The sequence below is a fragment of the Glycine soja genome, chromosome 20 (assembly GCF_004193775.1).
Source record: "Glycine soja cultivar W05 chromosome 20, ASM419377v2, whole genome shotgun sequence".
NCBI lineage: Eukaryota > Viridiplantae > Streptophyta > Magnoliopsida > Fabales > Fabaceae > Glycine > Glycine soja.
In genome coordinates, this window is record NC_041021.1 from 21,456,415 (window position 1) to 21,528,503 (window position 72,089).

At 37.6% G+C, this 72,089-nt stretch overlaps 1 protein-coding gene across 2 annotated transcripts; it reads right to left on the reverse strand.

Annotated features, from left to right (window-relative positions):
* Window positions 1–19,539: 19,539 nt before the first annotated feature.
* Window positions 19,540–47,592, reverse strand: LOC114401216 (transcriptional adapter ADA2-like). 2 transcript variants are annotated; one of them, XM_028363680.1, is made up of 13 exons: window positions 47,459–47,592; window positions 43,858–43,913; window positions 43,603–43,781; window positions 43,064–43,129; window positions 42,811–42,936; window positions 42,647–42,719; window positions 42,224–42,284; window positions 42,088–42,146; window positions 41,919–41,996; window positions 25,109–25,331; window positions 21,190–21,400; window positions 20,062–20,367; window positions 19,540–19,862 (listed from the first exon to the last, which is right to left on the reverse strand). In XM_028363680.1, the coding sequence occupies exons 1-13, from the start codon at window positions 47,509–47,511 to the stop codon at window positions 19,671–19,673; spliced, it is 1,683 nt and encodes a 560-aa protein (XP_028219481.1). In that variant the 5' UTR covers window positions 47,512–47,592; the 3' UTR covers window positions 19,540–19,670. The 2 variants fall into 2 exon arrangements, with proteins under 2 accessions (XP_028219481.1, XP_028219480.1); XM_028363679.1 differs by having other exon boundaries at window positions 25,109–25,334.
* Between the last annotated feature and the right edge of the window lie 24,497 nt (window positions 47,593–72,089).

Below are 72,089 nucleotides of genomic sequence, written 5' to 3' on the forward strand. Positions count from 1 at the left end.
AAATGTTTTAATTCAAATTTTTAAAACCTGTAATCGATTACATAAGTCTTGTAATTGATTACCAGAGGGGATTTTCAGAAAATAATTTCCAAGAGACATATCTATTCAAATGTTTTATGAACGGCCATTCAAATGTTTTAAAGAGAGTTTTCATTGCCCAAACAGTTTTATCCTCTCGAAAGATCGAGAGTTTTTTCTGAACTGAAATGTCTTATCCTCTCAAAAAGATTCCTTGGTCAACCACTTGCATATTCAATAAGGAATTTTTGATTGATCTTCATTTTACAATCTATCCCTTTTAAGAGAGACCTCTTCTTCTCTTCTTCTTATTTCTGAAAAGGGATTAAGAGACCGTGGGTCTCTTGTTGTAGAGGATTCCTGAACACAAGGGAAGGGTTATCCCTGTGTGCATTGTTAATCCGAAAAGAGAGATTGATAGTTCAATTGGGGAATAGTCTTTGCATCTTAATTCAACCCCCATTTTTCTTAAGGTAACTGAGGCCATTTGTCCAACATCCTATTCTTGATAACTCACTTCTCTCTAAAAAGACAAAATGAGGTCACATGAACGTCTATATTTTTACTTGAAAACACAGTCAATCAAATGCCTTTTTATTTTTTATTTTGAAACTTATTTGTTTTGAACTTTGTCGTTGTTTTACGGCACCCCACCAACGTGCAAGATGAGTAATCTCTGATTGAACGGTCTTGGAAGTCAACACTCAGGATCGCAGGTTGCTTGAGCAAACAGACCAATGGCTTACACCCACATTCCGGTGAAAGTTGAAAATCCTGGTGAGTCATTAGAGACATCTAACAACAGCTTTCAAAATTGCCCCATGTGTGGCATCTCTTGTCAATGTCAGGCTTTACACACGATTCTCCTCAAATTTCAGCCAGCATCAATTAGACCTCGCACCCTACACTTCAGAGCCCTACAATGCTCAATGGAACGCCCCGGGGCTTCTCCGTGACAAGCACACATTGCGTTCGAGTCGTATTCTCGGAGAAATGGAGGTTGATGAACCTTGGCTAGGGTTATGGCTACCATTGAATTATCAAGTAGATATGGGATCAAGTTTAGCATATGACAACGGAATTTGGGGTGAACCCTACAAGCTTTTTGCTGCAAAATTCCTTTTTGTTGGTGTTTTTTTTGGTTTGTGCTAAAGGTGGTCTTCGTCATTGGAAGTGCGGTAGACAGGCTTTGTGGTTGATTTAGGGATGGCCTTTGTGGATAATTGGGTGGTGGGGTAAGGAGGAGGTTTGTTATTGGCTGAGTAATGACATTGTTGGGTTGGTGGGAAACTTGGCCGTATAGGAATGATAGTCACAGCATGGGTTTCTCCCTCTTTCTCACCCTCTTCATTTGCCCCAGTTTTCTCAGTCGTCCTAGTAGGATGATCAAATTTGCCTCTTTCCGGATCCACTTCGATCTTTTTGCTGGCGAAGACCAAATCTGTAAAACTTGAAGGTGTGTAACCCACCATTTTTTCATAGTAGAACACCGGTCACGTGTCTACTATCATTGTGATAATCTCTTTCTCTGTTTTTGGGGGTGCTACTTGAGTTGCCAAGTCTCTCCATCTTTGGGCGTATTCTTTGAAAGATTCGTGCCCCCTTTTTGCACACTTTTTGTAGTTGCATCCTATCCGGAGCCATATCAGAATTGTACTGACACTGCTTAATGAAGGCAACCATTAGGTCCTTCCAAGAATGGACTCAAGAAGGTTCCTAAGTTAGTATACCAGGCGACAGTTGTCCTAGTAAGACTTTCTCAGGAAAAATGTATCAGCAGTTTCTCATCTTTTGCGTATGCCCCCATCTTCCGACAGTACATCTTTAGACGGTTCTTGGAGCAAGTAGTCCCCTTGTACTTGCCAAAGTCCGGCACCTTGAACTTGGGAATGACCATGTTTGGGTATTAGGAACAACTCTTCTAGGTTAGCAAAGGCATAATCTTCACCTCCTTCAATGGCCCTGAGCCTTTCCTCTAGATGATCCAACTTTCCCATTCCTGCCATAGTCATGAGGGTTTTTAACCGCTGTGGAATGCAAGAGGTGCAGTTATGGGTGATACTGAGGGCCCTCCAAAGGGTTTTGTAGGGGTATACCACCAAATGCTTGCCCTTCAGTGGTATATCCGAGCCAAGGCTCGAAGTCGGCTAGATTGTGATGGGGAATTTCATGGGTCTCTTCCACGGTTTAAGAGACATGTGCATGATCAGTTTGGGGTTGCTGGCTTTCAATGGGTATAGGAGTGGAGTTATTGACATTCTTATTGGGAGTGTACGCCCCATTGGGTGGCGTATAGTTGAGAGGCAAGCCATATGACGGGAAGGCGTGCTCGTTTTGAATTTGCACATCATGGGGGCCGCCCGTACTTCCTAAATCTTTGCCTACCATATTTGAGGTTGGATGATTCATTTGCTTGAGGCCGGATGGGGACGTCGGGTTCACCTTAGCAACAACGCTGGTAGCGGCAATTGCAACCGCATTGGCTTCCATTATCTTCTTCACGCTCATCATGGCCTCCATCATTGTGGCCATTTTCTCTTTAATGGCCTCCATGTCGGCCTTCATCTTCTCTTGTATCTCCTCTACTTCACCCATTACTCTAGCTCTAGCACGAGTTCGGTAAGGGCGTCGTAAAGCGTGTCCCTTTCTTTTTTATAACAATGATTAAGTTCATTTTATTTTATTTTTCAAGGAAAGAATGCAACGAGCAATGCAACCAATGAAAAGCATGGATGCATGCGAATGATGTACAATTGAAGTATTGCGAATTTTTACGCAAGATATGGGGTTGAATCAATTTAGATTTTCAACATGGTCCATGACATCTTTGTCAAGGTGAAACTGGAAGTAACAAGGACATCAATAATCCTAAATATGTTTGGCAGTAGGTGAAGCAGTGATGTGACTCGATTCATCTTTTGCCCCAATTTTGCAAGACGGTTACTTCCATATTTCAACTTGACTTGATGAACCTTTTTGTAAAAGCATGAGCTTGGTTCAACCCTATAATCCAAGGAATGGCAATTCTGATCGCCAATACTTCAACAACATCTCATAGGGATGAATGACTCGGGCATACTTTAAGCTTATGCACGGAAAATGTAATTATGAAATTGAGATGCCCGAAGAAACACCATTTCCTAGTTAACCATGCATTAGGTACCATGTTCAATTATTTTGTTTTTAAGTGAAACGGGTTTATGATCCCAACATGGTTGGCTCGTGGTGCCTAACACATGAAACTAAGAATGTAGTATGAAGTTTCACGCTTCCCCCTTTTTTGTTTTTGTTTTGTAGAGGAAAACGCAAGGATGAGCAAACATGAAAACAAATGGTATGCAATTTTGCAGATCAAAAAGTTTGTTGAACGCATATGCATGATGATGCCATGACTCATGCAAAATGTGAGGCTGGAATATGATAACGGACAAATGCAGGATATGTCCATTATGATGTTATGAAGAGATGCTTATGCGATGCATGATATGAATGCATTTTACGGACACGAGAGCCCGGAAAATTATCTCTTCTTACTTGTGCATTTGGGGGTGCAGTGCCCCATGTGCACAATTAAGAAGGTGATATGGACCTTCCGGCTTCCCGTGACAAAGGACGAGACCAACATACAATGCATGCTAGAGATAAAATGCGGGAGTGACTTGATTCGCACTGATTTTTGGAGTAAAAACGTGGGATAAACTCATTTTATTCAAAAAGTTATAACTAGTCAAGATCTGAGCGACAATACAAACTTCCTAGCGGTTTCTAATCATATGGTCCATTAAGTCTATCATATGTTGACAATAGCTGAGAAGTCCGTGGATCTTCTTGGGGGCGGAGTAGGTGTCCGCCATTGCTTTGGCCTTGGCTAGCAATCGGGGAAGTTCTTGACTCCTGTTCAAAGTAAGAGCAAATCGGTCCGTCCACATTGTTGCCTCTTGGTGCCATGAATCAATTACCCTCTCCCTTGCTTCGCTTTCTGCTGATATCTTGGCGTACTCATCCTCTAGCCTTTGCTCGTGAGTCGCCGCTAGATTTAGCTTCTCTTTGCACTCATCGATGAAGGCCCACATATTCCCTTCAGTCTCGCTTAACTGTTGGGACAAATTTCTTTTCGACCTAAGGTAAGCCTTTAGCTCGTCCTTCAAGATCATGCCTTTGACCCGTGATGATTCCTTTCACCTCTTCGGAGCTTGAGCTTACTATTGCTGCCCTATAAAGCCCCTCAAAACTTTGCTGGCACGTGTTCTTCCTTTTGGGCCTTCTTGGTTTCTCGTTCCAAGGCATCAGCGGTGGCCATATTGACGTCCCTTAGTTCATCATACTCTTTTCAGACTTTGATGGCTATGGACTTGAACTTCTCTTCGACTACTCGGGCTCTTTCAAGCTCTGCCTTTAGGGCTTGTACCTCATCACTTTCTTCCGAAGCTTTAACCTCATCGTCCCTCACAGTCTTTAGATTTGGGAGCCAATCCAATCCTTGTGTTCGGACTCTCAGCCACTTATGATAGCCGCCGATGATCCCATTACTGCTTCCCCTAAGCTCTCTGTCCTTTCTTCACGCCGCATCCCATGCCTTGCGAACTCCTTGGAGTACCCCGCGTTGTGGTCACTAAAACCCCGTGCGATGAAAGGCGTGATGCTTTCGTCTAATGGCGCTCCTCTCATGGGGTAGCCAAGCTGTCTTATGGCGAGAACGGGATTATAATTAATACAACCCCTTGTTCCCACCAAGGGAACATTTGGACATCCTTCGCATGAAGATAGAATCTTGATTCTTCCTTCCTTCTAGCGAGGGAACCAATTAACAGACGCCCTCCCATGCTAGCCAAGAGTTGGGCCCAATTCGCCTTTCCTTTTTCGACGCATGAGCGGTAACCTTGTAACGGATAGACGGGCCTACCTTCTTGGAGAAAAAGGTGTGAAACCAGCCCCACATAGAGAGCTGGAGTACAGCAAACAATCCTTGCATTGCTTTCTTCACATCTTCGGTCGAAGGTGTCATATAGGTCGGCTAGCATAACGACAACCGAACTTTCCTTGTGGTTATGATAGGCGAGAAAAACGTCGATCGCTGCCAGGTCCACCAACCCATCCACATTTGGAAAGAGGACTCCCTCGAAAATCAACAGTGTGAGAATATCTATGAATGGGGTCCACTCGCCTTTATCTGCCAAGATTCTTGCTTTTACCTCCAAATATTTTCTCGGTATTCCGACCACCCCATTTTCGACTTGCCTTTGGCGGTCTAATTCCTGCGCCGAGATTTGGACCTTTTTTAGAAATCCTGGCCAATGAGGGGTAGAACCCTGAGAAGAGGTATGGTTTCCTTCCCCCTAGAGGACATCCTAGGATTTCTTCGAATTCTTCCACCATGGGTGATAGTTGGAAGTCCCCAAAAGTGAAGCACCTCAACGGATGATCATAATACTGGGCAAGGGAGGCAATGGACTCTGTGGAGACTTCTACCCTAGCTAGGTCCCAAATCTTACCATAGGCTTTGCAGAAGGCTTGCCGTTGAAGTTGACCCATTAATTGCCCCAACTTTCGTAAACTGGTGACCTCTAAGCTCTTGATTTTGACTTGATAAAACCTCTTTTTAAGCGAAGGCTTTTGACTTGATCCCATGTTTTACTAAAGTGAAATAAAATCTAGTGCGAATCAAAACTCCGACATCTATCATGGGTGGAATGGATGAATGCATGAAGGAATGCATATGACACGGATGCAATTTATGAATACGGGAGCTCGGGAAATTGTCTCCTTCTTAGATACAACGTCTTGGGGTAGCAAAGTGCCCAACGTATGTATTTAAGAAGGTGACACGGACCCTCCGTTGGTTTGCCCAAGAGAGGGGATTAAGACGGAAGCCACACATGATGCACATGCGAAAGGTACAATACGGGGATGTACATAGTATGACAATATTTACCGAACATAAGAAAAAGGGTATATGATACTCATGCATGGCAGTGTGAAAAATGGCACACAGCGTGTTTGCTTCGTGCCCCTATTTAAGGGACCTATAAGGGAGAGAACTAACTAGGCTTTTAGCAATAATCCCCAAGGTAGTTATATCTCTCTTGATGGTTTCTAGAGGTATCATCCCCTTTGAAGAACATATTGTAGCAGTAGGGACTACTAGCAACAATAGGTTTTCAAAGAGAAAAGCTCTAGATGAGGGTTCACTGTAATCAAGCAAGTCGGAGACCTAGCATGATCACAGATTCACCTCCACTCCTTATGCTCCCATGAACCCGGGTATAGGGCCCTTTTTCACTCACAGTGTGTGCAAATAGTGTTGGTGTTTGTGTGCATCAAATGAATAAATATTTACTTCATGCATACATTTAAAACACACTAAAAGCAACAAAGAGTTTATATACACAAGAACATAATGAAAGGAAACCAACAAAGGGGTAAGTCACGGTAAAACATTGCACAAAATTAAATGGCCTAACTCTCTAAAAACAGTCCCCAGTGGAGTCGCCAACTGTCGCAACCTACCCTTCGGCGGGAGGGCGACGCGAGACTCGCGGGATGCGTGTTCCACGAAAGGAATACGCGCGGAGTCGCCACCAACGTTTATTTGAGGAAAACGTCGGAAAAACCGGAAAAGACGAGATCTACGAACTTTTTAGTGAAAGGTTCGGGAGTTGTATTTACGCACGGGGAAGGTATTAGCACCCCACACGTCCGCCCCAAGGGACGGCAGCCTTTAATCGAATGTGCAAACATGACTTTGATTTTTTATGTTCCCTTTTTATGTCCTTATATCCTTTATACCCTTTTTATATTTTTTTCTTTTTCGTGGTCGACAAGGGTGTTTCCCTTTGCTCCTACGTATTCCTCAATTTGTGATGAGGAAATCAGACCTACGTAGTTCTTTCTTTATCAAGTGATTCTTTTTTACTTAAGTGGTGATCATTTTAAGGCGTTGGACCTTAAAAATGATCCATTTTACTTAGTGAGGAATTGAAATGACGAACTTTCGAAAGCCTATTTTTGTGGACGAGCTTGACTAGGCGAATTGATTTTAGCCTTAGTTTCACTTTAGTTATTAATCAATTCGGTTAAGAATGAGAAATCCCAAAGAGAAAACGTCCGATTGATTTTCCGCTTTATTTTACTAAAAGATGTTTTTTGATTATTTATATTATTTTTTTACCTCTTTTTGATTTCCAACGTGGTTACGGCACGACCGAACGGTCGGAATTTATTTTAACCGAAGTTAATGGATAATACAATTCAAACGTTCGGTGGAAATTTATTTTATTTTTAAGTTAAGCGAGAAATGACTTAAGTAAAATGGCTTAAGCACGTCAACAGGGGGTATAAAAAGTAAACAAAATGAGAATAAAAATGCACGAAACACAATGTGGACCACTACGGGTGCATAGAATGAATCGAAAAGCTTGGTTCGAGGTACTTACCCGTTGAAGATCGAAGAACGATGAAGAACGAATGAAGAACGTCGAAGAACGGTTGAAACCTTTGCGAGATTCCTCACGGAAAACGTTACGGAAACGTTTTGGAAGCGCCTCGGCTTAGATTTTCTTCACGGAAACAATTTTTCCAAGCACATTCGAAAGAGAGAGAAGTGCCTAAGGGGCTGGACCCCTTTCTTCTTCCTTTCCTCCCCTATTTATAGCAAAATAGGGGAGGTGGTTGCCGCCCAGCTCGCCCAGGCGAGCAGGGTTGCTTCCTCCAGAAGCAACCGCCTTCTGGAGGAATCTTCTGGAGGGCCCAAGTGGGCCTGGGTGCTATTTGCACCCCCATTTTTACTAAGTACACCCCCCTCTGCTGTTTTTTGGTGATTCTTTTTTCGTAAAGTTACGGAAACTTACGAATTTCGTAACGATACTTGTTTTCTTTCCGTAATGTTACGGAACCTTGCGGATTACATAATCATCCCCTTTTTGACTTACGGAATGTTACGGAACCTCACTTAATTATGCAACGATGCTTCCATTTGATTTCCGGTGTGTCACGGAAACTTACGGATTGTGCATCAATATTTTTTTGGTTTTTCGGCATGTCCTGGAATTTCACAAATTGCCTAATGATGGGTGCCAAGCACCTCACGAGGACCAAAGAATGGTCGCACGTCATCGAGCAAAGGTCCCCGGACGAAATTAGGGTATGACAGTTTATATTTCTGTTTCAGTTTTGAATTTCAGTTTTTAGTTGTTAACTTAATTTGCATGTTTTAAAGCTTGTCGAGCAGTTTACATTTTCATATTTATGCAGTGGTTGTTTGATTCAAAAATTCCATGTTTGTTGAATGGTTTGAAATGATCGATTGCATGAATTGAGTGAAGTGTAATGCATAGATCATATGCTTTGAATAAGCATGCAGTGATTAGAAGAGAAAGAACATGGATTAGGATCATGACTGAAAATTTTAGTTAGTTTGACAGATTGATTGTGAAGGTAATCATTAGCCACAACCCTGTGAGCGTGTGATCTTTAAATGTGAGAGAACGACTATTGAGTAATGATTTTTGCATGAATCTCTGATTATGGAATGAATGCATGAGTTTGAAGATGATGAAGGCCATGATTGATTGAAACAACCACTTAGCCAAAAAGCATACCTTGTGAATGAATGATATATCCCTTGCACCCATGCTGAGCTGAAAATTTAATTGCTTGACTTGAACCTTGAGCTTGTGAAATTATATCTCCATCTACCTTGTCTTAGGTTGTAGGAGAGCATTGTGGTTCAAAGCAAATTTGTCCCAAATTTGGGGGAGTTTATTGGGTGACAACAATTGTGGTAAGAAGATGATAGCACACACAATAAAATTAATAAGCAACAAGTAAAAAGCTGCTAAATTAAAAAAAAAAAAAGAGGAAATCTCAAAAATAAAAGTTGAGTGTGCGATGTTATCTAAGAAAAGTGAAGCTTAGTGCTAAAAGGCAAGTAATTGAAGCTAGAAATAAAAAGGAAAAGAGTTGATCTAAGGATGAATGCTCTCCTAGAACTTAAGCTTTTGCATCCTAGAAAAACCATGATTTGCTTGCAGTCCGGTCTCAATACAAGCCTAGAAAAGTCCTTTGGATTCAATTTGTGTTTATGACTGTATGGCATGTGATGAATTGCAAAGATTGAGATTGGTGTTGGTTGTTGGTTGAGAAATAGCCTTAAACACTTGTGCTTGAGTGAAACAGTGACTGTGAGGCATTGGTTGATGACCCTTCCTTGATATCTATCTTGCTTACTAGCTTATTTCAATTGTGTTGTTTAATAATCATGTTCATATCTTTGAAGAACTGCATGTCATGTGAAAAGTTGTTGATTGAAACATTGTATGCCACTCATGTCATGTGAATGAATTCTTTGGAACAAACACCTTTGTGAATAACCACTATGATTTTATCACTTGAGGACAAGTGAATTGTTCTTTCTTTGCTTGAGGACAAGCAAAGCTATAAATTTGGGGGAGTTTGTTAGTCGTCATCTACGACTAACTTTTGTATAGAAAAGTTTTATAAAAATGTATATATTTTCCCCAAATTATGGTTCTTTTGTAGGATCGTAAATATTTTCTTGTTTAGTTTAAATTGTGCTCAGTAGATACTCTCCACATGGAATTAATGCAAATTTCACTTCAATTTCAGGTGCAGCAGCTGGTGTCTCACTAAGCCTGGCCCATGCGCTTAGCGAGTATCATCCGCTAAGCAATGCATCAGCCCGCTTAGCAAGTAAGAGGAACCTTGAAGGGAATCTACCACGCAAGCATGCGCTCAGCGCGTTATCAGCTCACCCAGTGAGTCATTTGTCTCTTCTGGCGCTTAGCGCGCCCGGCTCGCTAAGCCAAAGTTCACTTACTCGCGCTAAGCGTGAAAATGGCGCTAAGCGCGCCTTCGAGGACAAAAAACCCTTTTTAAAGCTTGAAGTGGAAAATCAAAGGGAGAGGAGTGTAGAGCGTAGAGAGTGCGAAGAACAGAGAACAGAGGTGCAAAACAAAGCAAGGAAGCAACAACCTTAGCTTTTAAGAGGATCTTTGGTTTAGGAGTAATTTCTAGGTTTCTAGAGGTGGAGGAGACATCCCCACCACTGTGTAATCTGTTATTTTCTCTAATAACCCACTTCTCGCTTGTGAAAGGTGTTGCCTTGTGATGGAAGGCTAAACCCCTTTGTTGGGGAATTCTGTTGAGAACTTGATGTAAATTCTTATCCTATCTATTTAAAGTTGTTTTGTGTGTTCAATGTTTCTATCTGTGCTTAATTTCTGCATGCTTGTGGTTTGATCACCCATTTGTATGTAAAGTTATGAGCTTTAGCATTGGAAAATGTATTGCATCCTTAGAACTAGATAGAACGGGCTAGGTTATCGTATGTCTAGACACGGAGTGCGGTAATTTAGTTTTATTATGTTGTAATCGTAATGCAATCCGTTTAGGCTAAGTTCGACGAGACATCCGAGAGCGAGGTTTAAATAGGATTAGTCCATTCATGGTTTGGAGTTTTTTCCCTCAGCATAGAACACATGAACATCTTTGAATAGAGAAAAACCCTTAATTGCATCAAGTACCTCTGTAGGAGGACCCAACACTTTTAATTATCTGTTTTAACACCCACTTGCTCATATTTTCTGTAATTAGCAATTAGAATAGAAAACACCAGGATTTATTCATGATTATTGTTTCTTTATAGAAATTCCTGCTTATTGAATGACACTTCACTAAATAAAACAAGTTTCCTGAGTTCGATACTCGGTTTCTTACCGTTTATTATTACTTGCACAACTTGGTACACTTGCCGATAAGAATTCGCATTCACAGTAACAAGTGGAGTCGTCGGAACATTATCCCTAGTGGAGGAAATAGAGTGGTTAAAGAGTTTTAAGCATCTCTGAAGGGGGATGGCTTAGAATCTTTAATTATCCACTGTCAGTACATTGATGGTGCCCATGTTTCATACTTCATATGAGATGGAAATCGTATAAACTTTGTCAGTAAGTACTTGTAGTTACTCATGAGGAGGAATACTTGTACTTGGGGGTATGTCACTCGGTTTGGAACTCCCTTGAGACTCTGGCTGATCACCATGGGGGGGGGAGTTGCCTGTGCACGATAGGGTGACCTCGACACTTACTGCCTAGTTTTCCTAAGTGAGAGTGTCGTGTGAACAAGCTTAGGCTATTTCCTTGGGGATGGTACCACATTGCATTTGAGAGTTGAGGTCAAGTGCATGCATCATATTGAGCATGATTGATTGGAACTATGGACTAATAATGACTATTTGTTGAGTGTGTGTTGGACTAGCGAATGTTTGTGTAAGCTTATTATATTTGTTAATGTTTTCTTACTAATTGTAGTTATTTGATTTTTGTATTAATCTCTTTTATAATAAACTCACCCCTCGCAATTTTTGTACTGTGTGGTTGGTACCTGTGATGATCATGAATCTTTGTTCATGGGAGCAGCGTGACAACAGTAGAGTACAAGAAGTGAGATTCTTTTGTGGAGACGCTGAACCGACGTGATGACGTTGGGATTATTTTGGGAGAGTTGTGTTTTGTTAATCAACTTCTCCATAGCTGGTTCCATAATTCTTTTTGTTGAATTGAAGATGTAAATTACAAATTTAATTATATGTATGAACAAATTTACTTTCCATTATGTGAATGATGTACACTGAGTTACTATTCCTATATATATATATGTGTGTGTGTGTGTGTGTGTGTGTGTGTGTGTATGTATGTATGTATATATGTATTCACTTAAGTAATGGCACATTGTTTGGTGAATGTATATCGAGAAAAAAATTACTTTCATTTTTCATAAGCAAATTAATGGAGTTTTCATTTAAAAATTGAAATTTCTCGCGGTTTAGAGTAATGATATAGTAACGACGAGGCGGGTCGTTACGTTGGGAGCCGCCTAAACATCCACCCATGATGCATGATGATACATATATTATAGCAGATCCACCTATGTTGCTCGTTCACACAACAGCTATGCCACAACCACCTACACCTACAACTGTTGATTCAAACATGCCTCGACATGCAATGGTAGAATAAATTTACAATTCAACAAATATAATTTTTTTCTTACATTCTTCTAATATTTATTATTGACGTTGTTGTCAATGTCGTAGGCCGCTTGCCAAAAGATAGCAAAAAGCTTGGAACATATGATCAATATGAGGATGGTCACTGTTGGAACTGATGCATACACTCTGACTAAGCATTGTTTAAGATTAGCCAGGGGTGTCACCGAGCAAGGAAATGTTTATGTTTGCTTAAGACGAAGGAGGGATACACAGGACAGAGATGGTGGTGGACAGCGATGATGATAGTTAAGATTGACTGAGTACTGTAGGATATTTATATACAATATGATTGAACACTGTTTAATACTTTAATTATTTGATTGACTATGTATTTGACTGTGGTTAACATTTGCGTTTATTTTGTATTTGACTATTATGTTCGATCGAAAACATTGTGTTCATTATACAAATATGATTAGAAAGTGTTACATGCATTATCCATGTTGTCATAACTATGTAAGTTATTCAAACAATAACAAAATGTTCAATCTTCTCTTAAATCAACATGTTGTGTGGTCAACCTCATGTAATTAGTATACTGGTACATTCAACTAATATAAGGAGTAGGCCACTGTTTTGCTTGATAATCACAATGTGTTGACCATAACAAAGTTGTTGACAGCATGAGACAACCATTGCTTAGAAATACCTATTACAAAGACAAATACACATTCAAATGTTCATAACACGTTATAAAAAAAATTAACAAACAGGATGGTCATTGCTATACCTGAACAAAATGATTGTCATGCACATGACCAATACATATAATTCAATGAACATAACTATCTCTCAGTGGTTGACTTCTAAGAGAGAAAAGTATCATGCTTTGTTGGAGAGAAAGAGAAACAAGGATGACGTTATACCTTGATGCAATCACATAACCCATATCAATAATATTCATCCACTTATCCGTGGTTACCTGCACGTAACAATTTTAATCAGTATTATTAAAAAAAACTATATTATCCATGAATACGTAACAAAAAAACTTATATACCATGGATAATCCATCAACAAATAGTGACCACTTTAACTCCTCATATTTTTCTATGCCACCACGTGTTGGATCAAGTGGCCTCGGAATAATTAAGAAAGGGGGATTGAATTAATTATTAATCAACCTTTACTTATTAAAAATCTACCCTTTTTAGGCTTTTACTAAAATGTTAAGAAAGTAAAGAACAGAAATAGAAACTTAACCAAAAGTAAAAGCGATAATTAAAGTGCACAACGGAAATTAAAGAGTGTAGGTAAGAAGAAGACAAACACAAGAATTTTATACTGGTTCGGCAACAACCCGGCCTACATTCAGTCCCCAAGTGACCTGCGGTCCTTGAGATTTCTTTTCAACCTTGTAAAATCCTTTACAAGCAAAGATCCACAAGGGATGTACCATCCCTTGTTCTCTTTGAACAACCAAGTGGATGTACCCTCCACTTGAACTGATCCACAAGAGATGTACCCTCTCTTGTTCTCAGTCACAACAACCCAAGTAGATGTACCCTCTACTTGTACCACAAAGGATGTACCCTCCAATGTGTTAAGACAAAGTTCTCAGGCGGTTAGTCCTTCGAAACTTTGTGAAGGGGATACAAAAGATATCTCAAGCGGTTAGTCCTTTGAAATCTTTTGTATAAGGGAAAGGGAATAATCAAAAGAATTCTCAGACTGTGTCGTTTTGAATTCTTTGACAAGGGAGAAGGGAGACACAAAAGAATTCAGGCGGTTAGTCCTTTGTTCTTTTGGAAAAGGGAGAAGAGAGACACAAAAAGAATTTAGGCGGTTAGTCCTTGACGAATTCTTTTTGGCAAAGGGAGAAGAGAATAAAAGATATAGCACACTTCTATTTTCAAGGTTTGGAAAACCAAAAAACTTTAGAAAGCTTTTGCAAAGGAAGAAGAAGAAGAAGAAGTTCAAAGAGATTCAAAGGTTGTAAAAGAATATGTGGAAAAGTTGTTTGTAAAGTTTGTAAGTGTTCAAATGCAAATCAAGGTCTTGCTTTTATAGACTCTTCAAGTCTGGTCAAGAAAACCATTGGAAGAGTTATAACCTTTAGAAAAACCTGAAAACCATTGGAAGAGTTACATCTTTTGATTTTTGTTCAAAACTTGTCACTGGTAATCGATTACCAAATCCTTGTAATCGATTACATAAAGCTTTTTATGAAAGGATGTGACTCTTCACAATTGAATTTGAATTCCAACATTCAGAGGCACTGGTAATCGATTACCAATATCTTGTAATCGATTACACCATTTTGAAATCAATTGGAACGTTGCAAATTCAGTTGAAAACTTTTGAAATCAAACTTTGCCACTAGTAATCGATTACAGGAAACTGGTAATCGATTACCAAAGAGTAAAAACTTTGGTAACTTAGAAAATTTTGAGAAAAACTCTTTTGAAAAAAGAAATTGTGCTATGTTGTTTTTTGAAAAATCTTTTCAATACTTCCCTTGTGAAGTCTTCTTGATTTCTTCTCTTGAATCTTGAATTCATCTTCTCTTGATTCTTGAATCTTCTTGATTTCTTCTCATGAAACTTGAAATTAAACTTGATCTTGAACTTGTTGACTCCATCTTGAAATCATTCTTTGGGCTTTTTGTCATCATCTTTGTCATTATCAAAACTACTTGAATCAACTTGATTCATCATCATCAAGCTTGCTTCTACACCACGCAGGTCTATATACTCATCAGACCATTCTCCAAGTTCTTTCAGCAAATGATTATGAACCAAAGACCATGAATCTTCACTTATACCTAATAAGGCAGCAATTACACGATACCCACAATTGCCATCAACTTTGACATCGACAATGCTTTCAATGAAATCCTGAATGCATGGATGAAATTGATCCAAAATTGGCATCTTCCTCTTCGGTTTTGTTTGTTTAGATAATGATGCAAAATGTTTTAGTTTGGATGAGCTATCTTGCACCAAATGTAATGCATCCACATACTCCAATAAGACAGATCACGCTTCGTTGATCTTTCTTGTTTGGTCATTTGTTTCTTCTGAGCACCTTTTGTTTTTACCTTTTTAGGAGGATCACACATCAAATTTAGATCAATGTAGGCAATTTCCCAAAGTTTACTCTTCAGAGTCACTTTGTCACATCCATTAAGCTCTTCAAACTGCTTGGATATGGCTTCCATCTCTTCAGTTCTGCAGACTTCAGGCTCAGATAAACCTTGGTCTAAAAAACTTAGCCTTTGGCAAAACATATGGACTGTGTCAAGTGGTATGCTACCAACAACATATCTAGCTAGATCATATGCACATGAAAGACCATGACTAGTTCTCATAATACATCCACAATGAGAACTCTCAATGCCAACATAATTCACTTGCTCAAATTCAGCAGCAATCTGGTTTAACGCATACCTTGATACCATGCCAATTAGTCTCTTGTATAAGGTAACTTTAAAAACGTGTCCAGCCACATGTGTTCTTGTCTCAAAAAGATGCCTTAATTTGAGTGTGTTGCAAAGTGATCATGTTGTTCATGGCTTCCCAAATACTATATAGCTCTCCAAGGCTATTATGCAATAGTCTCTTTAAGGCCCAATGTGCAGACTCAACCCTGCATTAGAAAAACACAAACAATTATTTTTATCCATTAATGTGTTCTTATTAAAACCAATATACATTTACAATTTTCATACCTATTAGTTGTTATGTTTCCTAGATGCAACATCTTATTTGTCCATGCTTTAACAAATCTGTCTGTGGGGAATCAACCATGTTTGTTTCACATAGTAAACAAACATTGGTCATGGTGAGCAAGCAATTTCAAACTCCATATGGCAATCATCGTACTCTATCTCAGTAGGACAATTCACTAGACTCTCTCATGCTTCCATCACATAATCCCATGCAATTTTTTGACCCACAAGGGTTTTACATTTTGCCTTCACATTCTTATCAATGTGAAATCGACACAACAAGTTCGTTGCCTCAGGGAACACAGTTTTCACTGCATTTGTATCAGTTTGTTTTGTATGTACTATTTATGAGAAGTACCAAATTATAGGCATTGCTTAATTTCATTGCATCTAGATGTGTCCAAAATATATCACGTACAACATCTTCATCTTGCCAATGAATATACTAATCGTGTTCAAGTAGGCTCATCAGTTGTTGCATTTCACCATTACTGCCTCTTATAGAATGGTATGCATATCTTGCATTGTATACTTGCTTCGTTGTTGTACAATTATTGGCATTATGCTCCTTCAAAGTGAGAAGAATATTATTTGGTTTGACCATTGACTTTGTCATATCACCAATAATAATCTTTTCATTATGAGTTAGTCGACCAACATACGGATGTCCAGTGAATGACTTAGTCAATGCATGATTATGAGTCTCACATATTAAGTTCATCATTCACCCTTCACCTCCCAAAATTGGTTTTGCTCACAGCTTAAAGGGACACCCACATTTTCTAGTGTCAGTCACCGTTCATACTAAATTTTTCTTGTATGCTCTATATTTTTCACTCCTCTCACAACCAATTAAAATAAATGAGGTTCTTCCTCTCTTTCCAGTTGATGTGTTTGACCTCATTATCACAGACACAAAACCAATACCACACACACAACAGTATGAGCCCGTTGCAATATATCCTCACAGGTAGCAAACACCTAGAAAAGAGATAATACATGTTTAGTCTTCCAGGAACATTCATTTACTTACTTTAACAAAATACAAAATCATATCAATACCTGAAAAGTATTGAAGACATCAGAACAATCGATATTATATTTTCAAACACGCTAAGTTCCTCTCCATTATCTTCATTCATATTAATTTCTTCAAAAATTATACTTTCACATATGCACTAATCTTCATCCATCTTAATAAAGCTTTTAAAAAAAATCAATGACAAACTAACAAAAACTAATCAAATTTCATACGTATAGTCTATACAGATTAACATATAATAATTCATACCTCTATATAATATAATAATAATTTATATCTTAATAAAATATATGAATTGTTATCACTTTTAATTAATTCTAATTATTTATAAATAAATATATTTATTTTAAAAAACTTCAATGTTGAAATTTATTTTAAAATCTTCTACACTAGACAAAAACAAAAACATTTATGTAGATATATCAATAAATATATTTTTTAACTTATACTATGACACAGTTTTATTATTTTTTTTACTACATATACTAATATATTACATTGAAATTGATAAGCATATATATAATAATTTATATCTAAATTTTCATATTTTATACACTTGAATAAATTATTTAATGTAATAATATTTATACAAATATACTAAATATATAACTAAATTTATAAAAAATACATTAAAAATATTTTTAAATTTTTTTTAACTTATACTGATTGACAATCCATATAATTTATACGGATTGACAATCCGTATGAACCACACGAATTGAAATCTGTAACACTCACCACGATGACAATCTCGAACTCAATGAGAACTCTGAACGAACCACTGCGAGAATGTACCGCAACGAAACCAACCACAACACGGAAGGAGGAGCTCGGCTAACAAAAAAATACAAGTGAATGGTATAAGAAGAAAAAAAAGAAGTAACGAACAAGTAAAAAAGGATAAAATTAGAATTTTTTAAAATATATTACGTGTAGAAGAAATGAGAATGGTGCCGAAAGAATATCCCTTTGTTATATGTCCACAATACCCATTAAATCAGAAACATATCAATGAATAGCATCTTTGTGCGATGATGGTTTGGTGGGTCCACAACAGACTCGCCAGCGACGAGCTTAAAAGGGTAGAGCTACATGTTTGAGGTTCAGGTGTAAGGTCACTGGTTTTAGGTTCAAGTGGAAAAGGAGAAAAAAAACTATTGTTAAGGATAAAATTGTAATTTAACCGGTTAACAAAATTGGTCCACACTAGACTACATTTAACTGGTCCACCTTAGACACCACCTAACGTTTGTTATCTCCTTAATGTTGTGTGAATGAATATTTTCTCAATGTTTTCTGTCTGGAGTCTACAGATTCTGACATGTATAGGAAATTTTTGCATCTATTCCATTGTTATTAAGATGAGTATTCAAGTCATAATGACGTATGAAATTCACAAAAGGGCTAGAGTTAGAATTGATAAACTCCCTGTGCTACTAACTGGTGGGATCCATTCCAATGTTTAACTCTAAATTTCCAACATTTTAGTTGCTTTTATTAAGATAAGTATTTAGCTTTAATTTATTTTTTTAATCATTTTTTACATTTAACTAGTTAGTATGGCGGTCTATCTTTTGTAGGGCACATAACAGGACAAATGAAACCGCAACGAAAATACAAGTGTACCGCAACGAAACCAACCACAACACGGAAGGAGGAGCTCGGCTAACAAAAAAATACAAGTGAATGGTATAAGAAGAAAAGAAAGAAGTAACGAAACCAACCACAACACGGAAGGAGGAGCTCGGCTAACAAAAAATACAAGTGAATGGTATAAGAAGAAAAGAAAGAAGTAACGAACAAGTAAAAAAGGATAAAATTAGAATTTTTTAAAATATATTATGTGTAGAAGAAATGAGAACAAGTAAAAAAGGACAAATGTACCGCAACGAAACCAACCACAACACGGAAGGAGGAGCTCGGCTAACAAAAAAATACAAGTGAATAGTATAAGAAGAAAAGAAAGAAGTAACGAACAAGTAAAAAAGGATAAAATTAGAATTTTTTAAAATATATTACGTGTAGAAGAAATGAGAATGGTGCCGAAAGAATATCCCTTTGTTATATGTCCACAATACCCATTAAATCAGAAACATATCAATGAATAGCATCTTTGTGCGATGATGGTTTGGTGGGTCCACAACAGACTCGCCAGCGACGAGCTTAAAAGGGTAGAGCTACATGTTTGAGGTTCAGGTGTAAGGTCACTGGTTTTAGGTTCAAGTGGAAAAGGAGAAAAAAAAACTATTGTTAAGGATAAAATTGTAATTTAACCGGTTAACGAAATTGGTCCACACTAGACTACATTTAACTGGTCCACCTTAGACACCACCTAATGTTTGTTATCTCCTTAATGTTGTGTGAATGAATATTTTCTCAATGTTTTCTGTCTGGAGTCTACAGATTCTGACATGTATAGAAAATTTTTGCATCTATTCCATTGCTATTAAGATGAGTATTCAAGTCATAATGACGTATGAAATTCACAGAAAGGACTAGAGTTAGAATTGATAAACTCCCTGTGCTACTAACTGGTGGGATCCATTCCAATGTTTAACTCTAAATTTCCAACATTTTAGTTGCTTATATTAAGATAAGTATTTAGCTTTAATTTATTTTTTTAATCATTTTTTACATTTAACTAGTTAGTATGGCGGTCTATCTTTTGTAGGGCACATAACAGGACAAATGATTACTAACGAACAAATGATTCAAGATTGGATGTGCTATCTACAGACAAAATAGACACAACTCAACTCACTTTATTTTTCCGCACATTGCATGGGTCCTTATCTAGTTATTTCTTAATGGGAAAAAGGAGAGACGAAGAAAAATGTACAAAAATGGCCTTGTAATCATTACATAGCATTTCATTATGTCTGCGCAACTCCTTTTTTCACAAGCATATCGTAGACTCTATCAACCTTGCTTGGCTCTACCTTAAACAGTGCATGTGCATCAGATTTCTTGGTCACACTGCCCTTTGAAAACTCTAATGACACGGTCTGCAGCATGTTGAGATAGTGTGAGGGTAGTATTCTGATCTCATTACAAAGCTTTTTCTCCTGCAAGTTAATCATTTTCAAAGAACCAATTAGATAGAAGTTAGAACACCATTTTAGGGTCTAGGAAGGGACTGATGTACATAGCCATATCTTCCAAATTTTTTTAAAAATAAATAAAAAGTCAATGAAAGCTGAAAGAAAGAGAAAAGCAACTTAAAAAGAAAAATGGAGTGCTATTATTAAACGAGAGAAATCTCACAGATTCAGATAGTAATTCAGCCCCTGCAAATCCACTAATATCCAACTCTTCTAGCGACCTTGTGATGGCTTGTATGGAAGTAGGCGAATCCTTGGCACCAGCAAATAAAGCTGTAATCCCCTTTTGAAGTCCCTGTGGGCTACTATCAACTTCTCCTTTGAGATAATTTGGCCTCAGTAATGTCTTGGCACTTGTTCCAATCTGACCGCTTTCTTTACAAGCACTTGGTTCAGCTTCCTTTGTCATCTTTTGTTCCATAAATCGATAAGCATCAGCAGCAGTTACACAACCAGCAATTCGAGCTCCCTACAAGAAATTTCAAATGGAAATGGCATTGGTGGAACACTTTAAGTGGTCAACAGATGTGGAGAAAATTAGTATAACTTGATCAAGGCTAAAAATTAAGAAACCTCTCCCACAATGGTGTGCAGAAAACCTCCCATTCTTTTGAACTCCACCAACACAGCTCCATAAATTAACGTATCTCATTGTCTATACAACTCTCATGTAATTATGATCAATCAGTAATAAGAAATATAGTTTTCTTCTCTTAAAATTACATGGTATCAGAGTCTATCATAGATATGTTACTCGGTCACCCATATTTGTTGACGCTCCAGTCTCGAGTGTGAGGTGGTGTTATTGAGCCACCTGCATTTGTTCACACTTCAGATGACTAGTCTTAGGCATGAAGGGGTGTGTTGAGATCCAAGATTGACTAGAGATATGATAAATGTAGTCTTTACAAAACTTGGGCAGTCTTCACATTACAAGTTAATTTTTTCAATTTTCTGTGGTTGAGTTAGATCATAAGCCCAAATTCTAAGACAATCCATTGTTAGAAAATTTCCACAATTTTATTAATTTATTTGCACATTTTCAGTTCTTTTTTATTGAAGAATAAATTTCCAATCTCATCATTTTGAACTTAAGGTAGTATGACTGGAATTAACATATGAGGGGAAAAACTACAGAATAAAGTAAAAGGATATTTATGCATATTACTTGGTTTTATTGAAATTCATTTTAGGAGTATACCACTACCCTTTATAATCTTATAGAAAATAACTACAATATCTTTACATAAAGCATGTTGACATCATTGGAGTGTGTAGAAGAATGTAATACCTGTAAATCTTGTATTCTTTTGACAAGCCTGTGTTCTTCAATAATATTTTTTAGCAAATCTTGATGCTCTTCTTTTGAGTGAAACCGCATGAAGACCTTGTAATTCTGACATATTTGAAGCTCTTCAGGCAAGAGAGATTTCTCAAAAGTATGAGGATAAAGTAAATCTCTTTCAAGTATAAAATTCTTTCTGCACTTCCGTTCATCTAACCTGCCAGAAGTTTCATATACTTATGTAAGGGTGTTCAGAAAAACCAGTTTAATTAAGCCAAACCAATAACCAATCTAAACCATTTAAAAAAAAAAGTCAAATTATTAAAACTGGTTTTTGAATCCCAATTGTTTCATTTTTCAAACTATCTTTTAGTGGACTGCTCCATTTAAAAGGTTTGGATGAAGAAAAAACTGATTCTGAGCTAGAGACTGTTCCATGCCTAGCCAAGAACTTGGCAGTGCCACCATCAATGTTGCCTCAGTACCCTCCTTCCACCACCATCAAGACACATGTTTCCACTTTCACACCCCAAACCTCCAAATCTATAAATAACTCCAGAACAAGTGTCTGTGCTAATAATTCATGCAATGTTGCATTGGAGCTGCTGTTAGAAGAGCATGAATTGGGACATGAGGAGAAGAACATGGGTGGGTTGTGGAAGAGAAACTTGTGGTATATGTGGAAATTGAACAACTTGAAGGATGCAAAAAAAGAAGAAAAAAATTAGACGAAGAAAGAATTTTTTATTTATTGTTGTTATTATTTTTTGTGGTTTGGTGTGTGGACAGATTGAGGGTGAGCCCTAGCATAGAGGTAAATTTTCACCTTGGTGACCGGTTGGTCATGTGTTCGAATCCTGAAACATCATCTTCGCATGAGCAAGGGTAAGACTGCGCACAATGACTTTCCCCATATGGTCATACCTTTGGATAGTAAGGAACCTTCTAGCACTGGGATACGTTAGTGGTTTTTTTTTGGGGGTATGTGGACGGATTTTGTTTTCAAATGTGGCATGATTTTGGCATTCTGCAATTTAAAAGTTGTGCAAGTGCAGTTAAGGGAGAAGACAAACTTTCTTTTTGGTTAACATGACAGCCTTAATTTTAAACCATGTAAAATAGCATCAAATTATAAAGCCATATTTGGGTAAGAGGAGGAGAAATTTTACAAAACAACTTTTTTAGAAAGTAGACATGTTACTCTGTACACAAGACAGGAAAACATGGCGATCTTGTATTAAAATGTGAAACTTGTAATTATTCATTTGTGTTGCAGTCAAATTTTAGTTACTATGTTAATTTTTAACATAGTAAACCAGTTTTCTTTTTTATAATGACTTTAAAACCAGCTTTGGATTTAAAACAGCTTAAAGTTTAAAAACTGGTGCAAAACCAGTTTTCAAATAAAGATTTCAAAACCACTTCAAAACTGGTTTTGGAACCTAACTGCTTTAAAATCCAAGCCAGTTTTTAAACCAGTTAATAACTGATTCACCAAAAATAAGCAGTTCTGTAATATTAAAATGTGGTTTGGTTTTTTAAAATTGGGTTTTGTTTGGTTTTGTTTTGGATTTTCATAAAATTCAAACTATGCACACCCGCATTTTTAAGGATAAGAGGTTTTTTTTATACAAATAAGACATGCTACAGCAAAATATATGTCAACATGGTTGGATGGGGAGGGAATGGCCTCTCCTGTCCATCTGGCAGTATTTCCAAAATCCTGTGTAGCATATCTTCTGGCATATATTTGGATTTCAATGTATTATTCATTTTCCTCCATGTCTGATACATAGAACTGGGACTAAATATGAGGGGGAAATTCCATTTTCAACCCCAAAAGCCAACAGAACTCCACACAGTTTCACTTTACCATTGAAAGTTATAATTCTAATATCTGTAAGAATAAAATTTAAAATTGAAGCAGACAAAAACAAAATGTCTCCTCTCCAATGCTATAATAATATACACATGCCAAGAGCAACCACACTAAAAATCTCATGATTCATTTAGTTATGAATCTGCAAATAAAAACAGGGAAAACATGAAAGATAGAAAGACAAAGGAAAGATCTATATTGATGGGTGAATACAAGTCAGAAAAAGGGGAGAAATCTTGATTGGGTTAGACTTAAATTTAGAGAATAAGAGATACTCTCTCCGGTCATTTATATAAGAAACAAATGACTTCATTCCTTTGGTCCTAACCTAAATACTCACTTTAAGATGTATTAATTGCTAATTCTCTTTTATACCCTTTAATTTATTGTGCAATCTACTAATGAGAAGCCCACTCATTCTCCATGTAAGTGGATGCATTAGTTAGCCTGTTAATTCATTGGTGGGAAAAAGATGATCCCTTGAATTACCTGTAGTGTCATTAAATATTACCACTACTTTCTATGGGTATTTCTGGAATAAAATTTAAATTTATGATATTAATTAAAATTTAGTAACTTACCAACTTTTATTGGCCTTGATGAATTAGTTATTTATTTCTTATATAAAAGACCAAAGGGAGTAAAAGATTTAGAGAAGACTCGGAATCTGCTTGAGTGGGTAGCAGGAAAGGATTCAACAAGGACTGGTATCTGCTACACGTAAAAACTGGAGAATAGATAGCAAACATCTTCACAAAGGCACTTCATGGGACTAAGATCCAGTGCCCTAACAAGTAAGACATGATTCATGTGTGTGATCCAGCTTGACGTGGTGTCTTGAGAATCAATGTAAGTGGAGGGTAAAGTCCTTTGAACCATATAGTACTACCACTAGCCAAACTCACAGAATATAAATACAGAGATCACTCAAGCAGGGTACAGTTTCCCTTACAACTGGGCCACCGCTCTGTTTTCTTAGGATAGCATCTCTGAATGCCAAGCCCTTCTACCATTGTATTTAAGCTAAAGCCCTGTCCTTTCAACCTCTCTAACTATTTGTCCAAACTGTTGATACTGATACTCAATTGTAACTAACTGTCTATATTTACAAATTAACAAATCAAAATTGGTTTACCGTATGTTTGGATGGAGAAATTTAATAGGACAATTCAATTTTTTAAAGGATTTTAATTACTTTTCAATTAAATAAGATGTTTGGATAAAAATTTGAAAAGAAATTGAAATTTGAGTATTTTGATAAGGGATTTTAGTTTGAAGGAATTTAAATTGAAGCATTTGAAATTCTCAGAATTTTAAATTCTTTAGAATTTTAAATTTCCTCATCCAAACACACTTTTAATGTTTTCAGTGGTGTAAGAATTGGTATAACTACATCCCTCCTCTCTCTCTCTTGATCTATATATATTTCTAGCATTTATTAATTCCCAAAGAAGTTACATTTTTATATTTTGCTTGATTTTATTCCAAATTCCCATTATGAGCAGGTATGTGTTTTTTCCATGGTATGAAAATGAAAATTGCCGTGTGACCAACCATTTATTTCCACTTCTTTCTACAAAATTATCTCCCATTATTCAAACTTTGAAAATAATTCCCAAAAATAACCAAACATGCTTTTTAATTTACCAAGGAATAGCATTCCTAGTCAGAGTGTTTTTGGGAATGTAATTACTTAGGTTTTAATCATATACCTCAAAACAACCACCTAAATAAGAAATAGATAAAATAAAAACCAACGAGGATGCAATATTCAACTCATAATCAGGTAATCTTGAGGTAAAGATAAACTATTTTGGATGCTTAATCTTAAAATTACATAAGTGGAATAATTTAATGATCTTTTTTATAAACAAAGAATTTATTATGATAGAAGAGAAAAGTACAATCTATGACTAATTCAATAATTACAGAGAATTGACAACTATAATTTCTTCCAAGAGCATTTCTAAATAGTTAATTTGGTTTTCTTTTATACGGAAGAGTGAGAAGCTTTCTTTCTTCAACAAAAATATACGGTACACATACCTTTTTGAGTAGATATGGAGCACGTGCAGTTTCATTGCATATTCAGCTTTAGTATCAGTGTCCTTAAATTCCATATCAGCCAACACTTGTTCTGCATCATTGTCATATTCAACATCAAATTCTTCTCGCTTAAAACTGTATCCACTCAAATCTGTCATAGAAGGCCTATCTTCGCCTGATAATTTAGGTTTCTTCTCTCCAATGCTCCAATCTGCTCGAGACTCTACTAAACAAAATGCAACTTTCAACATGTTAATACATTGAACTTATATTCTTCAATTTCCCATCTGAGTAAGCAGATATAACACAAACTATTTCTTTGAAACTATGAAACATTTAAATATCGTATGACTTGAGCACCTGAATTATGCATGTAAAGATGTACGTGGGTTACTGTTAGCTGGCTCCATATTAAAAAGGCCATGTCAGAAAGCATAAGGGTGAGTAGATTCAGACCCTATTTGGTTAATATAATACCTGCCTCAAATTGTTAATAGAGTAATGTCGCCAATTACTGATATATGTTGGAATAACCACATGCATTTCATGTGTCACACATGGACTAGTTCCTACTATACTAGCCATGTAAATTGAATTATTCAATGTGGGTGTATCAGAATTAGAGAACTGAGTGAACAGAGAGAATAAGAGAAAACATTGAGAACAGAAAAGGGAAAAACTGATATTATTGATTCTGAAAAAGTTAGTTTTAATGCAGTTACAAAGGAGGTATTTATAAACCTCTAGACCTTGAAGCTAATCACAAACTAACTAACAACTAACTCAGAATTCTGTTAAACTAACAACTAACTAACAGAATTCTGTTAATGAAAGAAAAGTAGTTAGCTTATACTAACTGCCCTAACTGTCCTGCAATAACTGTTTGTAACCGTTATTTTTATACATTCATTCTAATACCCCTGCAAACTCAAGGAGAAGGTTTTTCTAAGTTGAAGGATCAGAGTAAAAAGCTTTTCTCTCATTTCTTGAATTCAAAATGGTACATATATATAGAGTACAAAAGAGAGAGAGAGAGAGGAGAGAGGCTATGACAGTGACAATGCACTGTTGCCTTCTGAAAAAGGCTACCAACTAAGTTACCAAACATGGCTAAACTACAAGGATATTCAACACTCCCCCTCAAGCTGGAGCATATAAATCATATGCACCAAGCTTGGTACATATAGTCTGAATTTTGGATCCTCTTAAGGACTTAGTCAAAATATCCGTTGGCTGATCATTAGAACCAATGAACTCAGTGACAATCTTCTTGGACAGAAGCTTCTCTCGAATGAAATGACAATCAATCTCTATATGCTTGGTCCTCTCATGGAAGACTGGGTTTGAGGCAATATGAAGAGCAGCCTGATTATCACAATACAACTTCATTTGCAACTCTTCATAAAACCTCAATTCTTGAAGAAATTGTTTGATCCACATGAGCTCACATGTAACCATAGCTATAGATCGATACTCAGCTTCTGCACTGGACCGAGCGACAACAGTTTGTTTCTTGCTTTTCCAAGAGATTAGATTTCCTCCAATGAAGACACAATAACCTGATGTAGATCTCCTATCCATGGGACATCCAGCCCAATCAGCATCACAATATCCTGATAGTTGCGTACTACCCTTGTCTTCATACAACAACCCTTGTCCAGGAGCTTTCTTAACATACCTCAGAATACGCATGACAGCATTCCAATGGTCCAAATGAGGATTCTGCATAAATTGGCTAACCACTCCCACAGCAAAGGAGATATCAGGTCTAGTGATGGTAAGGTAAATGAGTTTTCCCACAAGCCTCCTATATCTCTCGGGGTCAGGATAAGCTTCACTTTGATCTGCCATGAGCTTCAGATTTCAACAGGTCTTCTTCTAAAATATCAAGAGCATACCTCCTCTGAGAAATCACAATACCATCTCCTGATTGAGCCACTTCAATACCAAGGAAATACTTCAAAGATCCCAGATCTTTGGTCTGGAAATGACTGAATAAGTGCTCTTTCAGCTGGACAATCTTAGTAGTATCATTCTCTGTAATCACTATATCATCAACATAGACCATTAGATAGACACATTTTCCAGGAGATATATGATAGTAAAATACAGAGTGATCAGCTTCACTTCGTTTTAGTCCAAACATTTGAACAACATGACTAAATTTACCAAACCATGCTCGAGGAGATTGTTTCAACCCATAAAGAGATCGACGAAGCTTACACACAAGGTCATACTCTCCCTGAGCAACAAACCCAGGTGGTTGCTCCATATAAATATCCTCCTCAAGATCACCGTGGAGGAAGGCATTCTTAATATTAAGCTGAGGAAGGGGCCAGTGACGGATGGCCGCCATAGCAAGAAACAAACGAACGGTGGTGAGCTTGGCTACAGGAGAGAAAGTATCACAGTAATCAATGCCATATACCTGTGTGTAGCCCTTAGCTACCAAGCGAGCCTTAAGCCGATCAACCTTACCATTGGGTCCAACTTTAACAGTGTAGACCCATCTGCAACCCACGGTCATCTTACCAGGAGGGAGAGGAACGAGCTCCCAAGTACCATTATTTTCAAGAGCCTGCATTTCATCAACCATAGCTTGTCTCCAGCCAGGATGATCAAGTGTCTCACGAACAGTGGAAGGAACAGTAAGGGAAGACAAGGAGAAAATAAAAGAACTATATGAAGGAGACAAACGGTGATAACTTAAGAAATTATAAATACGATGAGGATTACGAGTAGAGCGAGTACCTTTCCTGATGGCAATGGGTCAATGTGAGTCAGAATGAGAAGGAGAAGTGAAAGACGAGGAAGGATCCATGAGTGGAGGACTGGTTGAAGAAGAACGAGGATCATGAGGAGAGGCTTCAGGTACTGGAGATCCAATCTGTCTTGTCCTGGGTAGATCGGTAACCAGAGGTGGAGAGATAACTTCAGGTGAATTTGGTGAGGGAGATGGGACAACACGGACATTATGGTCTGAGTTATCTAGAGGACAAGGAGAAGAGATAGGAAGAACCTCCTGGAGAGACGAAGAGTGGTCCACGGAGGATGAGAATAAGGGTGTGTCTTCAAAAAAGGTGACATCTGCAGACATATAGTACCGTCTCATGGTGGGAGAGTAGCATTTGTAATCTTTTTGAAGACGAGAATAACCCAAAAAGACACATTTGACTGACCTTGCAGAAAGTTTGTCTAAACCAGGAGACAAATCATGGACAAAGCAAGTACAACCAAACACTTTAAGAGAGACATGAAATAGTGGATCATGAGGAAAGACAATTGAGTGAGGGATTTGATTTTCAAGAGAAGAAGAGGGCATCCTATTGATTAGGAAACAAGCAGTAAGCACCGCATCTCCCCAATGATGTGTAGGAACATTCGAATTTAGCATTAGGGAACGTGCAGTTTCAAGAAGATGTCGATTCTTCCTTTCTGCTATACCATTTTGTTGTGGTGTGTGTGGACTGATGTATAATACCTTTGGAAGACAAAACAGAAGAAAGATCATGAGAGAAATACTCTTTAGCATTATCACTTCTAAAAATTTTGATAGTTTTTCCAAATTGATTCTCAATCTCATTGTAGAATGATACGAATATAAGCAAAAGTTCAGATATGTCTTTCATTAAATAAACCCAAGTACATCTGGAGAATTCATCAATAAAGGTTACAAAATATCAAAAACCAAAAGATGTGACACGACTTGGTCCCCAAATATCAGAATGAATGGTAGAAAAAGCCGAGTCACATCTTTGTACAGTTTGAGGAAATGACGACCTGACATTTTTTCCTAGTTGACAAGACTCACAATCTAAGACTCAAAGATTCTTAAGACTAGGAACCATAATCTTCAATTTTGGTAAACTTGGGTGACCCAGACGATCATGCAAAAGTTTGGGTCTCGAGATAGCAAAACAAGACCCAGGTGGACTGGATTCCAAGTAATAAAGCCCTCGTGATTCATATCCTTCTCCAATCAGTCGCCCCGTCCCATGTTCCTGAATAACAAAAGAATTGACAGTAAAGGTTACTAAACAATTTAGCGAACAAGTTAATTGACTTAATGAGATTAGATTATAGGGGCACTGGGGAAGAAATAGAACAGAATTTAATTTCAAAGAGGGAGACAATGAAACTTGACCACTTCCTTGAGAAGCTACCTTGGAGCCATTAGCTACAGTAACGAGGTGAGGAATTTTTGGAAGAGAAAAGGATGAGAAGGAGGACTTATTACCAGAAATATGATCAGAGGCACCTGAGTCGAGTATCCAAGGGCTGTGACCTTCAATAAATTGAGAGATACATGCTGTTGAAAAACATGGTACGGACGAGGGTTGTGCTTGATTGCTGGGCTTCTCGGATTTGAGCTTCAAATACTCCTGATACTCCTCATCAGAGAATCTGGACTCTGCTTTCTCTGATTTAGAAACCTGTGCGACCTTGTCAGGAAACCCATGTAATGAATAGCAACTCTCTTGGGTGTGACCTATCCTCTTGCAATAGGTGCAATGAGGGCGTCCACCCCTTCCACCGCGACCTCCTCTACTGTTGCGGCCGCTTCCTCTCCCTCGAGACGCAACCATGGCTGATGTCTCCACTCCATCAGTAGGATTCTCATCCTTCAATAAATGAGGCACGCGGAGAAGTCTAGTGATGAGGGAATCCATTGATGGAATCTGGTCCCCAGCAAGTACTTGATCACGCACATGATCAAAGTCTGAATGTAAGCTCCTCAAAATAAGAACCATGTAGAACTTGTCAAGCTTCCTATTCACTTCTTCCAATGAATCAGCTACAAGGAACTTTCTCAGTTCTTCCACGGCAGCCTGAGCCTTACCCACATGAGCGATCATGTCATGACTGGTTTTCTTGAGGGCTGTAACTTTCATGGTTGCATCAAACAAGCTTTGGATATCATTGGCAAAGATTTCCTGGACTTTCTTCCAAAAAGAGCGACACGATTTAAATGATCGGAGGATCTCCAAGATATTCGGCTCAACTGATTGCCATAACATGGCACATAGTTGATAGTCAAGCTTCTCCCATTCAGGTCTTTTATCAACTGAAACAAAATCAGAGGTTTTCTCCAAGTGGTCATGGTGTCCTTGACCAAGGAACCACAACTCCACGGAAGTAGACCACGAAGGGTAGTTTTTCCAGTTCAGCTTTGCAATGGTGATAGTTGGGGTCCCGGAAAACAAAAAAACAGGTCCAGAGGAGGCCATTTAAGAGCCAAACAGCAAACCCTAACACACAAGAGAGGAAAACACACAAGAGCTGACCAAACGGCTTGCCGGAAGCGGGAGGTGAAGCCCGAAACAGACCCAGGAGGCGACGACGAAGCTGCCGGGACCGGAAGGGGCAGCTTCCGACGCCGGCACGGCGGCGGGTGAGCTGTACACGCCGGAAGTCGCGCGAGGAGGCATGTGCGGCGGTCTACGACGGCGCGAGTTGCAGGGTTGGATTTCGCTTTTCGAGGCGATCTGAACCCTGGTCTCGTCGGAGAAAACCGCCGGAGATGACGGCGGCCGGCGGCGGCGGCAACCCACTCGGATTCCAAGTTGAAGGACCAGAATAAAAAAATTTTCTCTCATTTCTTGAATTCAAAATGGTACATATATAGAGTACAAAAGAGAGAGAGAGAGAGAGGAGAGAGGCTATGACAGAGACAATGCACTATTGCCTTCTGAAAAAGACTACCAAGTTACCAAGCATGGCTAAACTACAAGGATATTCAACATTCTACAAGAGAATGTTTCACATTGAGTTTGTCCCTTAGTATTTCAAATCTTGTTGAGGCAAGTGGCTTGGTTAAGACATCTGCCCATTGATCTAAGGCAGGAAGATGCACAACTGAGAGTTGTTTAGCCAAAACTTGTTCTCTTACAAAAAAGACATCAATTTCCATATGCTTGGTTCTACTATGGAACACTGGATTGTGAGCTATGGACACTACACTTTGATTATCACAGTAAATCACAGGAGTTTGAAAAGAAACATGTAATTCTGTTAGAAGGGTTCGAATCCAGGTTAATTCAGTAGATGTTTGGGCCAAGCTTCGATATTCAGCTTCAGTGCTGAACCTTGCCGTGACTTTCTGCTTCCTCGACCACCAGGATATCAAGTTTGAGCCTAGAAAGATAGCTGCTCCTGATGTGGAATGTCTGTCATCAATATCTGATGCCCAATCAGCATCACAGAAAGCATAGAGTGCCATAGGTTTTCGAAACAGAAGCAGGTTGAAGGAATAAACCATGAAATATAGTACCCTTGAGATATCTTAATATCCTTTTGACCACAGCCCAGTGAGAATCGAATGGATTAGCCATATACTAACAAATCTTATTAACAACATAACTAATCTCAGGTCTTGTAAGGGTAGCATAATGCAGGGCACCCACTACTAACCTATAGAGAGTTGGATCATGAAATAGATCAGCTCCATGTTGGGACAATTTGCAGTTTGTAACCATAGGAGTAGAGATAGAGTGTGCCTCAGCCATTTGAGTTTTATGAAGTAGATACATACTTGCTTTGTGACAGCAAAATAGACCTGTTAGCGAGATACTTAATCTCCAGCCCCAAGAAATAGTCTAAGTGACCTAGCAGTTTGAGAGAAAAGGTTGTATTCAATTTCAAAGTTAACTGTTGAATGAGAGAGTTAGAACTTCCTGTGATGATGATATCAACTACATAAACTAGAATGTAGACAGTGTGCTGTTGATGTATATAAATAAACAAAGAGGGATCACACTTGCTTCCTACAAACCCAATCTGTATTAGTGTTGACCTTAACCTTTGAAACCACTGCCTTGAGCTTGCTTTAACCCATAGAGAGCCATGTTAAGTTTACAAACCAAGGATTTTCCTTCAACTTCAAAACCTGCAGGTTGAGTCATATAAACAGTCTCCTCAAGTGATCCATTTAGAAATGCATTGTTGACATCAAGCTGAAATAGGTCCCAGCCTTGTGAGAGAGCAAGAGTTAGAACTACTCTAATTGTAACTGGTTTTACCACGGGAGAAAATATTTCATGAAAGTCAAAGCCATGAACTTGAAGAAATCCCTTAGCAACTAGTCTAGCTTTGTACGTATTGATTGAACCATCAGCATTTTCTTTTATTCTAAAGACCCACTTGAATCCAATAGCTTGTCTACCAGTTGGTAATGGAACTAAGTCCCAAGTTCTATTTCTCATTAGAACATTATACTCCTCCTACATAGCTGCAAACCATTCTGAACTTTTCAGGGCCTACTTTACACTTTTAGATTCAGAATGAGTGAGAAATAATGAAGGATGCAGCCTAGGATTGTGTATTCCAGATTAGCTTGCATAGGATGAGTGTTAATGGGAATTAGAGTTGATGCAGACACAGATTTACTATGAGAAGTATTTGATGATTAGGGATGAGTGGGAGAGGGTGAAGTTGGTATAGATTCACTAGATGACACTATATTGGATGATTGAGGATGAGGGGAAGTGGATTCAGATGAGGTTTGATTTAAGGCAGTAGCAAAGTTTGAAAAACAGACAGTTTCAGCTTTGGTTTTAATAGGAAATATCCAAGTATATCGTGAAAAGGCATCAATAAATGATACATAATATTTGAAACCAGAGTAGGAGGTTAAATGAGAAGGCCCCCATAAATCTGTAAAGACAAGTTCTAAAGGAGAATAAACTGAAGTGGAAGCATGGGAAGACAGCCTATGAGATTTTCCCACACAACAAGAGGCACAAAAATCTGAAATCACTTTATTAGATGATGAAATGTTACACTGATCAAGAACAAGTTTTAGTACATGACTATTAGGGTGTCCTAACCTAAATAGACTCCATCTTCCAGATCCATCTCAATTGAATTCTTCCTTCTTTTCCCTAACGCCATCCTGAGAAAAACTTTGAATTAGCATCCCCTTTCAGCTGAATCCACCATGAGTTTGACGGGGGAATGACAGTGTACGCACTGGGTTCTACCTAGTTGCTCTCTGTTCAATTTTCTATTTTAACTAACTAACTAAAAGTTTGTTAACAAGGATATACCAAATAGATGTAGAATGAGAGAGAGAGAGAGAGGGGGGGGGAGAGAGAGAGAGGCGAGAGAGGGTAGAACGAAAGAGCTGAGAGTGGTGAGAGAGGGTAGAACGAGAGAAAGAGTATGCCTGAGAGGGAATTTACGAAGGAGAGTTCATGTCAGTGTAAGAGGGAGTGGCCGAGGCAGGGGAAGAGGGCGCTTTCGAGGGAGAGGAAAGGAAAAAGAAGTCCAGGCTCATTATCCAGCTTATGATGGGCTCAATGGGGAGAAGTACATTGCAAGAGATAGGAGAAGAGACACTGCATATGGTGAAAGTAGGGGCCATACAGAGAGCGGGAGGGCATCTTATGAGGTGGATAACAGCCCTACTAGAACTGATGAAGGGTGGGTGGAAGTATCCCATAGGAGGAAGAAGAAAACAGCTATAGTCAGAGGACCTTCTGTGCCTGATCAGAGTCATAGGCAACATAGGAGAGGTTCATGGAGAGATAAGGAGGATGTCACCTCCTTTTACTTCTCAAGATTCCCTGATGAGGTGAATGAGAAGGATTTATGGCAGATTTTCCAAAGGTGGGGTAAGGTGTGGGAGGTGTTCATTCATAAAGCTAAAAACAAGGCAGGCCATAGGTTCGGATTTGTCAGGTATAAGGAGATTCAAGATGTGCAGAAGTTGGAAAGACAGTTGGATAATAGCATTTTTCTTGGTGGGATCAAAATGTTTGTCAATCAACCAAAGTTTGCAAGGAATAACGTGAATAGGGGCCAACTGCATCGTACTCTCACACATGGAAAGGAGAATATGCAAGAGGTGGACAAAGGTGGTCAGAAAACACATGACACGGGCGGAAGACCTCGGTCCTATGTTGAGGTGGCTAGGGGGGTACTGCCATCAGTGGATAATTTGTCTAACCGGAACGTGGCTGTCCAAGGTGACAACAGCCTCGTCCTGAAACCTGTCTTTTTTACTTCAACCAACGAACACAAAGAATGGGTTCAGAAGGCGTGGGTGGGCAGATTGAAGAATAGGGGTATGTTTGAAAGAGTGAAGGAGGAGCTCAGATGGGTTTTAAACCCCGACTTCAATCCTTGCTATTGGGTTGATGATTGGGTTATATTACCCAATCTCGAAGACGATAAGGCGATCCGTTTAGTGAATGAGGAAAGGACGAAGGGTTCCACACCTCTACTGGACCTCCAGAAATGGTCCCCACATATACGTCCGACACACAGGCTGGCCTGGGTCCTGCTATGGGGCTTACCACCAACGGTATGGGAAGCAGTTTATATGGAGAAGGTCGTGGCGGAGCTTGGGGAGCTGATAGAGGTTGATGAAATGGTTGAGGAACGTCGAAGGATGGACGTGGCGAGAATCTTGATTAGGACGAAACTCAGGCCGGGCATTGCCATGACGGTCCCAGCTGTCATTGATGGAGTGGACGTCGTTATCCACATCGTTGAAGACATGCATGGGTTTGGTACGAAGACGAAGCCCAAGCAATCACTCACGTGGTACCCACCATCACCCCTGTCGACCGAGCCAAACACCCCCATCACATACGTAGCTCGAACCCCAGGGGTTGATACCGAGGGAGCTTCGTCGGACAGCGGGTCACAAGGCTCCGACGGTGGGTTTTCCGGACGCTGGTGCCGTTCCCAGTCGTTCCTTGCGGGTCGGGTCAAACGGACCCAATCTACCCACGACTACCACATGGCGTGGTCCGATGCTGACAAATCCGACGTGGCCCAACTGCATGGCGACACCAAAGGAGTGGAGGACCAAAGCCCTAAGAATCACAGCAACGGTCATCTTCGTCAGGAAAGGAAAATTTTTAAAGCCCTGTCCCACAGTGGGGACTGCGTTGACATGCAAAAGGAAATTCTACCTTTGACCTTAAAGGGCGCAGAGGATGAGCAGATAGAAGAAGCTGTTGCGGTGGCAGACTTTGATCAGAACCAAAATGTTGCTGAGGAACAGAAAGAAGACACGGATGTGGCCTTGTCTGGCCCCACAGTGGGTATTATGGAGGGAGAAAAGCAACCTATAGCCCCTTTAGAGGAACAGCTAGCCTGTAGCAGAGGTCAAGTTAATAACCTGGGACTTTCAACCCCTTTACCCGCAGGTCTTTATCATTTTCAAAATGAAGTGGGGGATTTGGGCCGTCAACCAACAGGCCCAACTAATTCTGGTACCAAAGTCTATGTTAGAAGAAAGGATTTTAAGGATTCCAAATCTGTGGCTCTTTCTGCTCTGCACCCCCCCAAAGTTTTAGACTCTCAGCCGCACGAGCCTAGTTCGAAAGCTGATGTAAAGGATCCAGGTACTAATATCTGCAAGCAGCTTTCCTTGGAAGATCAAATAGCTCTAGTCAGCGACATGGGCCTTAGTTATGGCCTGGAAGCCCAGATGATTAAGGAGATGATGCTTCACATGGAGCAGAGAGATAACTCTGTGGCAGTGCAGAAGGGTATTAAGAATCACCAATAATGATTATCCTATCATACAATATTAGAGGCTTGGGAAGGGGGATTAAATGGACAGCTATAAGGAGACTCAATTTTATTCATAAGACTGACCTTGTGTGTATCCAAGAAACAAAAAGGGAGCTCTTTGATAAATCTATTTGCCAGTCAATGTGGGGGGATTCCACTGTCTCTTGGGATAGTGTCCCCTCTATTCAAGCCGCTGGTGGTCTTCTATGCTTGTGGAATAATTCAGTTTTCCATGTGGAAAGGAGTATAAAAGGAAATAGATTCTTATGTTTAGAGGGAAAATGGAAGAGTGAAGACCAGAGACTTTTCATAGTCAATGTCTATGCCCCTTGTGATCTAGCTGGGAAGAGAAATCTGTGGGAGGAGTTACTTCAGCTGAAAGAGTCCAATCTTGATGGTGCTTGGTGTTTCCTTGGAGACTTTAATAGCATTAGGAACCAGGAGGAGCGTATTGGTGTATCTCATAGGACAGCAGAAAATTCTGATACTTCAGAATTTAATGCTTGGATTTCTGACATGGATCTTCATGAAATCAGAGGTTTTGGGGGGAAATTCACTTGGTTCAGGCCCAACGGATCTGTCAAGAGCAGACTTGATAGATTCCTTGTTTCAGACCATTGGTTACATCTTTGGCCTGATACCTCTCAGCATGTTCTCCATAGAGACTATTCAGATCATTGCCCTGTCATTCTGAAAACTCAGCTAATTGATTGGGGTCCTAAGCCTTTTAGGGTGGTGGATTCCTGGCTCAACCAAAAAGGGTATCAAAAGATGGTGAAGGAGGCTTGGACTAAGGACCAGCAGGGTGGATGGGGGGGTATAGCTCTTAAAAATAAGTTGAGAAATCTCAGAAACAGCATCAAGCAGTGGAGTTTAATTAATGCTGATGCTAATATTGCCAAAATCCAGAGTCTGAAGCAGGATCTTAATCAATTGGAAACTTCAGCTGGTGATAGACCTTTATCAGAAGCTGAAGTCCAAGCCAAGAAATCCATTCAACTACAGATGTGGGAGGCCTCCAATGCTTATGAATCCCTCTTGAGACAGAAATCTAGAGAGAAGTGGATTAAGGAAGGGGATAGTAATTCAGCTTACTTTCACAGAGTTATAAACTTTAGAAGAAATTTCAATGCCTTTCAGGGTCTTTTCATTGATGGAGATTGGGTCCAACAGCCTAACATAGTCAAGGAGGAAGTCCATAAATTCTTTCTTCATAGATTTACTGAAGATAAGCATTTCAGACCTACTCTAGATAGAGTCTTTTTCCAATCCATTGATCAGAATCAGAGGGAGGAGCTCACAGCCCCTTTTTTTGACCAAGAAATTAAAGAGGCTGTGTGGAGTTGTGGAGGTGATAAATCCCCGGGGCCCGATGGCTTTAACTTCAATTTTATTAAGGCATTTTGGAAAGTTCTGAAGGCTGATTTCAGGAGATTTGTGGATGAATTCCACTTTCATGGGAGTTTCCCAAGAGGCAGCAACGCTTCTTTCATGGCTCTTATTCCTAAAACTAGCCATCCTCAATCCTTAAATGATTACCGGCCCATTTCTCTCATTGGGTGTATGTACAAAGTCATAGCTAAGCTTTTGGCAAATAGGTTGAAGGGAGTTATTTCTGGTATTGTTGATGAAAGGCAATCAGCCTTCATAAAAAATAGACATATCCTCCATGGGATTATCATTCTTAATGAAGTGGTTGAGGAAGCGTTGAAGACAAAGCACCCAGTCATGGTTTTCAAAGTGGATTTTGAAAAGGCCTATGACACTGTATCTTGGTCCTTCTTGGATTATATGCTATCCAGATTAGGCTTCTGTTCTAAATGGAGACAATGGATTGCTGCCTACCTTCAATCAGCAACCATTTCCATTTTAGTTAATGGTAGTCCTACTAAAGAGTTTGCCCCTACTCGTGGTTTGTGTCAAGGAGACCCCCTAGCACCATTGCTTTTCAATATAGTGGGGGAGGGTCTCACTGGATTGATGAGAGAGGCCATCCGATAAAACCTCTATAGTAGCTACTGTGTTGGGAGTCATAAGGAGCCTATTAATATCCTTCAATATGCTGATGATACTGTTTTTATTGGGGAAGCTTCTTGGGAAAATGTTCTGGCCATGAAGGCAATGCTTAGAGGATTTGAGATGGCTTCTGGCCTGAAAATTAATTATGCCAAAAGTCAGTTCGGGATTTATGGGGATTCTGTTAGTTGGGCTCATGAAGCTGCTCAGCTGTTGAATTGTAGGCAGATGGGTGTTCCTTTTCATTATTTGGGTATTCCTATTGCTGTAAAATCTTCAAGTCAGATGGTGTGGGAGCCGTTGATTAGTAAATTTGAATCTAAACTCTCTAAATGGAATCAGAAAAGCTTATCTATGGCTGGCAGGGTTACCTTGATAAACTCTGTCCTAAATGCTTTACCAATCTACCTCCTCTCTTTCTTTAAACTTCCTCAAAGAATAGCTGATAGATTGATCTCTATGCAGAGGAATTTCATGTGGGGAGGGGTCCTTGACCAAAGGAAGATACCTTGGGTCAAGTGGGATACCATTTGTCTCAACAAGAAGGAAGGGGGACTGGGTATTAAGAACCTGGTCAGGTTCAACGTTGCTCTGATGGGAAGATGGATTTGGGAATTATATTATAACCAGAATCAGCCCTGGGTTAGAGTTCTCAATTCCAAATACGGGGGTTGGTCAGCTTTGCAGAATCAGAAAGCTCATTGCAGGGATTCTCATTGGTGGAAAGACCTTAGGAGAATATATCAGCACAATGACTTCAAGATTATCCATCAGAACATGGCTTGGAAGGTTGGTTGTGGGGATAAAATTAGATTTTGGAAAGATATTTGGTTGGGGGAGGAAAGCACTCTGCAACAGAAATACCCTCAGCTTTTTCTGATTAGTAAGCAGCAGAATGATCTTATCTCCACCATGGGTAGCTTCTCCCAGAATAATTGGAGATGGGATCTGAAATGGAGGAGGCATCTATTCCAGCATGAGGAAGATGTGGCTGTCGCTTTTATGGAAGACATTTCTGCTTATACCCTTCAGAGTCACTTGAATGATAAGCTGATGTGGAAAGTTGATCCTAGTGGGATGTACTCTACTAGGTCTGCATATAGGCTTCTATCAAATCAATACAGATCTGCTCCAAATGGGATGAATTTCCAGATTATTTGGAAGCTGAAGATACCCCCAAAGGCGGCCATCTTCACCTGGAGGCTTCTCAAAGATAGGCTCCCCACTAGAGCTAATCTCCATAGAAGAAATGTGGAGCTGCAGGATACTACCTGCCCTCTCTGTCATAGTGAGCAGGAGGAGGCAGGTCATATTTTTTTCCACTGCAGTTTCACAATTGGCTTGTGGTGGGAATCCTTGAGGTGGATCCAGGTTATTGGAGCCCTCCCCTATTCTCCAGCAAGTCATTTCAGTCTTTTGTGTGAAGGTTTTGTTGCAGGAAGAAATCAGAATACATGGTGTGGATGGTGGATTGCCTTAACTTATGCCATCTGGAAGCATAGGAACTTGCTCATTTTTCAGGACATTCCTTTTGTTAGCTCCAAAGTTATGGATGATTCTTTATTCTTGGCTTGGTCCTGGTCTAAAGCTAGAGATAAAGCCTTTAATATCCCTTATAATCACTGGTCATCCAATCTAATGGAGGCCTTTGTTTAATCTGGGTTTTATCCTTTCGTTGGGTTTTGTGTTGGGATCTTGTATGCTTTTTGGGAGGCTGGCAGCACTGCTGCCTTGTGTATGCTTATCATCAGTACCCCTGGTACTGTATTCTCTTAATAATAATACTATATATTTCTGCCTTCCAAAAAAAAAAAAAAGGGTGTCCTAACCTAGCATGCCAAAGGTTAACAGTGCTAGGAGATGAAAAACCAGAACTAGATGTAACAATAGACTCTTTATTAGCAGTAGAAGATGTTGTTGATAATAGCTGAGGTCTGTGATCCTGGAGTTTGATGTTATGAAAAGAATAGAGACCATTAGCACCCACAGCACCTTGAAGGAGCACTTTATTGGTCCCTTGTGATTTGACAAGGCATAAGTGAGGGTGAAATTCAAAGAAAACAGCATTATCTTTAGCAAACTAACTAACACTTAACAAATTTTTCAAAATGGAAGGAACATGTAATAGCTTATTAAGTTTGAAAGTAATATGAGAGTCATTAGGAAACAAAAATGATGAAGAACCAATGTTGGAAATACTCAAACCTTCACCATTTCCAATAAAGATTTGGTCAGGTCCATCAAAATGTGACAGCTATTTGATATGCTGCGATTCACCAGTTACATGAAAACTAGCTCAAGAATCTGGAATCCATGTTGAACTAGCTTGACCATTACCCTGAGGTGTCGAATTGGTAAGCATCACACTAGGCTGGCTGGAGGACTGAGTAACTGGTTTAAAGTTAGGATTAATCCAAGTGTTTGAGGTCCTACCTGAGGCAATCGAATAAGGAATTGGTTGGAGAGTAGTTGGATCAACAAAGGTGAGTGACTCATGAGGTAAAAAATTCATATCAGAATGAAAGTGGCACACATTAGCAGTGTGACCATACTTGAGGCAGATTTGACACTAGAAGTTAGCAAATCTACCTCCACCGTGGCCTTTTCCAGAACCACCACGACCACCACCTCAATCAAATGAAGTATTACGACCACCGTTACTTCTACCATAACCTCCTCTAGAGCCACCAGAATCATTACCTTTATATGAGCTTCCATACGAATAACCTTGAGTGTAATTCAGGGATGGAGACGCAAGCATCCGAGAGTCTCGATTCTACCGAACAAGGCGAGTTTCGTGGCCATAAAGCAAAGCCTCAATCTCTGCAATGGATGGCGTACCTTTCTTGCTTTCAATCACAGAAACTACTGGTGCATAGTCCGAAGGTTTCAAGAATAGCATCGACATGCTCCTCATGCCGTACTGGAACTCCAACGCCGGCAAGCTCGTTGACGTAGCCTTTGATTTTGTGAAGGTACTCATCCATTGTTTTCCCTTTGAGTGAGACAGCACGCATCACGGTCCGTAATTGTCGTGCTCAAGACTTGGTGTGAAGGCTGAAATACTCGTGAATCTTCTCCCATACCTGATAGGAGTGATTCGAGCCTAGCACACGAGAAAGGACAGACTTCAAGAGTGTTGACTAAAGCCAAACAAGCAACGTTTGGTCCTGCACTTCCTAGGCTTCGTATTCAGGATTAACACGATCCATGATTCAATCATCTTTTGTGAGAAATTGAGGCGGAATGAATGGATTAACCACAAACCTCTGCAGCTTATGCAATTTAATGACTGGTTCGACATGTTGTCGCCAGTGTAGATAGTTGGAATCATCCAATTTCTCAGCTATTGTTGTCGGAAATGAATGTGAACTGAAAACTTGAGATGCGGAAGCCATGGATGTGAAGGTGCAGCTCGATAAATTGAAGAGAAGAACTTTTACAAAGAAACAAGCTCTGATACCATATCAGAATTAGAGAACTAAGTAAACAGAGAGAATAAGAGAAAACATTGAGAATAGAAAAGGGAAAAACTGATATTATTGATTCTGAAAAAGTTAGTTTTAATGCAGTTATGAAGGAGGTATTTATAAACCTCTAGACCTTGAAGCTAATCACAAACTAACTAACAACTGACTAACAATTCTGTTAAACTAACTAACATACCTTCCACCTTAACAACTAACTAGCATACCTAGGCAAACCCTTGTCTCAAACACCTACCAACATAATCTCCATATTTCCCTTTCTGTACAACCCTAATTTCGAACAAATTCCTGAGCTGCATCACTGAGCTTCAAGGCCAAAGGGTTATTGTGTGCATGGAAGCATTAGAGATATAAAATCATGGATGCTTCTTCAGCTTACAACTAAACTTTCAAGCCCAAAGCATTAATAGGTGTGTATAAGATTTTGTTATCCAATTAGGGATGAAATATTTTCCTAATTGTTGAAAGATTGGTGACATGAAAATGTTCAGTCATCAAATAATGACCAATATATCCTAGAAACAAAGTCTCCTAATTGCTTTGATCTCATAAATTATCACCCAATGAACAAATTATGCAATAAAAATCTTTTAAGATAATTGATGTTCTAGAAATATTTTCTGAACATGAAGTCTAAAGTAGGGGTTTTCTCATTAAAAATTTCTAAACTAGCCAATGTTTACATTCTGTCAAGGCCAATAAACATATCAAAAGAAATGCTAACCCAAAAAACAAAATAAAGAGGCAGTATCTTTCATGGCATTCTTCAGAAAACATACCTTCCACCTTAACTCCACCATTATTTTGGATCACGTTGGATGCCTTCTTAATTGTACTTGGGTAAGCTTTGCCACATGCTGAACCCATATCATGCATATAAATTACACTCAATAAGAATTTCAGTACAAAATGGCAAAAGCAGACTTTTCTCATGCTATATGATTGTACCTGAGGTTAACCTAGACATAGTTTGATTATTGATTTCTGCATTCTTTGATTCTTCATAGCTGAGATGTTATGCCAAAGAATTAGCAGAATCATAAATGATCAATTCAAATAATCATAGTTAATGGGTGAACTGTACTTTATTCGATCAGTGAACAAAGCTTCTTCTTTCAGAGTAAGCTCTGCAGTCAGAGAAAATTCTGCAAGAATAACATGTAATGGGTTTAATAATGCGGAACTTTAGGTTTAAAAATGACCAAACACATGTAATGGGCAATGAAGTTGGCATTACAAATTTACAAAAAAAAAAGCATAGAATTCTCTTCCGTAGAAGGTTTCTCCTCCTACTATTTAAGCTAAGCACCTCACTTTTCAAATAAAATCACCTAACTAATTGTATACCTACTTTGTAATTGTAATTATCTATAATACTTCCTGAATCTTATCAATTCAACCAGTTGGTTACATACTACGTATGTAAATTTATGGACTGAAACAAACTAATCAAGTCTCGCATGCAAAACCTCGAAAAGTTATGATTTTAGTTCATTGAGAAAGAAACCTTTCTTGGCTTCATGTCCCTTCGCCATGGCACAGAGTTCCACTTTGTTCTTCCCCATAACATGAGACAAATCCTGGGTATGCATATGAACAATTACACTGTGGATTCAAATGATGGTTGCATGTATACTATTAATTAATGACATAGTTCTCAAATAGTCTTACAGGGAGAGGAAAACATGGCGAATTCATATATACAGCATTATAGTGGTCAATACATTGAGATTTGGTTTTTGTTCCAACATATTCTGCAACTTCATTCCAATTCCCAAATCCATACGTTTCAATGCCCTATAACAAAAATTCATTTAGAAACACAAATTTTGATAACAAGTAATAAGAAAAGTATACATAATTTAACGTGTAATGCAACAGAAAAAAACAAAATAGAGGTGTTCCCCATCCTCAAATCTCATACCTCTAGAAGTAACAACTCTTCATCTGCATTCCAATCTGTACATATAAGTGGAAAAGATAGATTATCCTATACCAAAAAAGAAAAGGCTTGAAACTTAAATTAATACATTAATATATTAACCATGAACATGGATGCAAATATGCTGGAAACTTCATTCACAATGAAATTTTATTACTTTTATCTCAAAAAGTACAGAACTCTCATTCAGCTTTTATCTTCTTGGGAAGGCCAAAAAGCAAAGAAAAAGGAAAGAAAGATCATGTGCATTCTCAGAACAAAGTTAAGAAAAGCATCCTTCATGTGAGAAGCAATAAATTAGAATAGCTGAATGGGGCACAGACAAGAAGTCAGCAACAGCCAATTCCGACCCATTTAGAAAAATATTTCAAAGGAAAGAAATTGCTATATCATTATGCAATAATGCACAAAATTTACAGATAATTAAAACAAGCACTAATTAAGTAATTATTCAACAAATTATTAACAATCTAATTTACTCTACAATAAATATATAACGCTGCAATCCATGGAAGGTTTACCATAATCCGATATGGATGATTGCTTTTGTGAGGTGTCACCTCAGCACCAACAGAGAAGCACTCTAAGCAGAGGTCAAAATCTTGACAGACAACACACTTGATGCGAATCTTCCCCGAAATATCTTTGTTACAATAATTGCAGTGATAGAGAGATACCTTGCTAGTAGTTACTCCTTGGCCTACCACATTTAGTGTTAAAGAAAATGTTAATGGACCTTTTGGAGGGAAGGCAGGTATGGGTTGATAAAAAATCACCTGTAGGTAAGGTTTCTGAATTTTCTACATTCAGAGCAGCCTTTTTTCTCTTTGATCTAAAAACAGAAAGCAATGAAAGAAACAACATTACAACACGAGTAATTAAAAAATAATATGTAGCAGCTAGCAAGAAGCATTCAAGAAGAATTTCAATGCATACAAGGACATGCCCACAAACCAAAATCTACAACAAAATAAAATCATTAAAGGACAAGAAAAAATTATAAATTTATCTTTCATATGAGAAAAAAAACGGATTGTAGAACTCTTGAGTTTTGTTTTTCCTTATTTCCATCTTCAAACCTGAAAACAACCACCTTATTGACAAAATCATTTTAAGACTCCCTTGCATCCAAAATGTTGATCCTGTGCTCATGTACTCCTAAATATCTTCCTTAAATATATGCTTGCCAATATGTTTTGCCACAAAATGTTTTCTTGCCTAAATATTAACAACCTTTAAATACATAGATGGAATTTTCTTCGCAATTAAATACCTAAATGCAAGCCCAAAATTTAACATTTTTCATATTATAGTGAAGTAGAGGCCTGAGTCACATACAAAACAAAGAGAAAATTCATTATGATCAATAAAAGTTATAAGTAGTCACTCCACACTCAAACCTTAATCCCTAATTCCCTATACACCCAAATCCTCTTCATCACTTATATTTTGTACATTTTAAAACTTATAAACCAAGTCCCTCCACTCCTGCCACATATCTCCTGTTAAGATTCATGAGGAGAGAAAGAGAGAATATCTGAGAACGAGTTTTGTAAGAAAAAACTGTTTCTATATTCAGAAAAATTTATTACAGTAATGAGAAACAATATTTATATTGCTAGAAAACAGAAGAAAATGCAATTCAGTTGAACTAATCTGAAACTACCTAGCTAACAACTGACTGAGCAATCTAAACCAGAGGGCTTTGGCTACACAGCCACAAGTACAACCAACTTTACATTAACGGAAAACATGAGGTACACCAGTATATCTATATTTTTTTAGCATAACAGTATATCTCTAATATCCCCCCCCTCTTAAACTCAGGGTGGACGACTGAGGGCGTTCTTTCCAAACACCATGAGTTTATTCTGAGAGCTTCAAGCCATACTGACTGATTACAGAGCTTTGGTGAGAGAATCTGCCCACTGGTCTTGAGCTGCAAAACAGCAGACTATTAAGCTTTTTTCAGCCCCTTTTCTCCATTGAATATTAAATTAAAATCATACTCTCTCATCCTGTCCCCTAAAATATGATCTGTGGCTGCAGAATCAAAGATCCACTCTCCAGTTTTATGCTTAGACAAGAAAGTAAAGTGTTCATTACCTTCGTGAGCAAGTTTATTGTAGAAAAGCTTTTCTCTGAATGGGACTAGCAAGTTTGAATAAGAATTCTATACTTGGTGTACCTGACTAGAAGTATAATCTCATGACTGCCAATAATTAACCAAAGATCTTAATTCTGCTTTTAAGATTTGACTTCAGGGATGATGAATTGGCAGTGCTAAGGAACACAGTGGTCTTTACAATGTTTCTAATTCCCCCTCAAGGCTTGGTCATCCTCAAAATGTCTCCAATCCACAATTAAAAATTCCAATGTCCTTCTATGGCACAAAAGTCTTGGTCATCTTAGTTTTGGTTACCTGAAATACTTGTATCCAGATTTATTAATCAATAAAGATATTTCTTCTTTTAGTTGGGAACAATGTCTCCTTGCTAAAAGAATCACAAAAAATTATCCACCACATCCTTCATGAATCAAAACCTTTCCATGTTATCCATGCTGACATTAATAGGGACCCTCTCAAGTACCAACACTATTTGGGGCTCCATGGTTCTTTTCAGGTGACCATACTCATGTTTGTTGGGTGTATCTTTTAGAAGAAAAATTTAAAACTAGCAGTCTAGCACTATTTTTAAACAGTTTCATAAACTTGACATCAATAGTTTTCAATCATTTATTCATTTATTTGTACCAGCAATGGAAGGGAATCTTTCTCAAGAATATCTTTTTCATAACCTTGTCACCAATAGTTTTCAATCATTTATTCACTTATTTGTAATGGCAATGGAAGGGAATCTTTCTCTCATGACATCAATGATTACTTATCTAAACATGGCATCTTTCACCAAAGTTCATGCAATCATAAACCTCAACAAAATGGCATCACTGAAAGAAATTGGCATATTCTTGAGCTTATTCATGTTCACCTCAAATGTTCCAAACCACTTCAGGTGGGTTCCCCTACAAACCTCTTCATTTCTTGACTTATCGTAAATATTTGAAAAAGGCCTTTCAGTTAGTCAAAAAATTCGAATCTCTTCCACCAAATATATTTGATTGTACTGTCTTCAATCAAACTCTAGTCCTACATGGGAAAAACTTGATCCTAGGTCCCATAAACATGCATTCCTTGGTTATTCTTCCACACATTTAAAGCATGACGGAAACTTCAAATTTCATAAGTCAGTAATTGAAAATGGGACATTTACAGATTTACCCTTACTACATTCGAACTAAATTACAGGAAATAGATGAGCTCAGAAATGCCTTGTTGAAAATCTGAGTTTAAGTCTAATGTTGGCAAGGTGGGAATGACTAATATCTATTCGCCAGCTTGAAAGGAAGTGCCAAAAATCAACCCCTAAATTTTAGGAGAATCACAGCAGCATCTCATTAATTGAAAAGATTACAATCAACTATTCTATTTTTATTTCATTGCTGTAATTTTGGGATCCCTGGTAAATTCTAGGAATACTTGAACCCCTAGCTTTCCACTCCTTTCATGATAATAATTATTAATTTCTATTTTTTAAATAGATTGTCCCTCCTGACATAGGGTCAAAGATCCGCCACCAAATCCATTGATGAAATAATTTTTTCATACTTTGCTCATAGAAACTATCTCATAACCTCCCAGTCACTCCTTATTCACTATTATAAACATCATCATATAATTCTCTCAATTCAGAAATGAAAACCAAAACCAAACCCTCTACTTCAATCTCCAAATCCACCATTCAAACAAACCCTAAGAATCTCAAACAATAATGTTCCATTCAAACAAAATTGTTCATGTGAACATATAAAACCACCAAGTAGTAGTACTCTTATGTACAAAACATACCATGCCATTGACTCCAATGATAAAAGAAATCAGCATGAGTATAACATTAACGAGAGGCAGAAAAGCACCTTCCATAACACATAAACTCCCAAGTCCAATGAAGTCAACAAGTCAGTGAAAAAGTTGAACATTGTAAACCCTTAATTTACTTAATTTCCCTTGACCCTCAAGCTTAATTAATTTCACAGTAGCAAAGTCCAAAAGCAAAAATTGAAACAAAAGAAAAAAGGCATGGCACAAGTATATCATTAACGAGAGGCAGAAAATCACGTTCCATAACACACGACATGACATGACACCTCCAAAGTCCAATGAAGTCAAGTAAGTGAAAAACTCGAACATTCAGAAGATTATAAACCCTTAATCAATTAAATTTCATTAGCCCCGAAGCTTTAATTAATTAATGTCACGGTAGCAAAGTCCAAACGCGGAAATTGAAAGAAAAGCGCTTCTGGCAATCGGAAACAAACCTGTGGTTTGGGTCATCGTCAGCGGAGCGCAACGCAACTCTGGACCGACCCATTTCTCCCCCTCTGAAACTGAAGCCTTGCCGCCAAACAATATTGTTTATGGAACGGCCCTTCCAATAATTTCTTTTTTAAACTTTTTTGGTTCTTATACTTTTTTAAATTTATGATTTTTGTCCATGAACTTTTGTCTACCCTCAAATTTTTATTTTATTCGATGTTTTAATCATTTTTGTGTATTTTGAACGTTAAGTAATGATCTAATATTTTATTTTATTATGTTTTTTGTGGTTAAATATTGTCATAAATACACTTGTGTCATTTCTTCTTCTCACGCTTTGCAATTAAGACGACGCAATTCACATACTAACTATTAATCTTACTACAATTTGATATAATATATTCATATAATATTAGAAAACAATATCAAAGTGAGTTAAGTCTGAGGTAATTTTTTCCACCTAAAATTGCACCCAATCCGAGTAACCTTATCATCCGACAATGATTCTACATATCCAAAGTTCATAAATGAAATGAATGCTTGGAGTCTACATGCGTTCCGGTGCACTTTGGATTCTCAACGTTTCGTGTGCATATACTGTTATCATAAATGCTCCATCTTTCCAATAAATTTGTTGGGTTATATATCAATCCAACAAATGATTCCTCATCTAAAAGCCTCATTCACTTTTTGAGAACACTCAAGTATGGTATTTTTGTTTACTCTGCTTCTGATTTGTCTATTACTCTTTTATGTATATGCGCTTATTTCATATCGGAAGCTTATTTGTATCTTTAGGATCTTGGTATGCTCCATTGGATGTATCTCTCAAACGCCAAACTTACCAAACATAGATTGTTGCTATAAGTGTAATTATTTGTTTGTTACATTTACTTTTTTTATTTTGTTCGTGTAAATATGATGCCAATTGTAATTCTAGCCAACTCTATTTATATTAAAAAAAACAAATAATTACACGCATAACATATTCCTGTCTGTTCATTTTCGAATGATTTTAATGATGAGATTCCTGAAGTGGTGAATGTTGACTTCTTGGCAAACATATTAATTTGTTGTAGTAAATAAAATGGTAAGATCGAGAGTCGAGACTACATATACTCTACTTGTACTCAGAGGTTATATATATATATATATATATATATATATATATATATATATATATATAAGTCATTAATGAATCAAATCGAATCTTATTCATTGATTACACATAAATATAAATTGACAAAAATTAAATACAAAGTGTAGAGTTTCAACCCAAAAGATAAGGTGCATGCACATTGGAAATTGAATTTTTATCACTAAGGTTTAGGTGGCTTAAATGCAAAGTAGAAGATTACATTTTACTATATGAACCTTAGTTGAATGGATGTATTGAAAGTTGTTTTTGTTTAAACTTTCAAAAGAGCTTATTTATTATAGTTAGTGGCAATCTTCACTATATATAGAGAAGAGAATTAGTAGAGAAACAGCACATGAGGAGAGAGTGTGTGAGAAGAAAGATTATAAAACAAAGTCACTTTGTTAAAGGGTACAAGCTGTGGAAATTAGAATTGGGTGAGACAAGATGTATCATCAGCAGGGATGTGACCTTTGATGAGAGCAAAATGGCAATGCTAAATAAGGAGCAGAAGGATAACAACTCAAGTGGTAAGAGTACCAATTTTGAGGTGGAGCATTCTGAAATTTTAGATCATGGTAGTGGAGATGCTATTGATTTCACTGATCAAGGAGAAGCTGGAGATAATGAAGAGTTGGTTACTCAGCATGACTTGTCCAATTATCAATTGACTAGAGATAGAGAAAAAAAGGGTGATAAAGCCTCCAAAGAGGTATGGTCATGTTGATATTATTTGCTATGCCTTGAGTGTTGCTGAGGAGATTCAAAATTCAGAACCAAAGACCTGGAGGGAAGCAATTGAAAGTGAAGACAGCCAGCTGTGGCTTCAGGCAATGAGTGAAGAAATGGAATCTTTGAGAAAGAACAAGACCTAGATACTTGTGGATCAACCCAAGAAGCAGAAGGCTGTTGGATGTAAGTGGATTTTCAAGAAGAAATAAGGTATTCCAGGGGTAGAAAGGCCTAGATTCAAGGCAAGATTGGTAACAAAAGGCTTTACACAGGTTGAAGGAATTGATTACAATGAGATTTTTTCACCAGTTGTGAAACATTGCTCAATAAGAATCATACTTGGTCTAGTAAATCAATATGACTTGGAACTTGAACAACTGGATGTTAAAGCAGCTTTTCTCCATGGAAATCTGAAGGAAACCATTTACATGAACCAACCTGAAGGTTTTGAAGAAGGGGAAAACAAGGTGTGCTTGCTGAAAAAATCTTTGTATGGACTAAAGCAAAGTCCTCGAATGTGGTACCTGAAATTTGATGAGTTCTTGATCAGATATGGCTTCATTAGAAACATATATGACAGTTGTGTATATATCCTGAAAAAGGGGAAGTGTGTGTTCTTTACCTTCTCTTATATGTGCATCCTCATAGCAGGTGCCAATAAGGAGGAGATTAGGCAACTCAAAGAAAGCTTGAACACAGAATTTGAGATGAAAGATCTAGGGTCAGCTAGGAGGATACTCGGGATTGATATTCATAGGGATATAGCAAAGGGTGAACTATTCTTGTCCCAAAGCAATTACCTCAAGAAAGTGGTGGAGAGGTTTAGGATGCATCAAAGCAAACCTGTTAGCACACCACTTGGTCATCATACAAAGCTATATGTTATTCAAGCACCAGAAACAGCTGAAGAAAGGTCTAAAATGAATCAAACACCCTATGCCAGTGGTGTTGGAAGCATAATGTATGGAATTGTTTGTAGCATACCTAATTTGGCTCATGCTGTAAGTATTATAAGCAGATTCATGGGAGATCCTGGCAGCGCACATTGGGAAGCTGTGAAGTGGACACTAAGGTATCTAAATGGATCTTTGAAAGCTGGTTTAAGGTACAAGAAGACAGCACACGAGGCAGCAGTCACAGGCTATGTAGATGCAGATTTTGCAGGAAATGTAGACACAAGGAAGTCCTTAATAGGATATGTGTTTACTTTGTTTGGTACAACAATCAGTTGGAAAGCAAATCAACAATCAGTTGTTGCTCTTTCAACAGCTGAAGCAGAATACATGGCCCTAGCTGAAGGAATGAAGGAAGCAATCTGGCTTAAAGGTATGATTAATCAACTTGGAATAGCACAAGCTTGTGTCACAATTCATTGTGACAGTCAAAGTGCCATTCACTTAGCAAATCACCAAATGTACCATGAGAGGACAAAGCACATAAATGTGAAACTACACTTCATCAGAGATGTGATTGAATCTGAGAAGGTGAAGGTGGAGAAGGTTTCAACAGAAGAAAACCCAGCTGATATGTTCACAAAGTCCATCTCTAGTGTCAAGTTCAAGCACTGCTTGGACTTCATAAATTTTGAAGATGCCTAAAGCAGATTGGTAGAAGTGCAGCCCTGAATCACAAGGGAGACACTTGCTAATTTAGAGTCAAGGTGGAGATTTGTGGTGTGTGACTCAAAATCACAAATGGCACAAGTGAGAAGACTTTAAAGTAGTGCTGTCATAACTGTTTTTAGTTATTATAACTAAATTGGTTTTGGCACCAAAGCATAACTAGAGTGTACATATATATTCTTGATCATGTAATGCAGTGGGGGGGGGGGGTTTGAAGAGGCTGAAAATAGAGAAAAAAAACTGTAGAAATCAGAGAGTTCTAAAGGGAGGTAGTGAGCTAGGTGATTGAGAGAGGTTTTGTTAAAAGAGAAACCAAGAGAGATCAAAGCTAGTTGTTGCTTGTATTAAACTTGTAATTTCATGATCAATGTGATGATGAGGAGCTGCACTTTCCCGTGGATGTAGGCACATTGCCGAACCACGTAAATCTTTGGGTTCTTGCTCTGTTGTGTTTGTTTGCTGTGTTTTCTGTTTTTCTTTTTTGATCTTGTGCAGGTTTAAGAGTTGCAAAACTGATTCAAAGAACCAACATGTAATCTTAGCATGTAAAAGAAATGTTTTATAAAAGAAGGTAAGATATATAATGTGAAAATAATTATCACGCATGAAAATATCAAAGTTATAGTCTAATACTAAATTTAATTATTTATGATATATAATAGTTTTGATATTTTGATACTTTTTTTAAACTCAATTCAAACTTTTCTCTCTCTCTTTTTATAACATATTTTATTTTTCTTTTATCTACTTCCATGAAATCTCTTCTTCTTACCATGCAAGACTGTACTAATGATCGACTTTCATGTACTTTAGGCTACCCCACTAATAAAAACTTCAACTATGGCACATTAGCATCGTTGCTTCATTTTCATTTGAACAATGCCGGTGACACTACTAAAATCTAGATTTTTTAAGACACATTAACTACGACAATAATAAAGGAAACGTCGTAGATGGAGATGCGATGGCATTTTGTTAATTTTGTTAAAGTTTACAACAACATTTATTGCAAGGACCACCTTCAATAATGAGGATAAGTAGTACAACGACAATTATTACAAGAGCTTATAACGACCGTCTTTGAATAAGGTTTTAAAAATTTCGCAAAATGACTACTAATTTCGTATAGCTATCATGGGTCTCAGTCGCGAGCGCGTAACCTAGTCACCTTGCATGTCTGCTTCTTCCGTTCATCGTCTTCCAAGGTACTTGTGTACTCCCTCAAAATCCCGTTACTTTAATCTGTTAATTTGTCTTCGACTTTAACTCTGTCACCCTCATGTTGGATTTTGTGCTTGCTTTGTGCTTACAATCACCCTCGAACTAAAGGTTTGAATGTTCTATTCAATCTCTGCGAAGCAACGCCAAAGAAGTTCATTTGTGAAGTCTCCGTGAAATGTAAGTAGCCTTGTCTGTCAATGATTGTTTTCCTTCAATGATTGAACAATGCTTGAACCCATTGTAATTGTCGCGCATATGCTACCCCTGTCCCCCTATTTGTGTGCGTATGTGTTTGCCCAATTTAACTTAGTTATGAGTTTGGTTCAATTGAAAATGGCCGATTTGATGACCATACCTAGTTTAGTTATGTTGGGTGTTTAAGATGTACTACATAAATTGTTGTACTAATTTAGGACAACAGTTTTTTTTTTCTTGCTGTTATGGTCTTTGCGTGTAAGTTGAAAGAAATGTATGTATCTTTTTGTTTGCCTGTATGTTCAAAAATTTCATTAATTATAGAGTAATTAACCTGGTGAAAGCCAATGTCGCAAATGAAAGGGACACCAACCTGTGCCGTAGAAGCTTTGATTCTATCTTCTGAGCCAATCAATGTAGAGTATACCTCTAAAGGCAGTTATCCTGCATTCTGTCCAATGCCACAACCAAAGGGTAACTAATTGCTAACCCTAGCTCCACCCCCATAAGCCATATTATAACAAATGAATGTTTTGCATGTGGGTCTCTCAATTAGGTGAGAATGCAGTCAAAGTAAGTTAACAACAAAACTTGAGGTTTATGTCTTAATTTTGAAACAAACTTGCATTATGTTATTCTAGTAGCCAAAATCATTATGATGTTATTTGTTAAACATGTAATTCAATGGAAGGTGATATAGAAAAAGATGGTGTTGAACAAGCAGACGAACCCACTACTACAAAAAAACAGATTTAACATCGGAGGCTTAACATCGGTTGTTAAAAAAACCGATGTTAATGTAAGCGCGGTGGCATAATTGTAAATACCGTGTATCCGTTAACATCGGTTTTGTGAAAATCCGATGTTAACGAAGTGACGTTAACATCGGTTATTGGAAAACTGATGTTAGCATTGATTAGTTAACATCGGTTTCCCAATAACCGATGTTAACATAAGTTTGTTAACATCGGCTTTTGAGAAAACCAATGTTAACGTTTGATAAGTTAACATCGGTTTTTTTCCAGAAAACTGATGTTAACCTGAACATCATGTTGTTAACATCGATTTTTTAAAAAAACCGATGTTGAACTTATATTTTAAAAAATATAGTGAGCCCTATGAAGTTTGCGATGTCTTCTTCTCCATCTAAGCTTTCACGCTCTCTTCTTCTCCATCTAAGCTTTCACGCTCTTTTTTTTTTTTGCATCTAAGGTCTCTGTTCTCCGTCTACCTTGAATCTCTTTCTTCTGCATCTACCTGAAGCTCTCTGTTCTCCAACTACCTTGAAGCTCATTTCGTATAAGCTCGAGCATCGTTTCTGTCGCACTCGAGCATCGTCATAACTCTCTGCTTCTTCTCCTTCGCCACCTTACCTAGGTATGTTTTGTCTAATCCTGTATAAATATTTGATTGCATTCATGTATCACACACTTAGTGAAGTAAACATGACTAGGGTATCTCATATTTAACTGAATCTCCCTTACCCTTATTGTGTTCTTGTATAAGAGGTGCACCCCGTAGGGCATTGGATAGTTGATCGTACGAGTGCGAGTGTATGGCTCATGTCATCATTATAGAAAATGTAAACTCTTAAAAGGTTGATAACAGGGTTAGCAAAGAAGCAGAAGGATACTTTGGATAACTTGCATGTTTGAATGAGATTATTTTGGGATTTATTTTTTAGTTTTTGCTAATTTCCTAGGAGAGCTTTGAAAACAAACTATTATTTCAATGAATGTTTGAATTTGTTTTAGTAATTGTAACATTTGCATATTTCTTTGGCAGTTCATGTGTACTTTAGGAGTTGTTGAAGCTGTTGTTGTTTCTTTGAATTGTGCATAGTATATTGACTGTTATCTTACTGATAAATACTCTAGGATTTTGAAGTGCTCATCAAAGAACATTTTAGGAGGCAGGGTCAAATTAAAGCCAACTTTGGTCTGCTAACTCTGCCCAAAGGTAGCAAGAAGTGTAAAGGTTCTCATATAGTGTCAATGTTTTGATTCCTAGTATTTGTACCCTTTAATTTCTCTTGTTTAAAAGATCAATTCACTTCTAGGAGCTTGAAGGAACAGAATTTGGTGGGATTTATTGAGGGTCAACTATCCAATGCATGTATAATTCGAATTATTGAGGGTCAAGATACCCTAGAGACCCTTGTGGAGCTATGGAGACATGGCTTACATCATTGGGGAGCAATCTTGAAATCCCAAAATCTGGTGTTCATACCTTTGTGCTCTAACAAATCTGTTTGTTCACTTGATAGCAATCATTGGAGAAAGAACACTATATCTGCTTGGTGAATCTTAATCATGAATAGAAACTAGAATAGTATGCCTGTCACATGAATAACTAACACTTTTAATAGCCAACAAGTAGTTTGACATACTTTGGTTGAGAAAAAGCTGAATTAGTTTGTTGTAGTTGAAGTTGGTTTGTCCATTGGTGTTGTTGTGGAAGTTGTTTCATTATATCAAGTCCAGGTAAAGCACATTGTTACTACTTGTTATATATACATGTATATGTGTAAATCATGTATTAAAACCTGTATTAAAACACTACAGCCAAATACAACTACCAGGTACGTGTTAAAGTCCTAGAAGCTTCAAGCTAACAGAGAGTTGAGAAGTTTGTATAATCTCACTTGAAGCTGTGGGTTTTCATTGATAATTTTTACATCTGTTCAAGCTTCCTTACTTGAGAATGTCTCTGAAATTGCTGGTTTTTTTACCATATACCCAATCTGAAATTTCTGCTTAAATGTATGTCTTTATGAAAATTTGTTAAGGTGATAATTAGAAGGATTAAGCCATATATAGTTTAAGTGCAAGGTTCTAAGGCCAAAGTATTATTTGGAAACAATAATTGTCTTCATATCAATTTGTTACCCTTCTCCGAGTCTTCCTCTCCTTAGTTGCCATTTTCATGGCCACCTTACACTTTGGTTGACTTATATATATCATCAAACCACTTAAAGCACAAGCACATGTTCTATCTGACAGCAACTCCTAGCCACCTCACATAAGGCATTTCATGCTTTTAGGATTCGTTCGTTCTAGTTAAAAAAGAATGAAAAAAAAACAGTAAAATAAGATAGAGTCCATTCCTAATAAGTTATTAAGTGTATGCCATAAATTAAAAGGAATATTTAGTGAGAAATTGTTTGAACTATAAGGTGTAGCCTGTAGACTGATAAAAAAAGTTATATATCTATCAAATTGTCTTATGCAAAAGCATATTGACAAATTATGTGAAAAAATCATAATTTCCTTGAAACATTGTGGTAATAGGAAGGATAGAAATATCCTAACTTTCTAGAAAGAAAATATCTTTCATGCCAGGTCACTAATCAATTATAGTAGAAACTTAAACTTAAAAGTGTTATTACAAGGCAACTATGATTTGTAATGAAACCATTTTCCTTCAGTTTAGTATCAATATTCTAATGTTATATATCTTAACTTTGTCCCCACTCCCATGATTTTTTATACGATGTAGCACTAATTTTATATGCATATATTAATAAGTTGATCTATGACCTAAAATATAGAATGTAGTTACCTGATAAACAGTAGATTCAAAAAATTCTTTTGTTACTCCATGATTAGAAGATTCCACTGTAGAAAAGGCAATAGCTTCCACAACTTTTTTGTTAAGGTTTTTAATTTCCACATACAAAACTTAGGAATAAGAATCATGACTGAAACCAATCATAAAATGTAGCAAAGCCAATATGGCATTCAATTGAATCAGTGCATATAATTCTCTGAGTGCCATTAAGGTAGTAATATGTTCCCAAAGTAAAAAAGCAGTTAGTTGTAGCATTCAATAATTTGAAAACAGCTAGAACATAAGCTTAACCATGCTTTTGTTCGTTGTTATCTTCTTTTGGGTGTAGTTTTTTCTATATGATCCAACAAGTTGAAAGTTAATCCCAATCTGAAATTTTCCAACTTTCCACAGACCATCCTTGTGACAGCCCATTTGGGGGCACTTTTCCCAATCTTGCATATATGCCTTTGTCCACTAAGAGTAGCCCGATGATCAAAATAAACAATGCCTACATCCTTCTGACAAAGGGAACTAAGAAAAACAAATGGAAATAGTATGAAACTATTGCTAAACTATCTTCTTAGTTTAAGTTAGAACTACTGCTAAACAAATGGAAATAGTATGGAAATAGTATGAAACTACTTCTGTTAGCTGTCATTAACAGTGTTGCATGTTGCTACTGCCATCCCCAAGGCCACTTCCACTTGTTCATTTTTTAGTTTCCTTTATCAAATAAATGTTGGTATTATCTAGTTTGATCACCCAACTACTCTTAAAGATCAGAGGCATATCTGCAAGTCTAGGAAGAGTGACCTGCAAATGGCCTTAGTCAAGGGTTGTCTATGGAAACTTGATAAATTTCCAATTGACATTAGTTTTCAACTTGTTGTTTGATCATCTCAAAAAACTACACCCAAAAGAAGTTATCTCCTTGCTTGTCATTGAACTTTGTCCTAAAGTTAATGTTGCCTTGTGGCTGAAAATATAGAAAATCGTACTAGTAGTTGAAACTGTAATAAGAAAAAAAGAATTCAAAAACAATTACAATTAATATAAACTCTTAAAGATCACATAATTACACAATACCTGAAAATATAGAAAGCATTAGTTGAAAATAAAATTTTAAAAAAAGGAATTTGGAAACAATTAAAAATATAACACAATTAAAAACGATGTATATATAAATTAGTTTTAAATTATAATTACAAATAGTGAAAATATTTTTCTTTTCTTTTAATCCTCTGGATCAAATAAAGCATTATTCACAAAGCTTACCACAACCATTTTGGAAAACTTAAAAAGTTGTCTTTTATCATATAGCACAATTATAGTGACTAAGCTAGCAGCACCATATGTCAAGTTATATGTGTTGTTATAATTAATAAATTGCATAGTTGTTGTTCAGCCCCCCTTCCTCGTGCATTATTATTACTATTATTATGATGATATATTAGGAAAGGTGTGTACACTAGTCATTAATTAGTGAGGAGGATTTAATAACACACCACTTGTGTGGCCAGTTAGACAAGGAAACTAGAGATAGATGGGTGGTCAGGTTTTTATTGTAGGTGACTAAACAACCACCTTCAGCTCACATGCCTTCTTTATGTGTATTAAAAGTGAGAGTAAGCCCCTTGGAGAAAGAACAAATGAACTGAATGAGAGAGTAACAAGGATGAGACTTCTGACAATCGTCAATAAAAAATGAGCCAAATTCAATATAAGTTTTGTGAAATCCCTATTTCACACGAGAGTAGTACCACAAAGAATGTCCCATAGTTCTGCTTGCATAACTGAACAATCTCTCCAATAAGAGCAGTGCAAGCCAGAATAAATCTTCCCTTGGGATCCCTTAAGAAGCTTAGACAAAACCATCAAAATTAACTTGAATCCAATCAAAGGAAGGGACCACCCATTTGATCCCCGTTGGACAGAACCAACAGATTTGTAGCAACCAAAGCTTCTCAACTGACAAGGCATCATAGTAACAACAACTAAACAAATATCGAATTCAGCTTTTTCTTATCAATACAACTGAAAAGGAGAATTTAGTATCTAAATCAACTTAGTGCGATTCAAATTATTAGAATTTGCAGTCCCATAGGTTCAGAGTTGATAAAATTAATTTTATACCAATAAAGGAAGTTAAAATACATATCTAAATTAAATCTCAAGCATGCACTTTTTATTTGATTTTATTAGAAAGTACAATTATTAAATTCCTAACTTTAGCCGATAAGAGAAAACCAATGTTTCATTCGTGGACTGATTCTACAACACACCTGCATTTAGCTTGGAGCATGGATGCACCAAACTATAGGACCATAGATTTTGTCGATGTACAAAATTAAAAATTTATAAAACAACTATGATGACAAAGAATTAGAGAATATCAACAGTAAGGTTCATGAATCATGATAAATAGCTCTTGATATTTGTCTTACTAAACTAACCACCCACTCTTTGCTGGATGGTATATTTGATATCTCAAAAAAAAAATTAAAACATTTTGTCAAACAAAAGGAAAAAATAATATGAAAAATTGTCAACATGGTAGTAGTTGGTACCTCACCAAATATTAAAAATGTACACACCAATCAAGGATCATTTACAACATGCAACCAAACCAACCATCTTTGTCAACGTCTTCAATTTTTTGAAATAAAATAAGAAAGAAAGCAACAAACTCATCAAAACTCCCTAGAAGAACTCTGCCACACCTCAACACATTGTTGATCCTTTCTAGTCAAGAACATGGTGCTCCCTCCAAAGGCCAAATTGGTAATGTTGGCCCCACCCATATCCCTCACTCTCCCCATCAAGTTCTTCTTGAAGATCCTCCTACTGTTCCCAGACCCCATAACAACCTTCGACCACAACTCCATGTCACCACTCTTGGTGCAAAACACTTGATTCCCCTGCGTTTCAATCTTGAAACTAGGCTTGGATGCCTGATAGCACTATTAGAAAATATGTTTTCTACATCGGTTATTTATCACTTTCTACATTGGTTTTTAACCGATGTTGAAAGTGCCGATGTTGAATGTATTATCGTTAACATCGGTACCAAAAAATCGATGTTAACGTTAAATTTACAACATCGGTTATTTAAATAACCGATGTTGATAATAAGAATTACACCCAAAAAAATGTATTAATGTTGACAGTTAACATCGATTTTTTTGGAAAAATCGATGTTAACGTAACTTAACATCGGTTTTTTTTTTTTACAGAAAATTGATGTTAACATATATGTTAATGTTGACAGTTAACATCAGTTTTGATGTAAGCTCCATTGGATCTTGTTTTCCTAGGATCTTCTTCATCAATGGATTCCTTTGCTTCTTGGAAGATGAATGGCAGCGGAATGGAGAAGGAAGAGAGAGAGAAGACGCCACTTCAAGGAGAAGATGAGTCTAGAAGAAGCTCACCACCATAGGAGGCCATGGATAAGAGCTTGGAGGAAGAAGGAGATGAATGGAGAGGGAGAGAGCAGCACAAAATTTTGTGCTCTAAGAGAGCTCTGAAATCTGAAGTTTAATTTTCAAATGATCAAAGTTGAAAAAAATGCACACACATGACCTCTATATATAGCTTAAGTGTCAAACAAAATTGGAGCGAAATTTGAATTTCAATTCAAATTTCACTTGAATTTGAAATTGAATTTGTGGAGCCAAACTTTGGAGCCAAAATTTCACTAATTATGATTAGAGAATTTTAGTTATGGTTCAGCCCACTAATCCAAGATCAATTCCAAGATTCTCCACTAAGTGTGCTTAGGTGTCATGAGGCATGTAAAGCATGAAGGACATGCACAAAGTGTGACTATATGATGTGGCAATGGGGTGTAGTAAGCAAATGCTTACCTCCCCCTCTAAAATTTAATTGGATTGTGCTTCTACCAATTTAATTAAATTTATTTCCAACCACACACATCAAATATTCACTTAGTGCATGTGAAATTACAAAACTACCCCTAATACAAAAACTAGTCTAGGTGCCCTAAAATACAAGGGCTGAAAAATTCTATATTTCTAGGGTACCCTACCTACATTATGGAGCCCTAAATACAATGACCAAATATAATGACATCCTAGTCTAATATGTACAAAGATAATTGGACCCAACCTTGGCCCATGGGCTCAAAAATCTACCTTGAGGTTTATGAGAATCCTAGGGCCTTCTTTAGCAGCTCTAGCCCAATCCTGTTGGAGCCCCTTGCTCATGGCTCTAGTGACTGGTCCCTTCCCAGGGAGGATTGCATCATTCCCTTCCCCTTGAAGAGGATTTGACCTCAAATCTGTTAGTTCCTCCTCCTCAATATCAGCTCCACCTGCAAAAGGAATTAAATCAGAAATGTTAAAAGTGGTGTTGACTTCATACTCTTCTGGGAGGTCCAACCTATAGGCATTGTTATTGATCCTCTCCAAAACCTGAAAAGGTCCATCCCCTCTAGGGCTAAGCTTGGATTTCCTTTTAGTAGGGAATCTATCCTTCCTAAGATGGAGCCAAACCCAGTCACCTTCATTAAAAACTAGTTCTTTTCTTCCTTTATTGCCTTTAGTTGAATACACATTTGTTTGGTTCTCTATTTGGTTCTTAACCCTCTCATGAAACTTCTTTACAAACTCTGACCTAGATTCCCCTTCTTTATGTATAAAAGAAGTATCTAGTGGGAGGGGAATGAGGTCTAACGGTGTTAGGGGATTGAACCCATAGACAACCTCAAAAGGGGACTGCTTGGTGGTTCTATGAACCCCCCTGTTGTAGGCAAATTCTACATGAGGAAGATACTCATCCCAAGACTTATGGTTGCCTTTCAGAAGAGCCCTTAAAAGGGTGGATAAAGACCTATTCACTACCTCTGTTTGCCCATCAGTTTGTGGATGACAAGTGGTTGAGAAAAGAAGTTTAGTTCCTAGCTTAGCCCATAAGGTTTTCCAAAAGTGGCTGAGGAACTTAGCATCTCTATCTGACACAATGGTCCTAAGCAAACCATGGAGTCTCACAACTTCCCTGATATAGCCCATGAGGCATCACCCTAGACTTGGCTTGTAAACAAGCCACACACCTAGTGCAATGCTTATGGACATCTTTCTTCATATAGGGCCAATAAAACTTTTCTTTGAGTAAGACAAGGGTCTTGTCTATCCCAAAGTTGCCCATGAGCCCACCCTCATGGCTCTCTTTCACAAGTAATTTCCTAATGGATCCTTGGGGTATGCAATGCTTTCCCTCTTTGAACAAATACCCCTCAGCCAAATAGAATCCATCTTGGGCCTTTTTCCCACAACTCTCGTAAATGGGAGAGAAATGTTCATCTAAAGCATACAAGTCCCTAATATTATCAAATCCTAAAATTTGAGCTCCTAGGGAGCAAAACAATGTGTGTCTCCTAGAGAGGGCATCAGCTACCACATTTGTTTTTCCCTTTTTGTATTTGATAACATATGGAAATTGCTCTAGGTACTCTACCCATTTTGCATGCCTCTTGTTTAACTTGCTTTGCCCTCTAATGAAGTTAAGTGATTGATGATCACTATGAATGACAAATTCCTTGGAAACAAGGTAATGTTCCCAAGTTTGGAGGGCTCTTATTAAGGCATAAAGCTCTTTATCATAGGTGGGGTAGTTGAGGGTGGCACTATGAAGTTTTTAACTAAAATAAGCAATAGGGTGCCCACCTTGTAACAATACAGCTCCAACACCCACTCCAGAGGCATCACATTCTAGCTCAAAAGTTTTAGAAATGTCAGGAAGAGCTAGAACAGGTGCCTTAGTAAGCTTTTCTTTAAGCAAAGCAAAGGCTTGCTCTTGTTTTTCACCCTAGGTAAATGCCACATTCTTCTTCACCAACTCATTGAGAGGTGATGCAATTGTATAGAAATTAGGAACGAACCTTCTATAGAAGCTTGCTAACCCATGGAAGCTCCTAATATCTCCCACACATTTTTGGGTGGGCCATTCTTGGATGGCCTTGATTTTCTCAGGGTCCACTTGGACCCCATTTCTACCAACTACAAAACCTAAGAAAACTATATTATCTACACAAAAGGTACACTTCTCTATATTTGCATAGAGGGTGTTTTTCCTAAGGACTGAAAGAACTTGCCTGAGATGTCCTAAGTGATCATCTAGGCTCCTATTGTACACTAAAATATCATCAAAATAAATAACTACAAATCTACCTATGAAATCCCTTAAGACATGATGCATAAGCCTCATAAAGGTGCTTGGTGCATTAGTGAGCCCAAAAGGCATCACTAGCCATTCATACAAACCAAACTTGGTCTTGAAAGCAGTTTTCCACTCATCACCCTTTTTCATCCTGATTTGGTGATAATCACTTTTAAGATCAATTTTTGAAAAGATATTGGCACCATGCAACTCATCAAGCAAATCATCAAGTCTAGGAATGGGGTGCCTATACTTTACAGTGATGTTTTTGATGGCCCTGCAATATGTACACATTCTCCACGTACCATCCTTTTTGGGCACTAACAACATTGGCACAACACATGGGCTTAGGCTCTCTTGGACCCAACCTTTCTCCTCCAATTCTTTAACCTGAGACTTTATCTCCTTAGTCTCCTGAGGGTTAGTCCTATAGGCTGGCCTATTAGGAAGGCTTGCTCCTGGGACTAAATCTATTTGGTGTTCTATTCCCCTTAAAGGAGGTAGCCCAGGGGGTATCTCTTTGGGAAATATATCACCAAATTCATGTAAGAGTTCTTGGACCTTTGGAGGTAAGGTCTCAAATGTAGGAATTATGGCAGTGCTAAGGGATGTTTCCCTTGATAGGAGAAGGTAGAAAGATTGTTTAAGAAGGAGTGCTATTTTAATATCACCTTTTGTTGCAAAATGATTTTCCTTCTTAACAATCTTCTTGGAGGAATCCTTTCCCTCTTTTTCTTTCCCCTTGGCCTTTGAAGACAAGGCCTTACTATCCTTCTTTTTCTTTTGTTTTTCTACTTTTTCTTCCTCATCCCTCTTATCTTTCATAGTTAGTCAATCTTTGGCCACCTGTGAAGGTGTTTGAGGATGCAACACAAATTTAGTGCCAAGATGGGTGAGTGTAATCTCATTAGTTAGGCAATTATAAATGATCTTCCTATCAAATTGCCACGACCTTCCTAAAAGAATATGTCCTGCCTCCGTGGGAACTATATCACAATTAACTTCATCCTTATATGTCCCAATGGAGAAAGGTACCTTCACTTGTTGGGTAACTATCATTTCCCCTTGCTCATTGAGCCATTGAAGTTTATAAGGTTTTGGGTGGGGAATGATAGTGAGGTTCAACTTGGAAACTAATCTTGTGCTACAACAATTGCAACAAGATCCACTATCCACAATGAGAGAACAAGTTTTATCTAACATTTTGCATCTTGTATGAAAGATGTTCTCTCTTTGGGACTGAGATAGATCACAAGATTGACCTCCAAGGAGCCTTCTAACCATTAAGAGGTCACCTTTTTCATGGAGGTAGACTTCCTCAGTAGACTCTTCACCCCTTACATCATCTTCACTTCCACTAGAGGAAGGTGAAGAAGTAGTCTCCTCTTGACTACTATAAATGTCTTGACCCCTTATAATCATGGTTTTTTTTGTGGGCGCATTGAGAGGCAATGTGACCTCTCCCAAGACACTTGAAGCATTTAATGTTGCTAGTCCTTTCTTGGGAACTAGTCTTAGGGGTGGATTTCTCTATGGTCTTACCCTTATCTTCCTTGGGTTTTGAAGGTGCAGCCCCCAAAATTCCTTGGGCTTGGTCCTTCCTTGGATAAGAGTGAAAGCCATAAGATTTTGATGAAGGTTTTCTTTTAAGTTGTTGCTCCACTCTTATACAAAGTTGGACTAGCTCATCTAGGTCCCTATATGGAAGGAGTTGAACCTTATCCCTCACTTCCATATTAAGCCCACTAAGGAACCTAGCTATGCTTGTTCTTTCCTCCTCCCTAAGTCTAGCTCTTAAAAGGAGTAGTTCCATTTGTTGTCTATATTCTTCAACACTCATACTCCCTTGTCTAAGCCTTTGGAGCTTGTCCATAAGCTCCCTTTCATAGTAGGAGGGAATGTGCCTCTTCCTAAGGGCACTCTTATGATCATTCCAATACTCTACTAGAGGATCCCCATGAATCCTTCGTTCCCTAACAAGGGAAGTCCACCAATAGAGGGCATACCCTTGAAAGCTAAGGGTAGCCAATGGAACTTTTCCCTCTTCGCTAAGATGATGGCAAGCAAAGAGTTGTTCAACCTTCATTTCTCAATCTAAGTGGGCCTCAACATTATCTTTTCCATGAAAATATGGGAGGCTAATGTTAACCTCTTGAGGCCTTCTATCCTTTTCTTTTCTTTGGGATTGATGTTTAGTATGTGAACTATGCCGCCCTCTATAATAGTTGTTAAGTTCTTCACTTAAACTCTTGTAAGAGTCATGACTACTATAGGAGGCATGTTTTTCTCTTTTCATTTCTTTCATTATTTTTCTTCTTTCTTCCTCTCTTATTTTCTCTCTTTCATCTTGACTTATTTCTTCCACTCTTTTTTTACCTTTTTCTTTTCTCTCTTGTTTTTCTTTCCACAACTTAAGAGATCTCAACTCATCTAATATCTTATACAAGGGGTCCTTAGGAGTAGAACCCTCTCCATTAACACTAGATGAAGAATGAAGACTCATGTTGGTGCCTAAGTGTCATACCCTAATTTCGTCCGGGGACCATCTGTTTGTTGGGATGCGACCTTCGCATGACCGCTTCGAGGAACTCAACACCCATCGTCAGGCAATCCGTGAAGTTCCGCGACATGCCGGAAGTCGAAAGGAAGCATTGTTGCGCAATCCGTAAAGTTCCGCAACATTCCAGAAATCAAAGAAGGGATTGTTGCGCAATCCGTAAGGTTTCGTGACATTACAGAAAGAAAACAAGTATCGTTACGTAATCCGTAAAGTTCCGTAATGTTACGGAAAAAGAATCAGCAAAAAAAGCAAAAGGGGTGTATTTAGTAAAATTGGAGGTGCAAATAGAAATTTTCAAATCTGGGCCCTTCTAGACGATTCTGGGCATTTCCTTGCTTAAGGTGGAAGCAACCTAGCTCGCCTGGGCGAGCTGGGCGGCAACCACCTCCCCCGTTTTGTTAAAAAATGGCTTCCGGGGCTTTCGGGACTCCCATAATGCTTCCGTAAAATTCCCATAACCCTAAATAAGCATATTTCACTTAATATGGGTGAGGGGGAAGAGAAAAAAAGAAGAAAGTCAAGTCCTATATGCTTCCGTAACTTTTCCGTAAAATACGAATGAAGGGTGGTGAACTTATCAAAATGGGGGGACGCAAATAGCAATTTTCAAAATTTTGAATTTGGGCCTTCCAGAGTATTTTCGAAGCAGGGTGGCTTCTGGAGGAAGTAACCCAGCTCGCCTTTTTCCTATAAATAGGCGAAAGGGGGTTGTTCCAATGATCCCTCATCCCCCTGGCTATGCATTTCAGCTGTTTTGGGTGAAAAAAATTATTTCCATGAAGAAAATCCAAGCCAAGGTGCTTCCGTAACACTTCCGAGATGTTTCCATAAGCAAATCCGTGAAGGTTTTCCATCGTTCTTCACTGTTCTTCATCCGTTCTTCGTTCGTTCTTCGTTTTTCAACGGGTAAGTTTTCGAATCTGAGACTTTCAATTCATTTCTTGTTTTGTTAGCTTTCATCTTTATTTCGTTCACTTTCGGTTTTCATTTCTTCCATTTTTAATGAGCTTTAACCATTTATTTAAGTCGTTTTCTCACCTAATAAATGATAAAATGAATTTCAACCGATCATTTGTGTTGTAATCTCGTTTAATCACTGTTAAAACAAAATCTAACCGATCGTTCACGTTGTAACCTCGGTTAAACCAAGAAAAGGAAAATAATAATAAAATAATCAAAATATCTTGAAAAATAATAATAAAATAATCAAAATATCTTTGAATTAAATAATAAAAAAAATCAATCAGACGTTTTTTTTGGAAGTTTCCTTGGATTAATTGACTAATAACCAAAGTGAAACTAAGACTAAAATCAACTCACAAATCAAGCTTTGTCCGCAAAAATCACTAAAAACCATTTTAAGGTCCAACGCCTTAAACGGTCTTCTTTGCTTTTATCGGTTAACATGGACCGTTCAAAAACATAAAATCAACACATAACTTTACCGTAGGTCTGATTTCCTTATTGCAATTGAGGATACGTAGGAGCAAAAGCCCCGCTTTTGTCGACCACCCCAAGAGATCGTTAATGGTCCAACGCCTTAACGTTCCTCTCTTTTCAAAAACCAAGAGATCGTTAATGGTCCAACGCCTTAACATTTCTTTCCTTTCAAAATCAAAAGATCGTTTAATGGTCCATCACCTTAAATGACCTTTTGTTCAGCCAAAATATATCTTGCAAAAAGGATAAAAACAACTTAACAAACGTTTAGTTCTCAAAGAACTACGTAGGTTTGATTTCTTTATCACAATTAAGGAATACGTAGGAGCAAGGGAAACACCCTTGTCGACCACAAAAAGATAAAAAAACACAAAAAGCGTAAAAAGACATAAAAACGTAAGAAAGGGAAAATAAAACAAATTGAAGTCATCTTTGCACACTCGATTAAAGACTGTCGTCCTTTGTGACAGACACGTGGGGTGCTAATACCTTCCTCGTGCGTAAAAACAACTCTCGAACCTTTCACACTTAAAGTTCGTAGACCACACCTTTTCCGGTTTTTCCGATGTTTTTCTCGAATAAACGTTGGTGGAGACTCCGCGCATTTTCCTTTCTTGGAAGACGCACCCGCGAGCCCCACGTCGCCCTCCCGCCGAAGGGTAGGTTGCGACACTAAGTTATGGTTCTTTCTTGTTGGGGGTTTGAAAAAAAAGGTAAAAGAAACTTTGGTTGAAACTAGCCAAAATAAACACTAAAAGAGGTGTGAAAGATAAGGTAAAAACTAATTGGTAAAAGGCAAGCTATCTAGGCGGTTTGACAATGGAGGGTAAAGGAAGCTATGAAAGTAAGCAAGAAATTAAAGTGCAAGAAATGCAAACTAGGTGGATCCTAAGAGTGTTTGGATGACCTCATTTAAGGTTCCCAACAAAACACTCACAATCCTTAGGGAAAATTGGCTAAAATTATTACACACAAATGGAAGTAGGGTGACCTATTAGAGGCTCCCAACTTACTTCCAATGAAAGGCCTTTTTGTTACAAAGTTTGAAAGCAAAGAAAATTGCCAATTACAAATTACAAAAAAAAAGTCCTCAATTGTGGTGGCTATTCTCTCTTTTGTGTTTCACTCAATTTGGAGTGCTTCTTATTCCAATAGATCTTAAGGTGGTTGGCCCCTTGCTTCTTGACTCAAATTCTTCAAGGGATGACACCAATCCTCCTTTCCAATTCCCTATATGGAAACTCACAAACAAGGAAACAAAGAGACAAGCAATAACCAAAGACCAAAAAATGAGATGAAAGCTAAACCAAAAGAGTTTTGACAAGACAAATTTTCAAGGATGATTCAACAATTAATGCAATGAAAAACACATAAAAGCAAGCTAGGACTCAAAGAGAAACTTATAATGGCTCTAGAGTAGAGTAAAAAAAACTTAAAAAAAAGACTCAAGAAACCTCTAGTTTTGGCACTTGTTTTCACAATAATTTTCAATTGAAATTTCAGAACTAGGATTGGTATAAAGTAGGCACCAATTATAGAACAAATTTTGAGCCAAAACAACAAGCACACTTTCCTTTTTTTTCTTGGACACTGATTTTTCTTATTTTTTTCCTTTAATCCAAATCGCTTGGTTATTTTTTATAATTTTGGTCCAGATGTCTAGAAAATTCAGTAAAAATTTAAGCTCAAAAAACATAGTGAAAAATTCCCAGTAATTTATACAATTTCATATGTTCAAGCTGTCAGTACCAACGATTTCAACCTAGAAATCAAGAGTAGTGTTTATGTTGCTTAAGGCTTGGATAGTTACAATTTTTGTTTGCTTATGCTCAATTATCTTGAATAACACAATTCAAGAGAGCTTAAGACTTATTTGATTCACAAATCCAGCCACAACTCATCACCACATCTCAACTTCATCATAGGCATCATGTAGGAAACTTAGAAAACAAAAAAAAGAGTTCAACAACAAGACTACTTCTAGGAATTAATTTAGAACATGTTATGAACTAAATAGCATGCATGAATTAGACTCAAAATTCAAAAGATAGGCTAAGAATGACAAGAATACATGAACAAATGTATCTAGAATTCAATAAACAAAATAAAAATTCAACACAAACTTAGAGCATAATGTGACAATTACTATGACTAAACATGACTCTAAGACAACATGGATTAAGTGATTTACATTTAGATTTTTGTGTTATTTTTTCTAATCAATATTTTGGAAGAAAATTTAGATCTAAAGGTTCAGCGCAATAATATTATGAATGAAAATTGATAGAACCTAAAATCAACACAAAAACAAGATTCAAGAGTAGATCTACAAAATTTGAACCATAGAAATGCAAGAACAAGTGTAGATCTAAGATTTAATCGGTTTATTTTTTTTGAATCTACTCTAAACAGCACCAAACCACAAGACAATGGAGGATATACAAGGAGAATAAGATGAAGAACAAGGAATTAAAGAGAATTCACCAAACAAAAAGATAGAGGAAGAAAAAGAACATCACCTAGATGAAGATGCTCTTGATACCACATGATGTAAGCTCCATTGGAGCTTGTTTTCCTAGGATCTTCTTCATCAATGGATTCCTTTGCTTCTTGGAAGATGAATGACAGCGGAATGGAGAAGGAAGAGAGAGAGAAGACGCCACTTCAAGGAGAAAATGAGTCTAGAAAAAGCTCACCACCATAGGAGGCCATGGATAAGAGCTTGGAGGAAGAAGGAGATGAATGGAGAGGGAGAGAGCAGCACAAAATTTTGTGCTCTAAGAGAGCTCTGAAATTTGAAGTTTAATTTTCAAATGATCAAAGTTGAAAAAAATGCACACACATGACCTCTATTTATAGCCTAAGTTTCAAACAAAATTGGAGGGAAATTTGAATTTCAATTCAAATTTCACTTGAATTTGAAATTGAATTTGTGGAGCCAAACTTTGGAGCCAAAATTTCACTAATTATGTTAGAGAATTTTAGTTATGGTTCAGCCCACTAATCCAAGATCAATTCCAAGATTCTCCACTAAGTGTGCTTAGGTGTCATGAGGCATGTAAAGCATGAAGGACATGCACAAAGTGTGACTATATGATGTGGCAATGGGGTGTAGTAAGCAAATGCTTACCTCCCCCTCTAAAATTTAATTGGATTGTGCTTCTACCAATTTAATTAAATTTATTTCCAACCACACACATCAAATATTCACTTACTGCATGTGAAATTACAAAACTACCCATAATACAAAAACTAGTCTAGGTGTCCTAAAATACAAGGGCTGAAAAATCCTATATTTCTAGGGTACCCTACCTACATTATGGAGCCCTAAATACAAGGACCAAATATAATGACATCCTAGTCTAATATGTACAAAGATAATTGGACCCAACCTTGGCCCATGGGCTCAGAAATCTACCCTAAGGTTCATGAGAACCCTAGGGCCTTCTTCAGCAGCTCTAGCCCAATCCTCTTGCTCATGGTTCTAGTGAATGGTCCCTTCATAGGGAGGATTGCATCAGGTTTTTTGGAAAAACTGATGTTAACGTATGTGTTAATGTTGACAGTTAACATCGGTTATTTGGAAAAACCGATGTTAACGTACGTTAACATCAGTTTTTTGGAAATATCGATGTTAACGCATGTGTTAATGTTGACAGTTAACATCGGTTTTTTGGAAAAACCGATGTTAACGTACGTTAACATCGGTTTTTTTTACAAAAAACCGATGTTAACGATTAACATCAGTTTTTTTTCTTCCAAAAAACCGATGTTAACATAGGTTTTTCCAAATAACCGGTGTTGTTTTTCATGAATTTTTTTAAAATATTATCTTTGTTTTTACAAAAAAACCAAAATTTAACCTGTAAATTTTAAATTAGACCACACAACATATATGATTTGCATTCCGCTTGCAAATAGGTTTTAGCAGAAAACTAGCTAGTTAACTATTAAAATGAAATAGCAATTGTAAAAAATGTAATACAAAGTACGGTAAACTAATTAAGTAACCTAAAGTTACATAGTTCCCTAACATCCTATGTTTGATTTCTAACTTTTAGATAATATTGTGCCCACTGGATGCGAAGCACCTTGAATCTCTCTGCTTCCAATGGTCTAACATCATTAAAATACTACATGATCAAATAAAAGATAAATTAATAATGTAATAACAATGATAAGAAAATCAACTTTGTTTGAAATAAACAATTACCGTTTCCCAATTATTCTTGAAAGTTCTTGAGATTATCGTGGACATCCAGTGCATGACGTAATAGCCGCACTCAATGCTTCCTTTTTATCTATTACACTAAATACATAATGAAATTTGGATATTAATTAAACGTTAACTACAATTAGTGTACACACACATAAGCAGTATATATAAGTAGAAATTTTATTTAAATCACGTACCTTAACAACAATCCACCTAGCAGCAACCTTGGATTTAGGTTGTGGAGTATCATCAAGTCTTTTCAAAGCACTGTTGAATACGAGGAACATTAAAATATTGATGTTGTTGAGTTATGCTAATGCAAATGTATTGAAAACAACACTGACTGTTAATTATTCCCTAAAGGTAGTTGTCTGGCCTGTTATGTAAAGAACAAAACCAGACAACTAGGTTTTCCTTAGGCAAAATGACGACCATTTTCCAGTGTCAACTGCAGTGGAGACGAATATGGGTTATTGTAGTAGTATAGATTATTTAAATTCAGTTGTTGTGTTTGACTTACCCATTCAGGTAGGCTCTAAGGTAGACATCGCGTTTTGAACTCTGCATCCAACTCTTGATGTAACTTTCCGATTCAAATTGTGATTGCCCAGACCTCTGAATGGACTGTGGCTCGAGGAATCCATACACATCGGAATTCCCCGCTCGCATACTTGTCTCAGTCAGATGTCTGTGTTGTTAAGACAAAGTTAATTATGTATGAATTTAAAACAATTACTTTGGTAATTAACAGTAATCTAAATTGACTTACAGAATCCACAATTGTATAACAAAGATGCTGAGACATTGATCACCGTGTGCTATTTCATATAGATTTTCATGCTTTATGTACAAGGGGAAGTCTGAATTAAACAGCCCGAACAGGGAAGCATCCCACATAACCTGGAGAGGCTTCAAAAACAGTTGTGGGATGGTCAATGCCATCAGATACAGGGGATCATCGACCTCATGATCTGGACTTTTTGGAGGTTTTGCTGGAGACACAGCTGCCTGTTGATCAAACATTGAAAACAATTTGTTTTGGTTCTTTGGATAGTGAAGAAAATTATGAGGATTTTCTAAATGATATAAATGTAAACATTTAGTAGGTGGTAAGTTGATCTCTTTGTTATTCTGTTGGTTTATTCTTCTAGTATATAATAAGTCTAGTTTTTCTTGTCTCTGTAGTATTAGGCATTGAATGAATCTCCTATTGGACATAACCGGTCCCCTAAAGTTACCTCAGAAGTTGTGGCCATCGCTGAAGATATAAATGACATGTCATTTATGAGTGCACAATCAACTGAAGTCACCTCACATACAATAGACCTTGGACGTGATGGTTTATTGGAGGAAGATGAAAATGGAGCAGAGCAAAGGATAGTATAATTAAGGATGGAGATGTAATTGATGGATTGAGGAATATGTCAGAAAATCTATCTGCAACAGTTGTGAATGTAAGTGACAAGTTTAGATTGTCTCTTAACTGCAAAATTTCTATAAACTTACAGGCTGGGAGAAGGCTGAAAATGAAGGGACAAGTTTAAAGAAGCAAGTCCAGGCACTGACTCTCAGAAATTCAACACTTAAAGATAGAGTCACCCATCTAGACAGTGCACTTAAGGAGTGTGTTAGGAAGCTAAGACAAACAAGGTGTTTATAACCTGGAAAAAAAGGTATTATGGTTCTAAGTCTCTATGTTGATTTCTATTTTTTTCTTTCTTCGAATGAAGGCTGATTAATTTTGTCTAATGCTGATATGGCTTGTTTATGTACTATGTCA

Bases quoted from the DNA above. Each gene is read 5' to 3' on its own strand.
- LOC114401216 (XM_028363679.1), bottom strand. From the start codon at position 47,511: ATGGGTCGGTCCAGAGTTGCGTTGCGCTCCGCTGACGATGACCCAAAC. The intron at 42,937-43,063 runs GTATGAGATTTG...TTTTTGTTATAG, and splicing joins AAGAGTTGTTACTTCTAGAG to GGCATTGAAACGTATGGATT. The intron at 25,335-41,918 runs GTATGTTTTCTG...CATTTTGTTTAG, and splicing joins TGGTGGAGTTAAGGTGGAAG to TAGAGTCTCGAGCAGATTGG.